Source organism: Lithobates pipiens, unplaced genomic scaffold (assembly GCF_037356315.1).
Source record: "Lithobates pipiens isolate NorthernLeopardFrog02 unplaced genomic scaffold, aLitPip1_a1.2 Scaffold_52, whole genome shotgun sequence".
Classification (NCBI taxonomy): Eukaryota; Metazoa; Chordata; class Amphibia; order Anura; family Ranidae; genus Lithobates; species Lithobates pipiens.
Window position 1 is genome coordinate 4,648,379 of NW_027507875.1, and position 72,089 is coordinate 4,720,467.

Here is a 72,089-nt window from a genome sequence, read left to right on the forward strand (position 1 = left end):
TATTAAGCCATGTAAATTGTCCTATTGGTCTGCTAACAATGCTATGTATAATAATACAAATCTTTTAAAAGCAATATCGTCTCACTGCAATACTTACACTCTGCATAATATATATGAATAATGCGAATAATGCTAATAATAAAGTCGTCTAAAACACGGCTATAAGTAGAGAATAAAACTATCTTACATCAAAATAAACCATGTACTGCCAAACCAATAACGGCCAATTACTTAACGTCTATCAGTCAATGACTTAACAAAATAAACTTAGCACTCTTTTGCTCTATTTTGAATAGTTGTAGTTCTCCACATTAACTGTCACATTGATATCACCACTGACAACACACCACTTTTTAACAGCACTAAAATATGAAAAAAGCACTTTCTATGTTTCAAAAGTAGTTGCATTAGCAAAAAATAAAGTCCTGTCTTCTTTACACGCTAGCTTTTCTGTATACATTAATCTCTCTGTGTACACCAGCCACTCAATATAGACTAGCCTCTCTGTCTTCTGTATACAGGTGCCCGTAATCTATATACACTAGCCTGCCTTCTTTTTACAATAGTCTCGGTGTCCCAGCCTCTCTGCATACACTAGCCTCACTGAATTCCCCAGACTGTCTTCTGTATACACAAGCCTATCTGTAAAAAAAAATAGCCGGTCTTCTGCATACTCTAGCCTCTCTGTGTAACACAGTCTCTGGATTCCCTAGCCTACATCTCTGCATACCCAGGACCTTCCTCTGTATAATCTAGCCTATCTGTATACACTAGCCTGTCTTTTGTACAAATTAGCTACTCTGTAGCCTGTCTTCTGCATACACTAGCCTCACTGAATTCCCCAGACTGTCTTCTGTATACACAAGCCTATCTGTAAAAAAAAATAGCCGGTCTTCTGCATACTCTAGCCTCTCTGTGTAACACAGTCTCTCTCTGGATTCCCTAGCCTACATCTCTGCATACCCAGGACCTTCCTCTGTATAATCTAGCCTATCTGTATACACTAGCCTGTCTTTTGTACAAATTAGCTTCTCTGTAGCCGGTCTTCTGTGTATACACGATCCTCACTGTCTACTCTTAGTTGTCTTTTGTATACACTAGCATCTCTTTAAACATTAGCTCTCTGTATACCCAAGCCTCTCTGTATACACTAGTCCACCGGTATACACTAGCAAGTCTGCATACACTAGCCTCTCTTTGTAACTCAACTTCTCTCTCTGTATACCTTAGCCTCCATCTCTGCATACCCAGGACGTTCTTCTCTATAATCTAGCCTATTTGTATACACTAGCCTGTCTTTTGTACACATTAGCCTCTCTGTATAAACTAGCCGGTCCTCTGTATACACTAGTCCATCTGTATACACTAGCAAGTATGCGTACTCTAGCCTCTCTCTCTGTATAACTTAGCCTCCATCTCTGCATACCCAGGACGTTCTTCTGTATAATCTAGCCTGTCTGTATAATCTAGCCTATCTGTATACACTAGCCATCCATCTCTGCATACCCTGGACGTTCTTCTGTATAATCTAGCCTATCTGTATACACTAGCCTGTCTTTTGTACACATTAGCCTCTCTGTATAAACTAGCCGGTCCTCTGTATACACTAGTCCATCTGTATACACTAGCAAGTCTGTGTAACCAAGCCTCTCTCTCTGCATACCCTAGCCTCCATCTCTTGCATAAACCAGGACCTTCTTCTGTATAATCTAGCCTATCTGTATACACTAGCCTGTCTTTTGTACACATTAGCCTCTCTGTGTAAACTAGCCGGTCTACTGTATACACTAGTCCATCTGTATACACTAGCAAGTCTGCATACTCCTGCCTCTCTTTGTAACCCAGCCTCGCTCTCTCTCTCTGTATACCATAGCCTCCATCTCTGCATACCAAGGACGTTCTTCTGTATAATCTAGCCTATCTGTATAAACTAGCCTGTCTTTTGTACACATTAACCTCTCTGTATAAACTAGCCGGTCCTCTGTATACACTAGTCCGTCGGTATACACTAGCATCTCTTTATACATTAGCTCTCTGTATACCCAAGCCTCTCTGTATACACTAGTCCACCGGTATACACTAGCAAGTCTGCATACACTAGCCTCTCTTTGTAACCCAACTGCTCTCTCTGCATACCCAGGACGTTCTTCTCTATAATCTAGCCTATTTGTATACACTAGCCTGTCTTTTGTACACATTAGCCTCTCTGTATAAACTAGCCGGTCCTCTGTATACACTAGTCCATCTGTATACACTAGCAAGTATGCGTACTCTAGCCTCTCTCTCTGTATACCTTAGCCTCCATCTCTGCATACCCAGGACGTTCTTCTGTATAATCTAGCCTATCTGTATAATCTAGCCTATCTGTATACACTAGCCATCCATCTCTGCATACCCAGGACGTTCTTCTCTATAATCTAGCCTATTTGTATACACTAGCCTGTCTTTTGTACACATTTGCCTCTCTGTATAAACTAACCGGTCTTCTGTATTACACTAGTCCCCCTGTATACACTAGCAAGTATGCATACTCTAGCCTCTCTCTCTGTATACCCTAGCAAGTCTGCATACTCCTGCCTCTCTGTGTAACCCAGCCTCACTCTCTCTCTGTATACCCTAGCCTCCATCTCTGCATACCCAGGACGTTCTTTTGTATAATCTAGCCTATCTGTATAAACTAGCCTGTCTTTTGTACACATTAGCCTCTCTATATAAACTAGCCGGTCCTCTGTATACACTAGTCTGTCTGTATACATTAGCAAGTCTGTGTAACCAAGCCTCTCTCTCTGCATACCCTAGCCTCCATCTCTTGCATAACCAGGACCTTCTTATGTATAATCTAGCCTATCTGTATACACTAGCCTGTCTTTTGTACACATTAGCCTCTCTGTATAAACTAGCCGGTCTACTGTATACACTAGTCCATCTGTATACACTAGCAAGTCTGCATACTCCTGCCTCTCTGTGTAACACAGTCTCTCTCTCTCTGTATACCCTAGCCTCCATCTCTGCATACCCATGACGTTTTTCTGTATAATCTAGCCTGTGTTTTGTACACTTTAGCCTCTCTGTATAAACTAGCCGGTCTTCTGCATACACGAGTCTCTCTTTATACCCTTGGATGTCTTTTGTATACACTAGCTGCTCTTTATACATTAGCTCTCTGTATACCCAAGCCTCTCTATACACTAGTCCGTCTGTATACACTAGCAAGTCTGCATACACCAGCCTCTCTGTGTAACCCAGCCTCTCTCTCTGCATACCCAAGATGTTCTTCTCTATAATCTAGCCTATTTGTATACACTAGCCTGTCTTTTGCACACATTAGCCTCCCTATATAAACTAGCCGGTCTTCTGTATACACTAGTCCGTCTGTATACACTAGCAAGTATGCATACTCTAGCCTCTCTCTCTGTATACCCTAGCCTCCATCTCTGCATACCCAGGACGTTCTTCTGTATAATCTAGCTTATCTGTATACACTAGTGTATACAGACAGACTAGTGTATACAGAGGACCGACTAATGTGTACAAAAGACAGGCTAATGTGTACAGATAGGCTAGATTATACAGAAGAACGTGCTGGGTATGCAGAGCGCTCAGCTTCAAGGTATGGCCAACGTGAGTAATATGAGGGACACTCCTCACCCCCGCCCCCACCTACCAGATCTGAGTTTCATCCCCTTGCCCTCTCTGCCCCGGTCATCTGGTGGCAGTTTTATGCACTCCCTGGCCCCCACCCATTCATAATCCTTACCAACCTTTCTTTCCGCTGCTCACAGGAACACACTGGATGACTTGTCTAATTAACCAACTTGTACAAGACACAGCTATCCTCCTGTCTGACACCGGTCCCCCTTGGAGGCTTTACCCCTCACTGTTTGGGTGGTCCCTGCCTCTCCCTGGATGCTCCACATACAGTGCCTACAAGTAGTATTCAACCCCCTGCAGATTTAGCAGGTTTACACATTCGGAATTAACTTGGCATTGTGACATTTGGACTGTAGATCAGCCTGGAAGTGTGAAATGCACTGCAGCAAAAAAGAATGTTATTTCTTTGTTTAATTTTTTTTTTAAATAGTGAAAAGTTTATTCAGAGGGTCAATTATTATTCAACCCCTCAATTCAACAGAATTCTGTTTGGTTCCCCTAAAGTATTAAGAAGTAGTTCAGGCACAAAGAACAATGAGCTTCACATGTTTGGATTAATTATCTGTTTTTCCAGCCTTTTCTGACTATTTAAGACCCTCCCCAAACTTGTGAACAGCACTCATACATGGTCAACATGGGAAAGACAAAGGAGCATTCCAAGGCCATCAGAGACAAGATCGTGGAGGGTCACAAGGCTGGCAAGGGGTACAAAACCCTTTCCAAGGAGTTGGGCCTACCTGTCTCCACTGTTGGGAGCATCATCCGGAAGTGGAAGGCTTATGGAACTACTGTTAGCCTTCCACGGGCTGGACAGCCTTTGAAAGTTTCCTCCCGTGCCGAGGCCAGGCTTGTCCAAAGAGTCAAGGCTAACCCAAGGACAACAAGGAAGGAGCTCCGGGAAGATCTCATGGCAGTGGGGACATTGGTTTCAGTCAATACCATAAGTAACGTACTCCACCGCAATGGTCTCCGTTCCAGACGAGCCCGTAAGGTACCTTTACTTTCAAAGCGCCATGTCAAGGCTCGTCTACAGTTTGCTCATGATCACTTGGAGGACTCTGAGACAGACTGGTTCAAGGTTCTCTGGTCTGATGAGACCAAGATCGAGATCTTTGGTGCCAACCACACACGTGACGTTTGGAGACTGGATGGCACTGCATACGACCCAAAGAATACCATCCCTACAGTCAAGCATGGTGGTGGCAGCATCATGCTGTGGGGCTGCTTCTCAGCCAAGGGGCCTGGCCATCTGGTCCGCATCCATGGGAAGATGGATAGCACGGCCTACCTGGAGATTTTGGCCAAGAACCTCCGCTCCTCCATCAAGGACCTTAAGATGGGTCGTCATTTCATCTTCCAACAAGACAACGACTCAAAGCACACAGCCAAGAAAACCAAGGCCTGGTTCAAGAGGGAAAAAATCAAGGTGTTGCAGTGGCCTAGTCAGTCTCCTGACCTTAACCCAATTGAAAACTTGTGGAAGGAGCTCAAGATTAAAGTCCACATGAGACACCCAAAGAACCTAGATAACTTGGAGAAGATCTGCATGGAGGAGTGGGCCAAGATAACTCCAGAGACCTGTGCCGGCCTGATCAGGTCTTATAAAAGACGATTATTAGCTGTAATTGCAAACAAGGGTTATTCCACAAAATATTAAACATAGGGGTTGAATAATAATTGACCCACACTTTTATGTTTAAAATTTATTAAAATTTAACTGAGCAACATAACTTTTTGGTTTGTAAGATTTATGCATCTGTTAATAAATCCTGCTCTTGTTTAAAGTTTGAAGGCTCTAACTTATTTGCATCTTATCAAACCTGCTAAATCTGCAGGGGGTTGAATACTACTTGTAGTCACTGTATACCACAACGACATTGTCAGAGGGGCACCACTTGACAGGACACGGGGCTTTCATTCCGGTGGCATCTCCCATTGGAGGAAGGGATGATGGCCCCAACCCCTTGGCAGCAGGTTCTTTCATGTACAGACCAGGGCGGCTCATCTTCCCTTCTGGAGTCTTCACCTTAGATGGGGGAGTTGCACTTTGGGGGGTCTGAGTGATACCTAATGCGCTGTACTGGAAGGGCTTGACATTCCCGCATATGTGTCCCCTCCCCCTGGATGCGCCCCTTGTCCCCCCCTCTGGCTCCCACCTACTCTTTGCCGACATTGCCTTCTGCAGCTTTCGGGGACCCTGGATGACTTATTTATTGAGCCTATTGGTATGAGACACTGCTTCCCTCCAGGATGACTCTGGACCCCCCTGGAGGATTTACCCCTTACTGTTTGGGCGGTCCCAGCCTCCCTCTGGATTCTCTACACAGCCCCCGATGGCGATGCAGGAGAGACACTAATTGGCGGGCCCCAGGACTGCTGCTCGGGTGAAGCCTCCCATTGGATGGAGGGATGGTGGCACCAGCCCCTTGCCTGCCGGATTTTCCATGCACCGACCAGGGCTGCTCCTCTTTCATCTTGATGTGGTGACCATGGAGGGGAGGAGTTGAAATTTATGGGGTCCGGGTGTTTGCTGGTGGGAGTGCGCTAAAGGACTTGACATTTCTGCATGTTTGTCCCCTCTCCCCTGTTTCCCCCCTCCCTTCCCCCCCTTCCCACCCTTCCCTTCCCTCCTTTCCCTCCCCCTTTCCCCCTTCCACTCCCCCTTTCCCCCCTTCCACTCCCCCTTTCCCCCCTTCCCTGCCCCTTTTCCCCCCGGGGCGTGGACGGGGGAGAGGGGGTAAGGAGAGGACAATCTGCCAAAGGGAGAAATGCATTTGTTCGGGGACTGCATGTACTTTAGGGGTATGGGACGGGGGGTGGTGGATCCCATTCTGTGATGCCTTTTCTGTTGTGACGGGCTCCCTCGTGCATGCCTATGTTTAGGGCGAGCCGAGGAGACCCCTCAGTGCTGACAGTTATATGCTCTACCTCTGTTTTGGTTATACTATTGTTTTTTGTTTCTTTGATGTTACTGATTGTCTTTTATTTGCATACCGGTATCAGACGTGACATTTACCACTGCCGGGACTGGGGGGACTAGGATTCGGGGGCTCCCTCTCCGACCTGTCTACCCAATAACCCAAGTAGGACAGCGCTTTAAACCCAGTGTACATCTGGTAAGCGCTATAGCATAATTGTGCTGTTTTAGTATACCCTTCCTGTACTGTTGAGTGCGGACAACCCTTAATTTCCCTCTCCCCCTGGGGTTGAGGTGCCCGGCCTCTTTTTCCCTTTACCTTTCCTTCCATTTGCCCTTCCTTTCTCCCCCTTAGTTCCCGCCATGCATTACCTACCCAAAACCTACCTTGGTTCAACTTTCTTTGCTTTTCTCTGACGTCCCCCTCCCCCTCCCCGAGGAGCGATGGGAGACTCAGTCAAGGTCACCTCTCTAAACGTTAAGGGACTGAACTCCCCTGAAAAACGGTGGATCCTCCTGGGAAAACTGAACACATCCTGTACTGATGTGGCCTTTATACAAGAAACACATTTTAAAAATACTAGCCTCCCCTTTCTATGGTCGAGATCCTTCCCTAAGGTCTACCACTCTACTAACCCCTCCTCTCCATTCTGATCTCTAGCAGGCTCCCCTGGGTTCTCCAGGATTCTCTGGTGGACCCTGGGGGCCAATATCTTTTTCTTAGGGGCCACATTGGAGAGCGCCTTTTTACATTTGCCACTGTGTACGCTCCCAATGATCACCAAGACACGTTCCTCAGAACTACCCTGCACAGATTATGTGACTTTCGGGAGGGCCAATTGATATTAGGTGGGGACTTTAATGTCCCCTTTCGCCATCGGTTGACACTTCTGCCTCTTGCTCCTCGCTCCCTACCCCTCACCTAGGTCTCTATTCTGGCACCTTAATGAGAGCCTCATCCAGATACCGGAAGTTTTAGCAGATGTGACCAGGGAATTGGACCTTTATTTCCAAGAAAACTAAAGCAGGACTGTGACCCGGGGATAATTTGGGAGGCTCACAAGTCAGTACTCCGCAGGGTACTTATCAGGAACAGCTTGCTAATCTGTTTCGTGAACTTGCCTCTGTGGAAGCGAAACATAAACATACTCCCTTACGGACCTTAGAGATTGAATTGGGGACACTCCATACCCATATTGCTGTCCTACTCCATTATAAAGCGAAAGCGGCACTCCAGTTTTGTCGTAAACTGACGTAGGAGTCAGAGGACAAATGCAGAAAAATCTTAGCCAGGTCGGTAAAGGAGTTGAAATCTGGCTCTTACATACCACAGTTGATAGATGAGAATGGCCAGAGGGCCTCTACCCCAACCCAAATAGTTGAAGTCTTTGAAAAATGTTACTCTGATCTCTACAACCTGCCCGATTCAGGGTCTGGACAGGACTATATAGACAGATATGTAACCGGTTCTGGTCTACCAACCCTCTCATCGGAATCACGGGAGTACTTGAAGGACCCGATCACACTGGAAGAAGTCCAGACGGCCGTGGGACCTCCGAAGGTGGGTAAGGCTCCGGGCCCTGACGGATATACCGCACAATACTTTAAGACCTTCCTCCCTATTCTCGGCCCGCGCTTGGTGAATTTATTTAATACTCTGAGCTCAAATGGGGATTTTCCTGAGGATACCCTTAGAGCCCACATCTCGTTGATACCTAAGGAGGGCAAAGACCCGGGCCTATGTGGGAGCTACAGACCCATTTCCCTCCAAAATTCGGACCTAAAACTATTCTCTAACTCCTCACCACGTGATTGGCACATCACTTGTAGTCCCTTATACATATTGACCAGTTAGGTTTTATTCCCACCAGGGAAGATAGAGACAACACCACTAAGGTGCTTACCCTGATCCGTAAAGCAAAGTCATCTGGGACCCCTTGTCTTTTCATGAGTACTGATGCCGAGAAGGCTTTTGATCGGGTCAAATGGACATTAATGTTCTCGGTCCTTTGCCATATAGGTCTGAGTGAACGGATGCTGGCATGGATAAGTAAGATATACTCACGTACTTACATTCCACCGGACATCGCGCGTACGTTTATGTTGAAATTCCCCCCACCCCTTGTCACTAAGATCCGCAGTTTGCTTCACGGGTGGCATTCTGGCCTCCATTCCTGGTTCAGCAGATGCAATCTCATTAAAATGAACATACTCCCTAAATTTACTTATCTTTTCCAAGCTCTCCCGATCCAGATTCCAGTCCTGTTTTTTAAGCAAGCTCAATCCTTGCTCACTCAATTTAACTGGGCCCACAAAAATCCCAGACTTAAGCGGTCACAGCTGACATTGTCTAAACAACAGGGAGGGTTGGTTCTCCCTAACTTGCGACGCTACTACCTGGCCTCCCATCTGGGGCGTGTATTGGACTGGAATCGAAACAAACTTTCTAAGCTCACTCCCGAATCCCGCTAAGAAGCGCCATGTGGTGCTATAAGTATTTACCCACAGAATTTATGTCACATCCCACTATAGGGGCTTAGTTGAAAGTCAGTCACCTGATCGCTACCCAAAACACACTCACGTCTTTGACTTCCGCCCTATTCCCTATACGTGGCCATCCAACCTTTGAACTGGGGACCCACTTAGAAATTCCAACCTAGACAATGCGTCTAAATTCGTCATTGATGGAAAATGGCCTTCTTTCTCAACCCTAACAGATCCGACAGGGCTTTTCCAACTGCCTTTTTGGAGAGCGGCGCAACGACATCATTTTCTCCTTTCCATCCCCAATCCTCAAACGTTCGCCCGCCCTCAGACGGAGTTTGAGACTCTATGCAGGAGCGAAGGCCCTTTGGCCCACATTCTCTCTCAAACAGATTACCCACACTTAACCTGTCTGGCCAACTGGGAAAAGGACCTTAATTGCTAATTTTCCCCAGCACAGAGACAACGCATTATCACTTTGGCTCTCAAAATGTCGCTGTGCACGAAGATACAGGAGACAAATTTTAAACTTCTCACCAGGTGGTATTTGACACCATCAAAGCTGCAGAAATGTTTCCCCTCTTCCTCGAACATATGCTGGAGGTGTGGATAAGAAGAGGGCACGTTGCTGCACATTTTTTGGTCCTGCCTCAGCTTGGTGGACTTCTGGACAGAGATCCGATGCATGACACAAAAATTCACAGACTTCTCCATCCAGGAAGAGGCTGCATTCTTTCTCTTGTACCATTCACAGATTCCCATTAAGAAGTACAAAAAAATCTATTTTACGGCATGTGATTAATGCGGCGAAATCCTGCATCCCTCTCTATTGGAAAAAATGTTCCCCCCCTTTCATTACTCACTGGCTTAGGAAAATAGAGGACATTAAAAAAAATGGAGGACTTGATCCTCACATCACAAGGTAAACAAGAATTTTTTAAACAAACCTGAGACATCTGGAATACCTTTATATTCTCGCTAGAAGGATGTCGCCTGCTATCGCCTTAGTGCTCTGAGCTTTCCTTGACTGGCCCCTTGGACAGTGGCTGCCATCGTGTCTCGTCCCCTCTTCTCCTTTTCTGATCTTTCAACCCTTCTCTTTTCGGCCTTCCTCCCCTATCTCTCACCCCCTCCACCCCCTCTCTCTTTTGGAAAGAGTGGAAAATTGGGAATGACGGCCCCACACCCCCCTCTGGATGGATTATGCCGGAGGGACCTGGGGTTTGTGTGACCCTGGATCTTGGTACAGTACTTTATCCGTGCCTCGAATCATTGTGATTGATGGAAGGCAGACTCACAGTTGCGAATATACCTGTATCAAGTATTGTTCAGCTGCTTTTTGCTCTGTATTTCTCTGTTGCATTATGTACTTGGGGGACCGTCTTCCCCTATTTGGAGAAAAAATTATATTTGAAAAAAAAAGAAGCCTACGACACCTGGTATTCCCAGGCGGTCTCCCATCCAGGCATTAACCAGGCCGGACCCTGCTTAGCCTCCAAGATCAGATGAGATGGAACAGATTCAGGGTGATGTGGCCGTAGCCAATATCTTCAGGCACTCTCAACTCTCTTGACAAACACCAAGATGGTCACCTTGGAAACAAGCGGAAAAAAATAGGTCAATGGCCACAACATAAAAAGAAGCCTACGGCATCTGGAAATCCCAGGCGGTCTCCCATCCAGGTACTAAACTGGTCCCAACCCTGCTTAGCCTCTGAGATCAGATGAGATTGGGCTCTTTCAGGGTGGTGTGGCCGTAGGAGATTTCTTCAGGCACTCTCAACCTTGACTAACGCCAATATGGTCACCTTGGGAAACAAACAAAAAAATCAAGTCAATGCCAACAACATGAGAAGAAGTCTACAGCACCTAGTATTCCCAGGTGGTCTCCCATCCAGGTATTAACAAGGCCTGACCCTGTTTAGTCTCTGAGATCAGACGAGATCTGGTGCTTTCAGGGTTATGTGGCCATAGGCGAGCTCTTCAAGCACTCTCAACCCTCTTGACAAACACCAAGATGGTCACCTTGGTAAACAAAAAAACAAAAAAACAAGTCAATGCCAACAACATAAAAATAAGCCTCCAGCACCTAGTATTCCCAGGTGGTCTCCAATCCAGGTACTAGCAAGGCCCGACCCTGTTTAGCCTCTGAGATCAGAGGAGATTGGGGCGCTTTCAGGCTTATGTGCCCATAGGCAATCTCTTTGGGCACTCTCAACCCTCTTGACAAATGCCAAGATAGTCACCTTGGGAAACAAGCGAAAAAAAAACAGGTCAATGTCAACAACATAAAAAGAAGACTACGGCACCTGGTATTCCAAAGCCATCTCCCATCCAGGGACTAACTAGGCCCAACCCTTCTTAGCCTCAGAGATGAGAAGAGATAGGGCTCTTTCAGGGTGATGCTGCTGTAAGCGAACTCTTTGGGCACTCTCAACCCTCTTGACAAATGCCAAGATGGTCACCTTGGGAAACAAGCGAAAAAAAAAAAAACGAATCAAGGCCAACAACATAAAAAGAAGCCTACAATAACTGGTATTCCCAGGTGGTCTCCCATCCAGGTACTAACCAGGCCTGACTCTTCTTAGCCTCCAAGATCAGACGAGATTGGGTGCTTTCAGAGTGCTCGGACTCTTTCCCCATCACTAATGGGATGAGGCAGGGGTGCCCTCTGTCTCCCCTAATTTTTATTCTGACACTGGAACCACTTATGTGTCACATTCGGAATGACCCGAATATTACTGGCATATCCAAACCCTCGGCACACCACAAAATTGCGGCGTACGCTAACGATCTAATTTCTTTCGTCTCCAATCCACACATTTCGCTTCCCAATATACTCGCGGCTCTCCGGCGATACGGCAGCCTATCAAACTATAAAATCAATTGCACCTTTGGCTGTATTGAATATATCGGTCCCGGATGGTGAGGCCAAGAGGCTACGCTCCGCTTTTCCATTCTACTGAGCTGAAAAATCTATACGTTACCTGGGCGTTGACATCGCAGCGGATTTGGCGCAATTGTACCCGCTTAATTTTGTCCCTCTCCTGAATAGACTGAAATCTGATTTGGGAAACTGGCATGCTTTAACACTGACCTGGTTCAGGCGCTGTAATGCATTCAAAATGACGGCCCTCCCGCGGATTTTATACTTGTTCCAGACATTACCGATCCGGTTACCCCCAATTTTTTTCAGACAACTGCAGGTGCTGCTCCGGGACTTTATTTGGCCGCGCAAACTGCCCAGAGCCCGTTTGCAATTGCTTGCCAGACCAAAGGACAAGGGGGGTCTGGGTCTCCCAGATCTGAGACAATACTACAGAGTGACTCTGCTAGCGAGAGTCGTTGATTGGCATTGTAATGGCCCACACAAGCAGTGGGTGGAGATGGAGATTGAGGATGGATCCATTCCCCTATTGACCTCCCCGTGGCTCCTGTCCTCCCTACCAAAAGACCTCAGAGATCACCCCGTAGTGGGAGCTACGTTGGCTGTTGTGCGGAGGTTGTTCCGCTGCACACACATTGCTCCCCTGCCGTCACCAATGACTCCGGTTATAGGTAATCCAGACTTCCCACCGGGATTTACCAACAAGAAACTGCGACAGTTGACAGTGGTGGGGAAACAGCGTCTGGGAGAGGTGTGGCCCTCGGGAGGGCTCCCGACCACGCAAACTGTCGCCAAGCTTTCTGACCCTCCGCTTGACTTGTTTAGTGCTTATCAACTTCATCACTTTCTTCTGGCCATACAAAGGGCCCCCTACACTCCTAGAGACCTGACACCCTATGAATCCATCTGTCACAAAAAGGAACCTGTGCGACACACCCTCTCCCTCCTGTACAACCTATTAAGTAGTCAGGAGGAGGAGTCGACCCCACCATTTATCCACAAATGGGAGAGGGACTTTGGCATCACATTTACCCCACAACAGATAGGCAAGATCCTGACATTAGTACATAAAGCTTCCATCGCAAACCAATATCAAGAATCAGGATACAAGATAGTCTCACGCTGGTATAGAGTCCCATACCTTCTGAATAAAATGAATAGATTGATCCCGGATGTTTGTTGGAGGTGCAATTCAGATACGGGGACCATGGGACACATTTTCTGGGCATGCCCGGCCTTGAGGAACTTTTGGGTGGAGGTGACCGAGACGATAAAAACTCTCAGAAATGTAGATATCGCAGACAACCCAGCAGCGTGCCTTCTACACTTGACCGAACAGCCTGTTCGAAAATACAAAAAAAACCTCCCGATGCAACTCCTGAACGCCGCCCGGGCCTGCATTCCCACACTGTGGAGGCAGCCTCAGCCCCCCATCCAAGGTGCTGTGGTATTCCAAAGTCACGACCGGCTCATATTTTACTCTGGTTCACATAGGTCATGATAAGCTGGCTCGCTGTGGTCCCAGTTGCTCTCCATGATTACATTTGTCCGAACAGGGCTGCATTAGTTATACTGTACTACATGTCCGAGGTGGGGTTTCTCTCATTTCTGCATGAAACTCTAGGACTCCCCTCTGAGAACCCAGAGTTATTTGGCTGCCTATTTTTTGTTACCATGTAATTGTGACCCTGGGTCATGCTGTATGGTTGACTGTTATATTTATTTTGTTCTACTTATACTTAATAAAAGAATAAAACAAAAAAAATAAAAATAAGTCAATGCCAACAACTTAAAAAAAGCCTATGGCATCGAGAAATCCCAGGCGTTCTCCCATCCAGGTACTAACCAGGTCCCAACCCGGCTTAGCCTCTGAGATCAAATGAGATTTGGCTCTTTCAGGGTGATGCAGCCATAGTAGATTTTTTCAGGCACGCTCAACCCTCTTGACAAACGCCAAGATGGTCACCTTGGGAAACAAATAAAAAAAAACAAGTCAATGCCAACAACATAAAAAGAAGCCTACCGCACCTAGTATTTCCAGACGGTCTCCCATCCAGGTATTAACAAGGCGCGACCCTTTCTAGCCTCTGAGATCAGCGGAGATTGGGCGCTTTCAGGGTGATGTGCCCATAGGCAATCTCTTTGGGCACTCTCATCCCTCTTGAAAAATGCCAAGATAGTCACCCTGGGAAACAAGCGAAAAAAAACAGGTCAACGCCAACAACATAAAAAGAAGACTACGGCACCTAGTATTCCAAGGCCGTCTCCCATTCAAGTACTAACTAGGCCCAACCCTTCTTAGCCTCTGAGATCAGAAGAGATAGGGTGCTTTCAGGGTGATGCGGCTGTAAGCGATCTCTTTAGGCACTCTCAACCCTCTTGACAAATGCCAAGATGATCACTTTGGGAAACAAGCGAAAAAAACAGGTCAACACCAACAACATAAAAATAAGCCTGCGGCATCTGGAAAACCCAGGCGGTCTCCCATCCAGGTACAAAACAGGCCCAACCCTGCTTAGCTTCTGAGACCAAACGAGATTGGGCGCTTTCAGGGTGTTGTGCTCATAGGCAATTTCTTTGTGCACTCTCAACCCTCTTGACACATGCCAAGATGGTCACCTTGGGAAACAAGGGAAAATAAAACAGGTCAACGCCGACAACATAAAAAGAAGACTACGGCACCTAGTATTCCAAGGCCGTCTCCCATTCAAGTACTAACTAGGCCCAACCCTTCTTAGCCTCTGAGATCAGAAGAGATAGGGTGCTTTCAGGGTGATGCGTCTGTAAGCGATCTCTTTAGGCACTCTCAACCCTCTTGACAAATGCCAAGATGATCACTTTGGGAAACAAGCGAAAAAAACAGGTCAACACCAACAACATAAAAATAAGCCTGCGGTATCTGGAAAACCCAGGCGGTCTCCCATCCAGGTACAAACCAGGCCCAACCCTGCTTAGCTTCTGAGACCAAACGAGATTGGGCGCTTTCAGGGTGTTGTGCTCGTAGGCAATTTCTTTGTGCACTCTCAACCCTCTTGACACATGCCAAGATGGTCACCTTGGGAAACAAGGGAAAATAAAACAGGTCAACGCCGACAACATAATGAGAAGCCTACGGCACCTGGTATTCCCAAGCTGTCTCCCATCCAGGTACTAACCAGGCCCATCGCTGCTTAGCCTCCGAGATCAGATGAGATTGGGCTCTTTCAGGGTGATTTGGCTGTAGGCACTCTCTTTGGGCACTCTGAAGCCTCTTGACAAAGGCCAAGATGGTCACCTTGGGAAACAAGCTAAAAAAAACAGGTCAAAGCCAACAACATAAAAAGAAGCCTACGGCATCCAGTATTCCCAGGCGATCTCCCAATCAAGACACTAACCAGACCAGATCCTACTATGGCACCTGGTCTTCCCAGGCAGTCTCCCATCAAGGTACAAACCAGGCCTGACGCTGCTTAGCCTCTGAAATCAGACGAGATCGGGTGCTTTCAGGTTGATGTGGCCGTAAGCATTCTCTTCAAGACACGCCCAACCCTCTTGACAAACGCCAAGATGGTCGCCTTGAGAAACAAGCAAAAAAAACAGGTCAAAGCCAACAACATAAAAAGAAGCCTATGGGCTTACAGCGGACCCTAAGAGATGGGACCCACTAGCTCTGTCATGGTTCGGACGCTGTAATATGAACGCAATGCCACGACTTCTGTATCTACTACAAGCCTTACCTATCAAAATACCCCAGACTTTCTTTCATGCGGATCGCTCAACCTTTATCAAGTTGACTGGTGCTGGTGTTCTGCCATATACTGTCCGGCCATGATATAGTGTCTGCGCCGTACTGCGCATGTGCAGTACGGAGCAGACGAAGCTTCGGAAAATCTCCGAAGCCGAACGGCGCCTGCGCGGTGAGTGGAGGTGGTAGCCCCACCATCCAAGCGGACATAGGGTTGTGAATATTAGAGGGCCCCTCGCAGGCGAGCTTAGCTCGCCACGCTTCGGGCTCAGCCTCGCTGCGCTCGGCTCTTTTATATTCTTACTCTATGTCCACTTGGATAGTGGGGATAGAAACTGGACTCAGTGCGCAGGCGCCGTTCATGCTCGGCAATTTTCGGAATCTGTGTTGCTGTGTACTGCACATGCGCAGCACACAGCGGACACTATCCGATGGGGGACCATATGTGATAGGACACCGGCATGGGGAACTGAAGCTATGGGTCAAGCTAGAGCAGGAGATGGTGCGGGTTCCACTGACTGGTCTGCCTTGGGCGGGGAGGCCATTGGAGCCCTGTGTGACTACTCACCCGTTAATTGGCCCCTCGCTCGCCGAGATGGATAGTTTTTTTCACCTTTCCCACCTGACTAACTTCCCTTCTCCTATGACCCCAATTATTGGACATCCTAGATTCCCTCCGGGCCTGTCTGACCAGGCCTTTACCAGGCAAGCCCCGAAAGGGCTTCTGAGAGCAGCCCTATTTCTTGGACCCACGGGCTTGATTCCCATGGGGACCATACTGCTAGAGCAAGTACCTGTTGCATTGGATAGCTGGAGAGCTAGACAGCTAATCCATTTCCTCGGATCACTACCTAACCATTCGTTCTTCTCTAGACAATTCCACCCCTTCGAGGAACTTTGCCTGGATGATGGCCCAGTTCGTGGTTTCCTCTCTAGGTCCTACCAAATCCTGACAGACGCACAATCCTCCACGGATCCACCCTTCCTAGCTAAATGGAAAAGGGACTTACAAACTACATTCTCCAAACCACAGAAGGACAGAATACTCTTTTTCGCCCATAAGTCGTCACTCTGCAGTAAATATCAGGAGATCTCATATAAGCTGATCACACGCTGGTATCGTACACCGGTGGTGTTGGCCAAAATATTCCCCGGTCAATCTGACCGCTGCTGTCGCTGCGGGCAACAGGCTGGCACCATTCTCCACATTTTCTGGGAATGCCCTAAATTACAAACATTCTGGCAGCCTGTCCTGAGACTCATCCACAAGTTCACAGACATTTCCTTAGCCAATGATCCCACAGCAGTTCTTCTCAATCTAACTCCTATGTCGAGAAAGCGTTATCATAAGTCCTTACTTAAACATCTCCTCAATGCAGCTAGGGCCTGTATCCCAAGTCAGTGGAAAGAGCAATCTGCTCCAATGGTGACCCAGTGGTTCGCAAGGGTAAATGATATTGAACGAATGGAAGACCTGACTGCCACAATGAGGGATAAAACGGAGGAGCATGGGAACAGATGGTTCTACTGGACCCAGTTTCGCTTTTCGGAAGAATACCTCCGCGAGACATAGTAAGCTCATGGTGATCGTTGGAGATCGCTGTTCCAAACGTTGGACAGCTGATGAGCTGGTGAGCCGAGGGCGTCTCTTGCTCCCTGGGAGGGGACCCCATCCTATCCACTCTACCCACGACACCCCCTTACCCCTTCTTTTCCTTTTCTGCCATTTCCTTCCCCAATCTTCTCTTTCCCCTTCTCCCTCCTTTCAGTTCTACTATTTCCCTTCTTAACTCAAAAAAGGGAAAAGAAAATGGTATGTTCCGACCCCATTTGACTACTACACAATACTCTTCCCCTATCTATGGATATCTAAACTCTTCGAGGATAGCAGGGCTAGTATCAATAATATTTTACGTGGTAGAGGATCCCAACGAGATGGAGCTTTAATCTCATCTTGATATGACCGCAAAGCTGTACACATGCTATTCTCCTCGGACTTCTTACCATTGGCTCTGATATCCATGCAATATGATAGTTTGTTTGTAACTATTTGTATCACACATTCTGTGAAGTTGCCTTTGCATTGTATGTTGCATACTACTAAATAAAAAAAAATAAAAAAAAGAAGCCTATGGCACCTGGTATTCCCAGGCGGTCTCCCATCCAGGTACTAACCAGGCCCGACACTGTTTAGCATCCGAGATCAGACGAGATTGGGTGCTTTCAGGGTGATGGGGCCATAGGTAATCTCTTCGGGCACTCTCAACCCTCTTGACATACGCCAAGATGGTCACCTTGGGAAACAAGTGAAAAAAAAAACAGGTCAAGGCCAACAACATAAAAAGAAGCCTACAGCACCTAGTATTCCCAGGTGGTCTCCAATCCAGGTACTAGCAAGGCCCAACCCTGTTTAGCTTCTGAGATCAGAGGAGATCGGGTGCTTTCAGGGTTATGTGCCCATAGGCAATCTCTTTGGGCATTCTCAACCCTCTTGACAAATGCCAAGATAGTCACCTTGAGATACAAGCGATAAAAAACAGGTCAATGTCAACAACATAAAAAGAAGAATACGGCACCTGGTATTCCAACGCCATCTCCCATCCAGGTACTAACTAGGCCCAACCCTTCTTAGCCTCAGAAAAGAGAATAGATAGGGCTCTTTCAGGGTGATGCTGCTGTAAGCGATCTGTTTGGGCACTCTCAACCCTCTTGACAAATGCCAAGATGGTCACCTTGGGAAACAAGCAAAAAAAAAGAAAACGAATTAACGCCAACAACATAAAAAGAAGCCTACAATAACTGGTAATCCCAGGTGGTCTCCCATCCAGGTACTAACCAGGCCCGACTCTTCTTAGCCTCCAAGATCAGACGAGATTGGGTGCTTTCAGAGTGATGTGGCCATGGGCAATCTCTTCAGGCACTCTCAACCCTCTTGACAAACACCAAGATGGTCACTTTGGGAAATAAGCGAAAAAAAACCAGGTCAACGCCAACAACATAAAAAAAAGTCTACGACACCTGGTATTCCCAGGCGGTCTCCCATCCAGGTACTAACAAGGCCCGACTCTATTAGCCTCCAACATCAAACGAGATCGGGTGCTTTCAGGGTGATGTGCCCTTAGGCAATCTCTTCAGGCACTTTCAACCCTCTTGACAAACGCCAAGATGGTCACCTTGGGAAACAAGCAAAAAAATAAAAATAAGTCGGAAGCTAGAGACAATACGGCCCGAGTCCTCAATTTAATCCATGCGGCGCATGTACAGGGAAGGCCCTTGCTTATGTTGTCAACGGATGCGGAGAAGGCCTTTGACAAGGTGGCCTGGCACTTTATGCAGGCCACCCTGGAACATATAGGTCTTGGCCCCAACATGATGAGCTGGGTAATGTCGCTTTACTCCACGCCATCGGCAGCGGTACGGGTGACCGAGTGGTGCTCGGACTCCATCTTTATGTTGTTCCCCATCACTAATGGGACGAGGCAAGGGTGCTCTCTGTCTCCCCTAATTTTAATTCTGACACTGGAACCACTTATGTGTCACGTTCGGAATGACCCGAATATTACTGGCATATCCAAACCCTCGGCACACCACAAAATTGCGGCGTACGCTGACGATCTAATTTTTTCCGTCTCCAATCCACACATTTTGCTTCCCAAAATACTTGCGTCTCTACAGCGACACGGCAGCCTATCAAACTATAAAAACAATTGCGCCAAGTCGGCTGTATTGAATATATCGGTCCCGGATGGTGAGGCCAAGAGGCTCCGCTCCTCTTTTCCATTCTACTGGGCTGAAAAATCTATACGTTAACTGGGCGTTGACATCGCAGCCGATTTATCGCAATTGTACCTGCTTAATTTTGTCCCTCTGCTGGATAGACTGAAATCTAATTTGGGAAACTGGCATGCTTTAACACTGACCTGGTTTGGGCGCTGTAATGCATTCAAAATGATGGCCCTCCCTCGGATCTTATACATGTTCCAGACATTACCGATCCGGTTACCCCCAATTTTTTTCAGACAACTGCAGGTGCTGCTCCGGGACTTTATTTGGGCGCGCAAACTGCCCAAAGCCCATTTGCAATTGCTTGCCAGACCAAAGGACAAGGGGGGTCTGGGTCTCCCAGATCTCAGACAATACCACAGAGTGACTCTGCTAGCGAGAGTCGTTGATTGGCATTGTAATGGCCCACACAAGCAGTGGGTGGAGATGGAGATTGAGGATGGATCCATTCCCCTATTGACCTCCCCGTGGCTCCTGTCCTCCCTACCAAAAGACCTCAGAGGTCACCCCGTAGTGGGAGCTACGTTGGCTGTTGTGCGGAGGTTGTTCCGCTGCACACACATTGCTCCCCTGCCATCACCAATGACTCCGGTTATAGCTAATCCAGACTTCCCACCGGGATTTACCAACAAGAAACTGCGACAGTTGACAGTGGTGGGGAAACAGCGTCTGGGAGAGGTGTGGCCCACGGGAGGGCTCCCGACCACGCAAACTGTCGCCGAGCTTTCTGACCCTCCGCTTGACTTGTTTAGTGCTTATCAACTTTGTCACTTTCTTCTGGCCATACAAAGGGCCCCCTACACTCCTAGAGACCTGACACCCTATGAATCCATCTGTCACAAAAGGGAACCTGTGCGACACACCCTCTCCCTCCTGTACAACCTATTGAGTAGTCAGGAGGAGGAGTCGACCCCCACCATTTATCCACAAATGGGAGAGGGACTTAGGCATCACATTTACCCCACAACAGATAGGGAAGATCCTGACCTTAGTACATAAAGCTTCCATCGCAAACCAATATCAAGATACAAGATAGTCTCACGCTGGTATAGAGTCCCATACCTTCTGAATAAAATGGATAGATCGATCCCGGATGTTTGTTGGAGGTGAAATTCAGATATGGGGACCATGGGACACCTTTTCTGGGCATGCCCGACCTTGAGGAACTTTTGGGTTCCCAGTAGCGTGCCTTCTACACTTGACCGAACAGCCTGTTCGAAAATATAAAAAAACCCTCACGATGCAACTCCTGAATGCCGCCCGGGCCTGCATTCCCGCACTGTGGAGGCAGCCTCAGCCCCCATCCAAGGTGCTGTGGTATTCCAAAGTCAATCATATTCTCCGGATGGAAGAATTGACCGCCACCCTTCACGCGCCCAAATAAAGTCCCGGAGCAGCACCTGCAGTTGTCTGAAAAACAATTGGGGGTAACCGGATCGGTAATGTCTGGAACATGTATAAGATCCGAGGGAGGGCCATCATTTTGAATGCATTACAGCGCCCGAACCAGGTCAGTGTTAAAGCATGCCAGTTTCCCAAATCAGATTTCAGTCTATCCAGGAGAGGGACAAAATTAAGCAGGTACAATTGCGCTAAATCCGCTGCGATGTCAACGCCCAGTTAACGTATAGATTTTTCAGCCCAGTAGAATGGAAAAGAGGAGCGGAGCCTCTTGGCCTCACCATCCGGGACCGATATATTCAATACAGCCGACTTGGCGCAATTGTTTTTATAGTTTGATAGGCTGCCGTGTCGCTGTAGAGACGCAAGTATTTTGGGAAGCAAAATGTGTGGATTGGAGACGGAAAAAATTAGATCGTCAGCGTACGCCGCAATTTTGTGGTGTGCCGAGGGTTTGGATATGCCAGTAATATTCGGGTCATTCCGAACGTGACACATAAGTGGTTCCAGTGTCAGAATTAAAATTAGGGGAGACAGAGAGCACCCCTGCCTCGTCCCATTAGTGATGGGGAAAGAGTCCGAGCACCACTCGGTCACCCGTACCGCTGCCGATGGCGTGGAGTAAAGCGACATTACCCAGCTCATCATGTTGGGGCCAAGACCTATATGTTCCAGGGTGGCCTGCATAAAGTGCCAGGCCACCTTGTCAAAGGCCTTCTCCGCATCCGTTGACAACATAAGCAAGGGCCTTCCCTGTACATGCGCCGCATGGATTAAATTGAGGACTCGGGCCGTATTGTCTCTAGCTTCCGACTTATTTTTATTTTTTTGCTTGTTTCCCAAGGTGACCATCTTGGCGTTTGTCAAGAGGGTTGAAAGTGCCTGAAGAGATTGCCTACGGGCACATCACCCTGAAAGTACCCGATCTCGTTTGATGTTGGAGGCTAATAGAGTCGGGCCTTGTTAGTACCTGGATGGGAGACCGCCTGGGAAAACCAGGTGTCGTAGACTTCTTTTTATGTTGTTGGCGTTGACCAAGAGGGTTGAGAGTGCCTGAAGAGATTGCCTATGGCCACATAACTCTGAAAGCACCCAATCTCATCTGATCTTGGAGGCTAAGAAGAGTCGGGCCTGGTTAGTACCTGGATGGGAGACCACCTGGGATTACCAGTTATTGTAGGCTTCTTTTTATGTTGTTGGCGTTGATTCGTTTTCTTTTTTTTGCTTGTTTCCCAAGGTGACCATCTTGGCATTTGTCAAGAGGGTTGAGAGTGCCCAAAGAGATCGCTTACAGCAGCATCACCCTGAAAGAGCCCTATCTCTTCTCTTTTCTGAGGCTAAGAAGGGTTGGGCCTAGTTAGTACCTGGATGGGAGATGGCGTTGGAATACCAGGTGCCGTATTCTTCTTTTTATGTTGTTGACATTGTTGACCTGTTTTTTATCGCTTGTATCTCAAGGTGACTATCTTGGCATTTGTCAAGAGGGTTGAGAATGCCCAAAGAGATTGCCTATGGACACATAACCCTGAAAGCACCCGATCTCCTCTGATCTCAGAAGCTAAACAGGGTTGGGCCTTGCTAGTACCTGGATTGGAGACCACCTGGGAATACTAGGTGCTGTAGGCTTCTTTTTATGTTGTTGGCCTTGACCTGTTTTTTTTTCACTTGTTTCCCAAGGTGACCATCTTGGCGTATGTCAAGAGGGTTGAGAGTGCCCAAAGAGATTACCTACGGCCCCATCACCCTGAAAGCACCCAATCTCGTCTGATCTCGGATGCTAAACAGTGTCGGGCCTGGTTAGTACCTGGATGGGAGACCGCCTGGGAATACCAGGTGCCATAGGCTTCTGTTTTTTTTATTTTTTATTTAGTAGTATGCAACATACAATGCAAAGGCAACTTCACAGAATGTGTGATACAAATAGTTACAAACAAACGATCATATTGTATGGATATCAGTGCCAATGGTAAGAAGTCCGAGGAGAATAGCATGTGTACAGCTTTGCGGTCATATCAAGATGAGATTAAAGCTCCATCTCGTTGGGATCCTCTACCACGTAAAATATTATTGATACTAGCCCTGCTATCCTCGAAGAGTTTAGATATCCATAGATAGGGGAAGAGTATTGTGTAGTAGTCAAATGGGGTCGGAACATACCATTTTCTTTTCCCTTTTTTGAGTTAAGAAGGGAAATAGTAGAACTGAAAGGAGGGAGAAGGGGAAAGAGAAGATTGGGGAAGGAAATGGCAGAAAAGGAAAAGAAGGGGTAAGGGGGTGTCGTGGGTAGAGTGGATAGGATGGGGTCCCCTCCCAGGGAGCAAGAGACGCCCTCGGCTCACCAGCTCATCAGCTGTCCAACGTTTGGAACAGCGATCTCCAACGATCACCATGAGCTTACTATGTCTCGCGGAGGTATTCTTCCGAAAAGCGAAACTGGGTCCAGTAGAACCATCTGTTCCCATGCTCCTCCGTTTTATCCCTCATTGTGGCAGTCAGGTCTTCCATTCGTTCAATATCATTTACCCTTGCGAACCACTGGGTCACCATTGGAGCAGATTGCTCTTTCCACTGACTTGGGATACAGGCCCTAGCTGCATTGAGGAGATGTTTAAGTAAGGACTTATGATAACGCTTTCTCGACATAGGAGTTAGATTGAGAAGAACTGCTGTGGGATCATTGGCTAAGGAAATGTCTGTGAACTTGTGGATGAGTCTCAGGACAGGCTGCCAGAATGTTTGTAATTTAGGGCATTCCCAGAAAATGTGGAGAATGGTGCCAGCCTGTTGCCCGCAGCGACAGCAGCGGTCAGATTGACCGGGGAATATTTTGGAATGGTTGTCATGGACACACCGGTGGGAGATGGCTTTGGAATACCAGGTGCCGTAGTCTTCTTTTTATGTTGTTGACATTGACCTGTTTTTTTTTCGCTTGTTTCCCAAGGTGACTATCTTGGCATTTGTCAAGAGGGTTGAGAGTGCCCAAAGAGATTACCTATGGGCACATAAGCCTGAAAGCGCCCGATCTCCTCTGATCTCAGAGGCTAAACAGGGTCGGGCCTTGCTAGTACCTGGATTGGAGACCACCTGGGAATACTAGGTGCTGGAGGCTTATTTTTATGTTGTTGGCGTTGATTTGTTTTTTTGTTTTTTTGTTTACCAAGGTGACCATCTTGGTGTTTGTCAAGAGGGTTGAGAGTGCTTGAAGAGCTCGCCTATGGCCACATAACCCTGAAAGCACCAGATCTCGTCTGATCTCAGAGACTAAACAGGGTCGGGCCTTGTTAATACCTGGATGGGAGACCACCTGGGAATACTAGGTGCTGTAGACTTCTTCTCATGTTGTTGGCGTTGACTTGATTTTTTTGTTTGTTTCCCAAGGTGACCATATTGGCGTTAGTCAAGGTTGAGAGTGCCTGAAGAAATCTCCTACGGCCACACCACCCTGAAAGAGCCCAATCTCATCTGATCTCAGAGGCTAAGCAGGGTTGGGACCAGTTTAGTACCTGGATGGGAGACCGCCTGGGATTTCCAGATGCCGTAGGCTTCTTTTTATGTTGTGGCCATTGACCTATTTTTTTCCACTTGTTTCCAAGGTGACCATCTTGGTGTTTGTCAAGAGAGTTGAGAGTGCCTGAAGATATTGGCTACGGTCACATCACCCTGAATCTGTTCCATCTCATCTGATCTTGGAGGCTAAGCAGGGTCCGGCCTGGTTAATGCCTGGATGGGAGACCGCCTGGGAATACCAGGTGTCATAGGCTTCTTTTTTTTTCAAATATAATTTTTTCTCCAAATAGGGGAAGACGGTCCCCCGAGTACATAATGCAACAGAGAAATACAGAGCAAAAAGCAGCTGAACAATACTTGATACAGGTATATTCGCAACTGTGAGTCTGCCTTCCATCAATCACAATGATTCGAGGCACGGATAAAGTACTGTACCAAGATCCAGGGTCACACAAACCCCAGGTCCCTCCGGCATAATCCATCCAGAGGGGGGTGTGGGGCCGTCATTCCCAATTTTCCACTCTTTCCAAAAGAGAGAGGGGGTGGAGGGGGTGAGAGATAGGGGAGGAAGGCCGAAAAGAGAAGGGTTGAAAGATCAGAAAAGGAGAAGAGGGGACAAGACACGATGGCAGCCACTGTCCAAGGGGCCAGTCAAGGAAAGCTCAGAGCACTAAGGCGATAGCAGGCGACATCCTTCCAGCGAGAATATAAAGGTATTCCAGATGTCTCAGGTTTGTTTAAAAAATTCTTGTTTACCTTGTGATGTGAGGATCAAGTCCTCCATTTTTTTTAATGTTCTCTATTTTCCTAAGCCAGTTCCCCCCCTTACGAAAGTTCCCCCCCTTACGAAAGAGGGGGAACATTTTTTCCAATAGAGAGGGATGCAGGATTTCGCCGCATTTATCACATGCCATAAAATAGATTTTTTTGTACTTCTTAATGGGAATCTGTGAATGGTACAAGAGAGAGAAAGCAGCCTCTTCCTGGATGGAGAAGTCTGTGAATTTTTGTGTCATGCATCGGATCTCTGTCCAGAAGTCCACCAAGCTGAGGCAGGACCAAAAAATGTGCAGCAACGTGCCCTCTTCTTTTCCACACCTCCAGCATATGTTCGAGGAAGAGGGGAAACATTTCTGCAGCTTTGATGGTGTCAAATACCACCTGGTGAGAAGTTTAAAATTCGTCTCCTGTATCTTCGTGCACAGCGACATTTTGAGAGCCAAAGTGATAATGCGTTGTCTCTGTGCTGGGGAAAATTAGCAATTAAGGTCCTTTTCCCAGTTGGCCAGACAGGTTAAGTGTGGGTAATCTGTTTGAGAGAGAATGTGGGCCAAAGGGCCTTCGCTCCTGCATAGAGTCTCGAACTCCGTCTGAGGGCGGGTGAACGTTTGAGGATTGGGGATGGAATGGAGAAAATGATGTCGTTGCGCCGCTCTCCAAAAAGGCAGTTGGAAAGCCCTGTCGGATCTGTTAGGGTTGAGAAAGAAGGCCATTTTCCATCAATGACGAATTTAGACGCATTGTCTAGGTTGGAATTTCTAAGTGGGTCCCCAGTTCAAAGGTTGGATGGCCACGTATAGGGAATAGGGGGGAAGTCAAAGACGTGAGTGTGTTTTGGGTAGCGATCAGGTGACTGACTTTCAACTAAGCCCCTATAGTGGGATGTGACATAAATTCTGTGGGTAAATACTTATAGCACCACATGGCGCTTCTTAGCGGGATTCGGGAGTGAGCTTAGAAAATTTGTTTCGATTCCAGTCCAATACACGCCCCAGATGGGAGGCCAGGTAGTAGCATCGCAAGTTAGGGAGAACCAACCCTCCCTGTTGTTTAGACAATGTCAGCTGTGACCGCTTAAGTCTGGGATTTTTGTGGGCCCAGTTAAATTGAGTGAGCAAGGATTGAGCTTGCTTAAAAAAACAGGACTGGAATCTGGATCGGGAGAGCTTGGAAAAGATAAGTAAATTTAGGGAGTATGTTCATTTTAATGAGATTGCATCTGCTGAACCAGGAATGGAGGCCAGAATGCCACCCGTGAAGCAAACTGCGGATCTTAGTGACAAGGGGTGGGGGGAAGTTCAACATAAACGTACGCGCGATGTCCGGTGGAATGTAAGTATGTGAGTATATCTTACGTATCCATGCCAACATCCGTTCACTCAGACCTATATGGCGAAGGACCGAGAACATTAATGTCCATTTGACCCGATCAAAAGCCTTCTCGGCATCAGTACTCATGAAAAGACAAGGGGTCCCAGATGACTTTGCTTTACGGATCAGGGTAAGCACCTTAGTGGTGTTGTCCCTATCTTCCCTGGTGGGAATAAAACCTAACTGGTCAATATGTATAAGGGACTACAAGTGATGTGCCAATCACGTGGCGAGGAGTTAGAGAATAGTTTTAGGACCGAATTTTGGAGGGAAATGGGTCTGTAGCTCCCACATAGGCCCGGGTCTTTGCCCTCCTTAGGTATCAACGAGATGTGGGCTCTAAGGGTATCCTCAGGAAAATCCCCATTCGAGCTCAGAGTATTAAATAAATTCACCAAGCGCGGGCCGAGAATAGGGAGGAAGGTCTTAAAGTATTGTGCGGTATATCCGTCAGGGCCCGGAGCCTTACCCACCTTCGGAGGTCCCACGGCCGTCTGGACTTCTTCCAGTGTGATCGGGTCCTCCAAGTACTCCCGTGATTCCGATGAGAGGGTTGGTAGACCAGAACCGGTTACATATCTGTCTATATTGTCCTGTCCAGACCCTGAATCGGGCAGGTTGTAGAGATCAGAGTAACATTTTTCAAAGACTTCGACTATTTGGGTTGGGGTAGAGGCCCTCTGGCCATTCTCATCTATCAACTGTGGTATGTAAGAGCCAGATTTCAACTCCTTTACCGACCTGGCTAAGATTTTTCTGCATTTGTCCTCTGACTCCTACGTCAGTTTACGACAAAACTGGAGTGCCGCTTTCGCTTTATAATGGAGTAGGACAGCAATATGGGTATGGAGTGTCCCCAATTCAATCTCTAAGGTCCGTAAGGGGGTATGTTTATGTTTCGCTTCCACAGAGGCAAGTTCACGAAACAGATTAGCAAGCTGTTCCTTCCGTGTTCGTTTGATGCGCGCCCCGTGCCTGATAAGTACCCTGCGGAGTACTGACTTGTGAGCCTCCCAAATTATCCCCGGGTCACAGTCCTGCTTTAGTTTTCTTGGAAATAAAGGTCCAATTCCCTGGTCACATCTGCTAAAACTTCCGGTATCTGGAGCAGGCTCTCATTAAGGTGCCAGAATAGAGACCTAGGTGAGGGGTAGGGAGCGAGGAGCAAGAGGCAGAAGTGTCAACCGATGGCGAAAGGGGACATTAAAGTCCCCACCTAATATCAATTGGCCCTCCCGAAAGTCACATCATCTGTGCAGGGTAGTTCTGAGGAACGTGTCTTGGTGATCATTGGGAGCGTACACAGTGGCAAATGTAAAAAGGCGCTCTCCAATGTGGCCCCTAAGAAAAAGATATTGGCCCCCAGGGTCCACCAGAGAATCCTGGAGAACCCAGGGGAGCCTGCTAGAGATCAGAATGGAGAGGAGGGGTTAGTAGAGTGGTAGACCTTAGGGAAGGATCTCGACCATAGAAAGGGGAGGCTAGTATTTTTAAAATGTGTTTCTTGTATAAAGGCCACATCAGTACAGGATGTGTTCAGTTCTCACAGGAGGATCCACCGTTTTTCAGGGGAGTTCAGTCCCTTAACGTTTAGAGAGGTGACCTTGACTGAGTCTGCCATCGCTCCTCGGGGAGGGGGGGGGGGACATCAGAGAAAAGCAAAGAAAGTTGAACCAAGGTAGGTTTTGGGTAGGTAATGCATGGTGGGAACTAAGGGGGAGAAAGGAAGGGCAAATGCAAGGAAAGGTAAAGGGAAAAAGAGGCCGGGCACCTCAACCCCAGGGGGAGAGGGAAATTAAGGGTTGTCCGCACTCAACAGTACAGGAAGGGTATACTAAAACAGCACAATTATGCTATAGCGCTTACCAGATGTACACTGGGTTTAACGCGCTGTCCTACTTGGGTAATTGGGTAGACAGGTTGGAGAGGGAGCCCCCGAATCCTAGTCCCCCCAGCCCCGGCAGTGGTAAATGTCACGTCTGATACCGGTATGCAAATAAAAGACAATCAGTAACATCAAAGAAACAAAAAACAATAGTATAACCAAAACAGAGGTAGAGCATATAACTGTTAGCACTGAGGGGTCTCCTCGGCTCGCCCTAAACGTAGGCATGCACGAGGGAGCCCGTCACAACAGAAAAGGCATCACAGAATGGGATCCACCACCCCCCTGTCCCATACCCCTAAAGTACATGCAGTCCCCAAACAAATGCCTTTCTCCCTTTGGCAGATTGTCCTCTCCTTACCCCCTCTCCCCCGTCCACGCCCCGGGGGGAAAAGGGGCAGGGAAGGGGGGAAAGGGGGAGTGGAAGGGGGGAAAGGGGGAGTGGAAGGGGGAAAGGGGGATGAGGAAGAGAGGAGAATAGAATCCCATGAATCTCTCGGAGGGAGGGACCGGTAAAACTGCCTGTTGGACTACAAGAAGGTGAAGATATTTCTGCAGAGCTTCCGCTTTCTGCTGTGAAGTTGGACTTTTTGTTAGAACTAACGAATCCTGTGGGGGCACATCTTGGAAGGTCCAAAAATGGGTAAAACGGACTGTAGAAACCACCCACGGATCTTCGCAACGACTGCCCGATACCTCCGCAAACCTCTTCAACCTGGCTGCAGTGGCCTTTTGTCAAATGGACTTTGTCCCCTCCTGATTATTGGAGAGGCTTCTCTATTTGCCTTTAGAAACGTGGCCTGAGTACTCCTCCAATTCTTTTTGGGGTCTCTGCCTTGTCTAAAGTTGGAGAAATTCCTATTCCTGGAAGCTTGGAATTTTGTTGATACCACGTGTGAATGCCTCACCCTTCTATCCTGGGGAAGTAGCCCCAACTTCCCTCCTGTCACTAATCCATAAAAGACATGGATGAGTGAGTTTGGGATGGAGGAGCTTTACTGGGCTGGACAGATTCTTGACCTCAACCCAATAGAACACCTTTGGGATGAATTAGAGCAGAGAATCCCGAGCCAAGCCTACTCGTCCACATCAGTGCCTGACTTCACAAATGCTCTCCCTGTTAGAATGGTCAAACATTCCCAAAGACACACACCTAAACCTTGTGGTCAGCCTGCCCAGAAGAATTGAAGCTGTTGTAGCTGCAAAAGGGTGGGCCAACTCAATAGTGAATCCTCATTGACCACCAAGGGGAGACGTGCTGCCCATCATTGAGCACCAAGGGGAGACGTGCTGCCCATCATTGACCACCAAGGGGAGACGTGCTGCCAATCATTGACCACCAAGGGGAGACGTGCTGCCAATCATTGACCACCAAGGGGAGACGTGCTGCCAATCATTGACCACCAAGGGGAGACGTGCTGCCTATCATTGACCACCAAGGGGAGACGTGCTGCCCATCATTGTGCACCAAGGGGAGACATGCTGCCCATCATTGACCACCAAGGGGAGACGTGCTGCCAATCATTGACCACCAAGGGGAGACGTGCTGCCAATCATTGACCACCAAGGGGAGACGTGCTGCCAATCATTGACCACCAAGGGGAGACGTGCTGCCTATCATTGACCACCAAGGGAAGACGTGCTGCCCATCATTGACCACCAAGGGGAGACATGCTGCCCATCATTGACCACCAAGGGGAGACATGCTGCCCATCATTGACCACCAAGGGGAGACATGCTGCCCATTGACCACCAAGGGGAGACATGCTGCCCATTGACCACCAATGGGATGAACGTGCCCTGGAGTTAAAGGCTAAATGCATCTTTAAAGAAAAATAAATGTATAAAATTAAGAAAAAATGTGTACCCTTCACTTACTTTAGATCGAACAGCAGCCCAGCCATACTGGATCATTCCAGTCAGAAGGAAGAAAGAAATGACTGCAGATCCAGAACTTCCGATTGCCTTTTATATTGTTTCACAAAGATAACACCAAAGACACCAAACTATGGTCATGTGGACGCATTTCACACATACATCTTGTGCTCATTCCAGTCATCTGCAACGAGTTATTGGTGACATTAAAAAACACAAGGAGGATGATATGGGGCTTTAGGCCCCAATTATTGCATTAACAACCTTTAAAACACACTGCACTCAATTGTAATATTGACAAGCTAGGCATTTTAAAACAATAAAATGCTTTCCTGGCTTCTAAAAAAAGAAAGCATTCAGCAGTAAAAATATACATCATTTTCACATTAAACAATATGGTTCTAATGCTAACTAATAACCGTACTAAAGCCTAACAAAAAAATAAAAATAAATCAATTATGTGCATTGTGTCTGAATACTGCTCTGTTGGGACCACAAAGAGCTGGAAACCAACGGGAAATCAATCGCAATGCATTCTATGCTGCGCCAGGCTGGGCATGAATCAGCAGCAAAGGGCAAATTAATGGCATTGTATACAAACAATGCTACCGTGGGCTTGGGAGGGGGTCCTGTCGAAAGCCTAGCTGCAACAAATGGGCAGCAAGAAATCTATGTGCATTGCATCTGAACACTGCTCTGTTGGAACCACAGAGAGCCTGAAACGGGAAATCAGGCGCAATACATTCTATGCTGCGCCAGACTGGGTATGAATCAGCAGCAAAGGCCGAATTAATGGCATTGTATAAAACCAATGCTACAGTGGGCTTGATTGTGCAACACATCATTTGCATTTCATATAACTGGCTCCCCTAGAGCAGCCAATCACTATCTGCATTGCTTATGAATGCTGCTTTGTTGGGACCACAAAAAGCATATGCGCAAGATGAAATCATTTGCAATGCATTCTACACTGCTCCAAGTTGGGCATATAAATGAGTAGTGGAGGGGAATTAATGGCATTGTAAACAAACAATGCTTCAGTGGGCTTGATTGCACAACACATCATTTGAATTTCATATAAACCATACTCTAGTAGAGCAGCCATTTACTATTTACATTGCCTATGAAATCTGCTCTGTTGGGACCACAGAGCATATGCGCAAGGGGAAATCACTGGCAATGCATTCTACACTGCTCCAAGGTGGGCATACTAATGAGCAGAAAACGGGTAGTTAACAGCATTATATACAAACAATGCTACAGTGGGCTTGGGAGGGGGTCCTGTCTAAATCCCGCTCTAGCAAATGGGCAGCAAGTGATATCTGTGCATTGTGCCTGAACCCTACTCTGTTTTTGCTTGCTACTGGCTACACTATACATGGACATTAATGAATAGTTTTCATTGAAAACTTTCATATGGTTTAAATTATGGACGTTTAAACCTACTTGTGTGGGAATGGCATGTGTCATACCTTTTCCCCTATGGGGAGAAGACATCTTGACCCAGTCCCTAAAGTCTGAACCAAGAATAGGGCACGTTGATTTTGGCCTGGCCAAAGTTTGTTGGCTGTAGTATGGTGCCCTCATACTCTAACCAAGAAAAGCTAAGAACCATTCCAAGATCAAAACACCGAATTCCCAGGAAGAAAGGAATAGTTAGAATAGGATCTGCCATTCACTTCATAGGCCATAACCAAACATTTGGACTGCCTGCCATGTTGCCCTAGAAGCAGTTGGAAGAGAGACTGAATCAGATCTAGCCCGGCCTTCTCAGAGGAATGAGCACTCTTCCGCAAGTCCAGCACGAACTGAGATTGACCCAGTCCCTCAGCCTTCTACTTCAGAACAACCTAGCAACCAGACTAGAGGCTTAATTATAGCTTACAATTGAAATGTAAGATGGTCTTCCAACAGCCGCCTTTACTTCCAGAGAGCGGGGGCTCTCTGTAGACTTTCCCAAGAGGGATCAGACTGAAATCCCTGCTCTCTTTCTTATTCCTAACTCCATCCAGCAATATTTTTGGGTCCACAGAATTCAGTGGGTAAACCCAAGCAATGAGTTCTGATTAAAGCTCATAACTCAGGCAGTTGATTGAGCTATATACTTTTTCATTCCTAACGCAGTCAAGCAATATTTTGGGTCCACAAAATTCAGTGATGAACCCAAGCAATGAGTTTTGATTAAAGCTCATAACTCTGACACTGCTTCTATAGCATGTTAGACAATTTATTTTATCATCCTTAACCACTTAAGGACCGCCGCATGGCAATGTACGTCGGTGCAATGGCACCGACAGGCACAAGGGCAGCACAGTGGTGTAGTGGTTAGCACTCTCACCTAGGAATAAGAAGGGTCACTGGTTCAAATCCCAACCACAACACTATCTGCTTGGAGTTTGCATGTTCTCCCTGTGTCTGCGTGGGTTTTCTCCGGGTACTCCGGTTTTCTCCCACAATCCAAAGACATGCAGGTAGGTTAATTGGCCTCTGTCTAAAATTGGCCCTAGTATATGCATGGGGACCTTGGATTGTGGGCTCCTTGAGGGTAGGGACCAATGTGAGTGTGCAATGTACAGGAATAGGGACAATTGTAGACACTCACTCAGGTTGGACTGGTGTCTTTTTTCAACCTAACTAACTATGAAACTATGAAAGCACGTACATGTACGTGCTTGCCTTCCAGTGGGTGGGGGGTCCGATCGGACCCCCCTCCCGCTGGATGAAGCGGTCCGTTTCGCTTCAGGAGCGATCCGGGAGGAGGGGATGGCCGTTGGTTTCTGGCCATCCCCTCTCGATCGCTCCTGGCGAATGAGAAGCTTCTCCCGCTGTGTATAGTAAACACAGGCAGGGAGGAAGTGATGTCATTCTCCTCGGGAAGATCTTATTGACCGGACTATGAGGAGAACAGTGAAAGTAAGTGTGCACCAACACTACACTGACATGTAGGCACACAAACCCCCCCCCCGATCGCACCCCGCCCCCTCCCCCTCCCAGTCACAGTGTCACTGATTGCAGTGATCATTTATTTATTGATCACTGCATTTAGTGTCAGTTGTGACAGTAAATACTGTCAGGGCAGTTAATGTTAGGTCCAGGGTAGCCCCCTACCCCTACAAAAAAGGTTTAACCCCCTGATTGCCCCTAGAGTTAACCCTTTCACCCCCTTTTGCCAGTGTCACTAAGCGATCGTTTTTCTGATCGCTCCATTAGTGTCACTGGTGCCGCTAAGTAGCTAGTTATTTTTTTTAGGTTCACCGCCAGGTTTTTATAGCGCTAGGTACCCCGATATACTACCCAATAATGGTTTTAACCCCCTAATTGCCCCTAGTTAACCCTTTCGCCCCCTTTTGCCAGTGTCACTAAGCAATCGTTTTTCTGATCGCTGCATTAGTGTCACTGGTGCCGCTAAGTAGCTAGTTATTTTTTTAGGTTCACCGCCAGGTTTTTATAGCGCTTGGTACCCCGATATACTACCCAATAACGGTTTTAACCCCCTAATTGCCCCTAGTTAACCCTTTCACCCCCTTTTGCCAGTGTCACTAAGCGATAATTTTTCTGATCGCTGCATTAGTGTCACTAGTGTCGCTTGGTAGCTAGTTATTTTTTTAGGTTCACCGCCAGGTTTTTATAGCGCTGGGTACCCCGATATACTACCCAATAATGGTTTTAACCCCCTAATTGCCCCTAGTTAACCCTTTCGCCCCCTTTTGCCAGTGTCACTAAGCAATCGTTTTTCTGATCGCTGCATTAGTGTCACTGGTGCCGCTAAGTAGCTAGTTATTTTTTTAGGTTCACCGCCAGGTTTTTATAGCGCTTGGTACCCCGATATACTACCCAATAACGGTTTTAACCCCCTAATTGCCCCTAGTTAACCCTTTCACCCCCTTTTGCCAGTGTCACTAAGCGATAATTTTTCTGATCGCTGCATTAGTGTCACTAGTGTCGCTTGGTAGCTAGTTATTTTTTTAGGTTCACCGCCAGGTTTTTATAGCGCTGGGTACCCCGATATACTACCCAATAATGGTTTTAACCCCCTAATTGCCCCTAGTTAACCCTTTCGCCCCCTTTTGCCAGTGTCACTAAGCAATCGTTTTTCTGATCGCTGCATTAGTGTCACTGGTGCCGCTAAGTAGCTAGTTATTTTTTTAGGTTCACCGCCAGGTTTTTATAGCGCTAGGTACCCCCATATACTACCCAATAATGGTTTTAACCCCCTGATTGCCCCTAGGTAACCCTTTCACCAGCGATCACCGTATAAGTGTCACTGGTGACGCTGGTTAGCCAGTTCGTTATTTAGGTTCCCCGCCAGGTTTTTATATAGCGCCAGGGACCCCCATATACTACCTAATAAAGATTTTAACCCCCTGATTGCCCCTAGGTAACCCTTTCACCAGTGATCACCGTATAAGTGTTATGGGTGACTCTGGTTAGTTAGTTTGCTTTTTATAGCAGCAGGGTACCCACCATTTATTACCCAATAAAGGTTTAACCCCCTGATCACCCGGCAGGTGATATCAATTAGGTTTTAGGGTCAGGGTCTGCGTCGCCCCAGGCAGCGATAGGTTAGTGCCAGTACCGCTAACACCCACGCGCAAAGCATAAACCTCCCGTAGTGGTATAGAATCTGAACAGATCAATATCTGACTGATCAGATCTATACTAGCGTCCCCAGCAGTTTAGGGTTCCAAAAAAATGCATTGTTAGCGGGATCAGCCCAGATACCTGCTAGCACTTGCGTTTTGCCCCTCCGCCCAACCCACCCAAGTGCAGTATCGATCGAAAACTGTCACTTACAAAACACTAAACACATAACTGCAGCGTTCGCAGAGTCTGGCCTGATCCCTGCGATTGCTAACAGTTTTTTTGGTAGCGTTTTATATTTAAATCCGGAAGGCAGTGCTTGGTTTTCGGGGTGCCGTACGCGGCTAGACTCCCAAAAAGTCTCAAATATGTGGTATCCCCGTACTCAGGAGAAGCAGCAGAATATATTTTGGGGTGCAATTCCACATATAACTATGACATGTGTGAGCAATATATCATTTAGTGACAACTTTTTGTAAACATTTTTTTTTTGTGTCAATATTCAATCACTTGGGACAAAAAAAAAATATTCAATGGGCTCAACATGCCCCTCAGCAATTTCCTTGGGGTGTCTACTTTCCAAAATGGGATCATTTGGGGGGGGTTTGTACTGCCCTGCCATTTTAGCACCTCAAGAAATGAGATAGGCAGTCATAAATTAAAAGCTGTGTAAATTCCAGAAAATGTACTCTAGTTTGTAGACGCTATAACTTTTGCGCAAACCAATAAATTTTAGACATGTGCAGAGTAAAATATTTTGTTTCGGAATTTCGTTTTCGTCCGAAAACTTAATTTATTTAGTTACTCCGGAAATTCGTTTTTATTTTTTCGTTTTTCGTTCAAAAATTGCATTCGTCCGAAAATCCACATGAATTACGGTCGAATCTGTCTTTGAAGGCTTATGGTGTCTGTCGAATGTATAAAGAAGATTCGACGGAGCTAGTATATAGCATACTTTAGAACCCCTGTTAAAGTCTATGGGACTCCAACATTCAAAATCTAAAGTGCTAATTTTAAAGACTAATTTGCAAGTTACTGTCTTAAAAAGTGTTTGGGGACCCGGGTCCTGCCCCAGGGAACATGTATCAATGCAAAAAAAAGTTTTAAAAACGGCCGTTTTTTCAGGAGCAGTGATTTTAATAATGATTAAAGTGAAACAATAAAAGTGTAATATTCCTTTAAATTTCGTAGGGGGGGGGGGTTGTCTATAGTATGCCTGTGAAGGGGCTCATGTTTCTGGTGCTTAGAACTGTCCCTGCACAAAGTGTCATTTATGCAGGAAAAAAAGTCCTTTAAAATCACTCGCAGCTATTATGAATTGTCAGCTCCGTAATACAGAGAACACTCATTGAAAGTCATTGATAACAAAATAAAAATAATAATAAAAAAAAAAAAACGTGGGGGTCCCCCAAATTCAATTACCAGGCCCTTCAGGTCTGGTATGGATATTAAGGGGAACCCTGCCTCAAATTTAAGAAAAAATTTGACGTGGGGTTCCCCCTAAATATCCATAACCAGACCCTTCAGGTCTGGTATGGATATTAAGGGGAACCCCGCGTCAAATTAAAAAAAAAATTGACGTGGGGGTCCCCCTAAAAATCCATACCAGACCCTTTATCCGAGCACGCAACCTGGCAGGCCGCAGGAAAAGAGGGGGGGACGAGAGAGCGGCCCCCCCTCCCTCCTGAACCGTACCAGGCCACATGCCCTCAACATTGGGAGGATGCTTTGGGGGTCTGTGACCCCTCAAAGCACCTTGTCCCCATGTTGATGAGGACAAGGGCCTCATCCCCACAACCGTGGCCGGTGGTTGTGGAGGTCTGCAGGCGGGGGGCTTATCAGAATCTGGAAGCCCCCTTTAACAAGGGGACCCCCAGATCCCGGCCCCCCCCTGTTTGAAATGGTAATGGGGTACAAAAGTACCCCTACCATTTCACAAAGAAAGTGTAAAAAATAGTTAAATAAGACAAACACACTTTTGAAAAATATCTTTATTAAAAATAAAAAAAAATAAAAAAAAAGATTCCAGCGGCGGTAATCCACTCTTGCTATCCAGCGACGGACGGTCTGATGTAACACAGGCAGGTTTCCGTTACATCAGAGGGGGGCGGGGTCACCCATACGTCACAGGGAACCCCGGGTTTCCCCTTGCATCAGAGGGGGGCGGGGTCAGGTGACGGGTGGCCCCGCCCTCCGTATATAAGAAACGTCAGGCCGCCGGAATCCTTGCAGTGTCTCCACAGCGGAGACAGAAGAAGGATGTATTCGCTGCGCTGGATGAGATGAGACATCGCTGGAGAGATGACCGTCCGTCACTGGATAGCAAGAGTGGATTACCGCCGCTGGAATCTTTTTTTTTTATTTTTTTTATTTTTAATAAAGATATTTTTCAAAAGTGGGTTTGTCTTATTTAACTATTTTTTACACTTTCTTTGTGAAATGGTAGGGGTACTTTTGTACCCCCTTACCATTTCAAACAGGGGGGGGGGGCGGGATCTGGGGGTCCCCTTGTTAAAGGGGGCTTCCAGATTCTGATAAGCCCCCCGCCCGCAGACCTCCACAACCACCGGCCACGGTTGTGGGGATGAGGCCCTTGTCCTCATCAACATGGGGACAAGGTGCTTTGAGGGGTCACAAACCCCCAAAGCATCCTCCCAATGTTGAGGGCATGTGGCCTGGTACGGTTCAGGAGGGAGGGGGGCCGCTCTCTCGTCCCCCCTCTTTTCCTGCGGCCTGCCAGGTTGCGTGCTCAGATAAAGGGTCTGGTATGGATTTTTAGGGGGACCCCCACGTCAAATTTTTTTTTAATTTGACGCGGGGTTCCCCTTAATATCCATACCAGACCTGAAGGGTCTGGTTATGGATATTTAGGGGGAACCCCACGTCAAATTTTTTCTTAAATTTGAGGCAGGGTTCCCCTTAATATCCATACCAGACCTGAAGGGCCTGGTAATTGAATTTGGGGGACCCCCACGCTTTTTTTTTTTTTTTTTTTATCAATGACTTTCAATGAGTGTTCTCTGTATTACGGAGCCGACAATTCATAATAGCTGCGAGTGATTTTAAAGGACTTTTTTTTCCTGCATAAATGACACTTTGTGCAGGGACAGTTCTAAGCACCAGAAACATGCGCCCCTTCACAGGCATACTATAGACAACCCCCCCTACGAAATGTAAAGGAATATTACACTTTTATTGTTTCACTTTAATCATTAATTAATCATTATTAAAATCACTGCTCCTGAAAAAACGGCCGTTTTTAAAACTTTTTTTTGCATTGATACATGTCCCCTGGGGCAGGACCCGGGTCCCCAAACACTTTTTAGGACAGTAACTTGCAGAATCTTTTCTCTCTGTCAAATCTTTTTTCTCTGTCGAATATTTTCTCTATATAATGTTGGACTAATAGAGGTAAGGTTAGGCACATTCGACCACAGGTTCTATAGACAGATTGTTATTGTCAGAGTCATGTCGAATCTCCTATTCTATATCGAACTGTTGTAACAATGAAAACGAAAATAAAGCATTTATTTATGTCGGATCTTTCGTTTTTCGGATCTTGTGCTTTCGTTATCGTTTGTCAAAACGAAAACGAAAATAGCTGAAATTCGGACGAAAATGCATTCGGACGAAAACGAATGCACATGTCTAATAAATATACGCTCATTGACATTTCTTTTACTAAAGACATGTGGCTGAATACATTTTGCTCTAAATGTATGACTAAAATTGAGTTTATTCGATTTTTCTTATAACAAAAAGTGGAAAATATATTTTTTTCTCGAACTTTTCGGTCTTTTTCCATTTATATCGCAAAAAATAAAAATTGCAGAGGCAATCAAATACCATCAAAAGAAAGCTCTATTTGTGGGAAGAAAAGGACGCAAATTTCGTTTGGGTACAACATTGCATGACCGCATAATTACCATTTAAAGCAGTGCAGTGCGAAATTGTAAAAAGACCTCTGGTCCTTAGGCTGACAATTGGTCCGGGGCTGAAGTGGTTAATGAGTTTTATGTAGGTACCCACCATCTGCTAATGCTGCAGGATCAGAAAAGGGATTCCATCTTGCTTGAAGAGATCATGGCTTGCCATCTTGCTTGAAGAGATCATGGCTTGCCATCTTGCTTGAAGAGATCATGGCTTGCCATCTTGTTTGAATCGATCATGGCTTGCCATCTTGCTTGATGAGATCATGGCTTGCCATCTTGCATAAAGATTTAATGGCTTCCCATCTTGCGTGAAGTTTTCATGGCTTCCCATCTTGCTTGAAGATTTCATGGCTTCCCATCTTGCTTGAAGATTTCAAGGCTACAGTGGGCTTGGGAGGGGGGTCCTGTTTAAAGCCTAGCTGCAAGAAATGGGCAGCAAAAAATCTATGTGCATTGCGCCTGAACATGACTGTTGATTGAGCTATATACTTTTTCATTCCTAACTCAGTATAGCAATATTTTTGAGTCCACAGAATTGAGTGGTTAACCCAAGCAATGAGTTATGATTAAAGCTCATAACTCAGGCAGTTGATTGGAGCTATATACTTTTTCATTCCTAACTCAGTCTAGAAATATTTTTGGGTCCACAAAATTCAGTGGCTAAACCCAAACAATGAGTTATGATTAAAGCTCATAACTCCGACACTGCTTCTATAGCATGTTAGAAAATTTATTTTATCATCATCCATGATTTTTATGTAGGTACCCACCATCTGCTAATGCTGCAGAAGCAGAAAAGGGATTCCGTCTTGCTTGGAGTGCCTAGCTTCCCATCTTGCTTTGAGAGATCATAGCTTCCCATCTTGCTTGAAGATTTCATTGCTTATCAAACAGTCATGAAAAAGAGAAAATTTACAATGGCATTATGCTTACTTATCCAGAGATAATGAAATCTGAGGTTTGGGTTAAAAATACACAATCAAAACCATGGTACGATATACATTTTTTTTACTGTTAACCTAAAATGCTTACTTCATGGTTAAACCTGGCTTAAAGCGGAGGTCCACCCTAAAATGGACCTCCGCTCATCGGAATCCCCCCCCTCCGGCGCCACAATCGGCACCTTTCAGGGGGGAGGGGGGTGCAGTTACCTGGATAATCCAGGTAACTGCACCCACTTCCGGGCTAGCTCTCTGCGGAAAGGGGCGTACGTTTTGCACTCCAATCTTCCCGCTGGACTCGCATTTCGGCGGACAATCCGGCCGCGTGTGTGCCAGTCCGCCGTACTTTTGAAATGAATGGACTTTTCCCACCCGGAGAAAAGTCCGCTCATTTCAAGCCGGTCTCCAGGTAGGCGGGGCCCGCGAAGAAGACGCCGCTGGCCCCGCCAGCTGGTATGGACTTAAAGGGGAACCCCAACGCCGAAAAAAAACTGCATGGGGGTCCCCCCCAAGTCCACAACAGACCCTTGTCCGAGCACGCTACCCGGCCAGCCAGGAAAGGAGGGGCGAGCGAGCGCCCCCCCCCCTCCTGAGCCGTACCAGGCCGCGTGCCCTCAACATGGGGGGTGCCTTGGGGAAGTGGGGGCCGCGCGGCCCCCCCATCTCGAAGCACCTTGTCCCCATGTTGATGAGGACAAGGGCCTCTTCCCGACAACCCTGGCCGTTGGTTGACGGGGTCTGCGGGCGTGGGCTTATCGGAATCCGGGAGCCCCCTTTAATAAGGGGGCCCCCGGATACCGGCCCCCCACCCTATGTGAATGAGTATGGGGTACAATGTACCCCTACCCATTCACCTGTAAAATAAAGTACAAAAAAAAACACAACACAGAAGATAAAATAATTTATTGCACAGCTCCGGGGGTCTTCCGTCTTCGGGGGTCTTCTCCGCTATCTTCTTGTAGCTCTTTTACTAGCGGAGGAGTCCGGCTTTCTTCCTCGCCGCCGCCCTCTTCTTCCGACTTCGGGGGTCTTGTCCCCCCTCTTCGGTTCTTCTGCTGGGCCACCGCGCCTTCTTATAGCTCTTTTACAGGCGGTGGCCCGGTCTTCTGTCGCCGCTGTCACCGCCGCTGCCGCCGCCTTCTGTTCTTCTCTTCTTCTTCTTCTTCTTCAAGGAGCTTCTGGCAGTTTGGAATGCTATAGAAACCTTCCAGTCCCAGTTACAGGGCAGGGATCTGCAGGTTCGGTCAGATGACATCATGCTTTCCAGCGGTGGCGTGGGCAAGGCATCATCAGCGCCCTTTGCAGAGACTTATGCTCCGCTATTGGGATGGCAGGGAGCAGAGCCTGGATCAGGTTATGCCCCTATCTTCTGCCGTAAGGAGGTCTCTGTGGTGGTAGCGGGCCCAGGTCAACCTGGACAAGGGTCTTCCCTGGTCCCCACAAGCTACGCTGGTGGTCACGAACGATGCCAGTGCGCTGGGTTGGGGTGCCCACCTAGAGGAAATCTTAGCCCAAGGAACCTGGTCGAATGTAGAGGCAGGTCATTCCTCAAACCAGAAGGAGCTTCTGGCAGTTTGGAATGCTATAGAAACCTTCCAGTCCCAGTTACAGGGCAGGGATCTGCAGGTTCGGTCAGACAATGTAGCAGCAGTAGCTTATCTGAACAAACAAGGGGGAACCAGAAGCCCCGCGCTGCAGGCTATTGCGGACAGAATCTTCTGCTGGGCCGAGAAGAACTTGTCCTCGATATCAGCCATTCACCTGAAGGGAACTCAGAATTTGCTGGCCGACTTTCTCAGTCGGCAGAAGATAGGCCAGGACGAGTGGTCCCTCAACAAGGAAGTGTTCGAGGAGATTGTGTCATGCTGGGGAAGGCCAGAAATAGACCTATTTGCAACAGAAAGCAACAGGAATGTGACACAATTTTTTTTTCGGTTCACCCACAGGATCGGGCCAGGGGGATAGACGCCCTTGCCAATCCTTGGCAGTTCGGCCTGTGTTATGCCTTCCCTCCTGTAAGGATGGTGGCGGGGGTTCTGCAGAAGTTCCGGTTGGAAGCTACGGACCTCATTTTAGTGGCTCCTTTTTGGCCAAGGAGACCCTGGTTTGCCAGCATAAAGAAGTTGGCTGTTCATCCTCTGATATTACTGCCAGTCAGGGAGGATTTGCTTTCCCAGGGGCCTATCCTGCATCCTCAGATAGAGAGACTCAAGCTTGCGGCCTGGTATCTGAGGAACAGATCCTAAGATCACAGGGTTTTTCAGAGAGAGTGGTTAAGACCTTGTTAGAATGCCGTAAACCAGTAACTAGAGCGATTTACGCCAAGATAGGGAAAAGGTTTAATTCCTGGTTGCGAGAACAGGGGAATACACATCCCGGCAGTCCTAGATTTTCTGCAAGCAGGGGTAGAGCTGGGCCTCTCTATCAGCACCCTAAAGGTACAGGTGGTGGCCTTAAGTGTTTTCCTTCAGTCCTCTCTCCAGCAGAATCCTTTTGTCAAGAACTTCTTCAAGGCTTTGGCTAGATCCAGGCCTGTGAAGATGAAGACCTGTCCTACTTGGGATTTGTCCTTGGTCCTTAGGGCTTTGACCCAAGATCCATTTGAGCCCTTAGAGAAAGCATCACTTAAGTGGATGGTACTAAAATCAGTTTTTTTGATAGCGATAACGTCAGCTAGAAGGGTCAGTGATCTGCAGGCGCTCTCGGTCAGAGAGCCATTTTTGTTAATTTTAGAGGACAGGGTAGTGCTTAAGACTGACCCTAGTTTTCTCCCTAAGGTTATGTCCACTTTTCATAGGACACAGGATATTATTTTACCAACATTTTTCTCAGCCTCAGACCGGAGATGAGGCGAGATCTTTAAGTTTGTTAGACGTCAGAAGAAGTCTATTCATTTTTTTAGACGCCACTAGGGTCTTGAGGAAGTCAGACTCACTTTTTGTTATTTTTTCGGGCGCCCGCAAGGGCTGCAAGGCGTCCAAATCATCTATCGCCAGGTGGATACGAATGGCGATAGATAAACCTATGAATTAGAGGGGAAGCAGGCGCACTCTACCAGGGCGGTTTCCGCAAACCTGGGCAGAGAGGGCTGGAGCCTCTCCAGAGGAGAACTGCAAGGCAGCAACGTGGTCCATCTACTCTACGTTTGCAAGACATTACCGTCTGGATTTATGGTCTCATAAAGAGCAGACTTTTGGACGAAAGGTCCTCCAGGCAGTGGTCCCGCCCTGACAAGGTGAGCTCATTGCTTATCATCTCAGAGGCTGTCCTGGAAGACAATATGAGAAAACCGGAGTTAGACTTACTGGTAACTCTTTTTCTAGGAGTCTTCCAGGACAGCCTGGTTTCCCACCCAAAGTTGTTTAAGTTGGACTAAGTGGTGAGGATGTGTACTAACGTGATTGTTAGTGTGTTATGTCTTTCAGAGCCTTCCGGCGGTTCTTGGAGTAAAACTGAGGAGGGCCTGGAGGACCACACCTTTTATTTGATTGGGTTGACGTGTTTCCTGTCCCGCAGGGACCAGCCCTATATCTCATAGGCTGTCCTGGAAGACTCCTAGAAAAAGAGTTACCGGTAAGTCTAACTCCGTTTTTTTTTTCCCACAAATAAAACTTTCTCATGGTGGTATTTGATCACCTCTGCGTTTTTGTTTTTTTAATTCATTTTTTTTGCAATATAAACAAAAAAAAGACAGAAAATTTTGGGGAAAAAAATCGATATTTCTGCTATAAAACATTCAATAAAAAATGGAAAAAAAAATTTTTTCTTCAGTAATTTAGGCCAATATGTATTTTGCTACATATTTTTGGTAAAAAAATAAATAAGTAAATGGTGGATAAATCGGACACTAAGTGCCACTTTTGACACTTTTTTTGGGGACCAGTGAAATTAACCGCTTCCAGACCGCTCCACGCATATATACTGTGGCAGGCCGGCCCGGCTGTGCGAAATCACGTTCCCGTACGTGATTTAGTGCACAAGGTTTGGGGGGCGCGCGTGACTCGCTCGCGCTGTGATTGGACACAGTGGGAGCCAATCATCGGGTCCAACGGGACGCGATGTCCACCGGGACCAGCTGGTTGTTTACAGGAATGGCAGAACGGCAGTCTACCTATGTAAACAAGGCAGATTGCCAATCTGTGAGGGAAAGACTTGTGTTTCTGATCTCTTTCTTTCCCCAGTCACAGCAACCCCCCCCAGTTGGAAAGCACCCCTTAGGGAACAAGTTTAACCCTTTTATCGCCCCTGATGTTAACCCCTTCCCCTCCACTGTCACTAGTACAGTGACAGTGCATATTTTTAGCACTGATCACTAGACTGGTGTCACTGGTCTCCAAAAAATGTCAAAAGTGTCTGATCTGTCTGCCACAATGTTGCAGTCCCGCTAAAAATCACAGATCGCCACCATTACTAGTTAAAAAAAATCTATAAAAATTCCATAAAAATATCCCTTAGTTTGTAGAAGCTATAACTTTTGCTCAAACCAATCAATATACGTTTATTGATATACATATATATATATATATATATACATTTATACATATATACATATATGATGAAGAAATTTGATTTCTTACATTTTTTTTGGATATGTTTTATAGCAGAAAGTAAAAAAAATGTTGTTTTTTTCTTTTTTTTTTCAAAATTGTCGGTCTTTCTTTGTTTATAGCGCAAAAAGTAAAAACCGATCAAATACCACTAAAAGAAAATGAAAGTGAACCTTGCGGGGCTGAAGTGGTCAATGGTGATCAGTGCTAAAAATATGCACTGTAACTGTACTAATGACACTGACTGGGAAGGGGTTTACATCAAGGGGCGATTAAAGGGTTAAATGTGTTCCTAGGGCAGTGATTTCGAACCTTGGCACTCCAGATGTTTTGGAAGTACATTTCCCCATGATGCTCAACTACACTGTAGAGTACATGAGCATCATGGGAAATGTAGTTCCAAAACATCTGGGGTGCCAAGGTTTGCCATCACTGGTCTAGGGAGTGCTTACTGTGTGGGGGAGGTACTTGTACTGTGGGAAGGCAGAGATCCATGTTCCTGTTTTGAGAAACACAGGATCACCATCTCCCCTCCTCACAGAATGGCGCTCTGCCTGGTTTACATAGGTAGATCACCGAAAATCTCACAAAATTGTCATATTATCAGTTTATTTCTCACACACAGCATATGCATACCACAAATTACACCCCAAAACACATTCTGCTATTACTCCCGAGTACGGCAATACCACATGTGTGAGACTTTTACACAGTGTGGCCACATACAGAGGCCTAACATGCAGGGAGCGCCATCAGGCGTTCTGGAGCACCCAGGACAATTCTGACATTTCTTTCCTACATGTAAAAATCATCATTTATTTGCTAGAAAATTACATAAAATCCCAAAACATTATATATGTTTTTTTTAGCAAACACCCTGGAGAATACAATTGCGATTCAATGTGCTGCAGCGATTCAATGCGATGTGCTTGGGTGATGCGATTTGATGCGATCTGTTGGGGGCGACGCGATTCAATGTTCTGATGCGATTTGATGTGTCGGGGGTGATGCAATGTGCTTTGGGCGATGCGATGAGAAGTGTTGGGGGAGATGCGATTCGATGTGCTGGGGGCGTTGTGATGCAATGTGCTGGGGCGATGCGATTTTACGGGGAGGGGGATCGATGTGCTGGGGGAATATTTTCTTATTTTTAACCTGATTATCTATGTAACATAGAGAAAGTTGTTTGTGCAAATAGTTGTAAATAAGCAGTTTTTTTTTAAATACTCCCACCATCCCATCTAAGGCCCCATTCACACATGCGGACATTATGTGCGTATTTCATCCATCCGTTTGCGGATGAAGTACGGACATACATGCATTCCTATGGGATAGCGGGTGTCGGTGGATGAACATCCGCAAACACCCGATATCATCCGCCTCCGCAATTGTCCGATTCTGCAGACGGAGGAAAATCCTATTTTTCTATCCGTCTGCAGAGCGGATCGGATGAACACGGACAGACAATCCCCCATAGAGGAGAGCGGAGAGCTGACAGGGCGGTCCATGCACAGTGTACTGGGACCGCCCTGTTATCCTCCGGCTCAGCAGGGACAACAGAGCGATCCCCGCTGAGCAAGCAGATCATCACGGGGCGGATCATTACTGATCCATCCCGTGTGAAAGGGGCCTAACACCAAAACACAAGCACAATTTTTCAAAATGAATATGCACAGTTTGAACTTCATAAAGTTGTCTTCAATACGTCTAGATGCATAAATGAATTGTGTTGCTGTGATTATTATTTTTTTCTTTTTAAATGAAAAGCTGTACAGAAAAAAGTATCAGCTGAGTGTAGATATGTGTGTGTATATATGTACAGAACACGATATATATATAGTGTGTGTGTGTGTGTTTCTTGAATAATATTCCTTGTACATGCAGTATATTTACTGGTTCCTGGAGGGAGGAGGGGTTTGCATAGATCCGTTGCCATGGAAACCTGACCTGAAACTTATTACACTGCTTGTGCAGCATTGAGCATGTGCGAGATCTGCAAGGCTGAAATCCAGGAAGAAATACGGTCTGGCTTCAGATGCCCACACTTAAGATGGCCACAGTCTGCTGCTAGTTTATAAACTTTCAAAATGCTGTAATAACCTAACAAAACGGACCTTAGTTTACAGACCAACTTTACTGAATACATTAAGCTTATAGGGGTATTTTTATTTAAAAAGTGTAATTTTGGCCTGAGCACCACTTTAACCACTTGCTTACTGGGCACTTAAACCCCCCTCCTGCCCAGACCAATTTTCAGCTTTCAGCGCTGATGCACTTTGAATGACAATTGCGCGGTCATACAACACCGTACCCAAATGAAATTTTTATCATTTTTTTCCCACAAATAGAGCTTTCTTTTGGTGGTATTTAATTACAGCTGGGAGTTTTATTTTTTTGCTAAACAAACCAAAAAAAGATGCAAAAAAAAAAATCATGTTTAATAGTTTGTTATAAAATTTTGCAAACAGGTCATTTTTCTCCTTCATTGAAGTGCACTGATGAGGCGGCACTGGTGGGCACTGATAGGCTGCACTGGTGGGCACTGATAGGCATAGTTAAGGCGGCACTAATAGGCACAGATAAAGTGGCACCGATAGGCACAGATAAAGTGGCACCGATAGGCACAGATAAGGCAGTACTGATGGGCACAGATAAGGCGGCACTGATGGGCAAAGATGAGCACAGATAAGATGGCACGGATGGGTGGCACTAATAGGTACCACTGATATATGGGACTGATGGGCACTGATAGGTGGCACTGATAGGTGGCACTGCTGGGCACTGATGGACGGCACTGATGGGCACTGGTAGATGACACTGATGAGCACGGATATGTGGCACTGGGGTGCAGCACCGTTGTTGAGGCAGATTGTGGGCACTGATGGGTGGCACTGTGGGCACTGCTGGGTGGCACTATGGGCACTGCTGGGTGGCACTGATGGGGGGCACTTTTTTATTACAGAGGTGGCACTGGCAGGGGGCAGGTGGGTACTGGTAAGCTGGCCGTGATCGGGACTGATGTCCCGATCACGGCCGCCGGTGAACGGCTCTTTTTTTTCTTCTCGCGCTGTCAGTGCGAGGAGGAAAAATAGCCGATTACCGGCTCCGTTGTATCACATGATCAGCTGTCATTAGCTGACAGCTGATCACATGGTAAGGGGTCGGGATCGACCCCTTGCTTGGATCTGTGATCAGGCGAGTCTCGTAGACGCGCAGGCCGCTCGTGCACGGGACGACGTCAATACACGTCGCCCCGGCAAAGGGGTCCACGCTGTAGCCGTCATTTGGCTATAGCGCGGGTCTCTACTGGTTAAACTGAGCCACAGATCTAAACCATTCTGCAGAAACTCCAAAACTACTGAAGTGGACGGAGTGGTGGGGTCCCACTGCTTACTTTCTGCAAATGTTTTAAATGTATTTCATATTATAGAATAGATAAAGTTCGTGGAAGGTTTCCTAGCTTTTAGGAGAGTAGAAATCACCCCCACTGAGAATCCTAATGAAATTCTGCCGCTCAAGATCCAAAGATGTAGATTCAGTTTGTGAGGAGCTGGGTGCACCAATTTCCCCTGTGAGAGAAGCTGCGGGAACACTGGGATCTTGAACGGCGGGGCATACGCTGAGGTTCACTGCCCAAGGGAACCACAGCCTCTTCGGCCAGTACGGCAGAATAGCTATCACTCTGACTGGCTCCATCGATAATCTGATTAAAAACTTTGCGATCAAGGGTCTGGCGGGAAACGCATATGCGGTCTCGCATCGCCACAGACTCGAGAGGGCATCTACTGCTTCTGCACGGGGATGAGGCAGACGGGATGGAAATCTCGGCAGCTTCGCATTCATTGGAGAAGCAAAAAGATCTATTTCTGGTGGCTTCTGCAGACTCATGATCCAACTGAACTCTGATGGGTGCACTGCCCACTCGTTGCTGTCTGGAAAACAACGTGATAGGCGATCCGCCTGCTGATTCAAACGGCCCGAAAGGTAAACTGCCTTTAAATCCAACTAATTTCTTTCCGCCCATAACATAATGGGCTCTACTTCCTTTAATAATGTGATGCTGTGCTTTCACCCCTGCCATTAAACTCAAAACATATAACCAGTAAAAAAAATTTAAATCATCGCCTATGGGGATTTTTAAGTAGAGACGCTTGGCGCCATTCCACGAGCGTGTGCAATTTTGAAGAGTGACATGCTAGGTATCTATTTACTCAGCGTAACTTCATCTTTCACATTATGCAAAAATTGGGCTAACTTTACTGTGTTTGTGCACAAAACTGTTTTTTTTTCCCAAAAAAAGCATTTGAAAAATTGCTGTGCAAATACCGTGCGAGATAAAAAGTTGCAACGACCACCATTGTATTCTCCAGGGTGTTTGCTAAAAAAACATATATAATGTTTTGGGATTTTATGTAATTTTCTAGCAAATAAATGATGATTTTTACATGTAGGAAAGAAATGTCAGAATTGTCCTGGGTGCTCCAGAACGCCTGATGGCGCTCCCTGCATGTTAGGCCTCTGTATGTGGCCACACTGTGTAAAAGTCTCACACATGTGGTATTGCCGTACTCGGGAGTAATAGCAGAATGTGTTTTGGGGTGTAATTTGTGGTATGCATATGCTGTGTGTGAGAAATAAACTGATAATATGACAATTTTGTGAGATTTTCGGTGATCTACCTATGTAAACCAGGCAGAGCGCCATTCTGTGAGGAGGGGAGATGGTGATCCTGTGTTTCTCAAAACAGGAACATGGATCTCTGCCTTCCCACAGTACAAGTACCTCCCCCACACAGTAAGCACTCCCTAGACCAGTGATGGCAAACCTTGGCACCCCAGATGTTTTGGAACTACATTTCCCATGATGCTCATGTACTCTACAGTGTAGTTGAGCATCATGGGGAAATGTACTTCCAAAACATCTGGAGTGCCAAGGTTCGAAATCACTGCCCTAGGAACACATTTAACCCTTTAATCGCCCCTTGATGTTAACCCCTTCCCAGTCAGTGTCATTAGTACAGTTACAGTGCATATTTTTAGCACTGATCACCATTGACCACTTCAGCCCCGCAAGGTTCACTTTCATTTTCTTTTAGTGGTATTTGATCGGTTTTTACTTTTTGCGCTATAAACAAAGAAAGACCGACAATTTTGAAAAAAAAAAGAAAAAAACAACATTTTTTTTACTTTCTGCTATAAAACATATCCAAAAAAAATGTAAGAAATCTAATTTCTTCATCATAGGCCAATATGTCTTCTACATATTTTTGGTAAAAAAAAATCCCAATAAACGTATATTGATTGGTTTGAGCAAAAGTTATAGCTTCTACAAACTAAGGGATATTTTTATGGAATTTTTATAGATTTTTTTTAACTAGTAATGGTGGCGATCTGTGATTTTTAGCGGGACTGCAACATTGTGGCAGACAGATCAGACACTTTTGACATTTTTTGGAGACCAGTGACACCAGTCTAGTGATCAGTGCTAAAAATATGCACCGTCACTGTACTAGTGACAGTGGAGGGGAAGGGGTTAACATCAGGGGCGATAAAAGGGTTAAACTTGTTCCCTAAGGGGTGCTTTCCAACTGGGGGGGGGTTGCTGTGACTGGGGAAAGAAAGAGATCAGAAACACAAGTCTTTCCCTCACAGATTGGCAATCTGCCTTGTTTACATAGGTAGACTGCCGTTCTGCCATTCCTGTGAACAACCAGCTGGTCCCGGTGGACATCGCGTCCCGTTGGACCCGATGATTGGCTCCCACTGTGTCCAATCACAGCGCGAGCGAGTCACGCGCGCCCCCCAAAGCTTGTGCACTGAATCACGTACGGGAACGTCATTTCGCACAGCCGGGCCGGCCTGCCACAGTATATATGCGTGGAGCGGTCTGGAAGCGGTTAATTTCACTGGTCCCCAAAAAAAGTGTCAAAAGTGGCACTTAGTGTCCGATTTATACACCATTTACTTATTTATTTTTTTTACCAAAAATATGTAGCAAAATACATATTGGCCTAAATTACTGAAGAAAAAATTTTTTTTTCCATTTTTTATTGAATGTTTTATAGCAGAAATATCAATTTTTTTTCCCCAAAATTTTCTGTCTTTTTTTTGTTTATATTGCAAAAAAAAATGAATTAAAAAAACAAAAACGCAGAGGTGATCAAATACCACCATGAGAAAGTTTTATTTGTGGGAAAAAAAAAAACGGAGTTAGACTTACCGGTAACTCTTTTTCTAGGAGTCTTCCAGGACAGCCTATGAGATATAGGGCTGGTCCCTGCGGGACAGGAAACACGTCAACCCAATCAAATAAAAGGTGTGGTCCTCCAGGCCCTCCTCAGTTTTACTCCAAGAACCGCCGGAAGGCTCTGAAAGACATAACACACTAACAATCACGTTAGTACACATCCTCACCACTTAGTCCAACTTAAACAACTTTGGGTGGGAAACCAGGCTGTCGTGGAAGACTCCTAGAAAAAGAGTTACCAGTAAGTCTAACTCCGGTTTTCTCATATCGTCTTCCAGCACAGCCTCTGAGATGATAAGCAATGAGCTCACCTTGTCAGGGCGGGACCACTGCCTGGAGGACCTTTCGTCCAAAAGTCTGCTCTTTATGAGACCATAAATCCAGACGGTAATGTCTTGCAAACGTAGAGTAGATGGACCACGTTGCTGCCTTGCAGTTCTCCTCTGGAGAGGCTCCAGCCCTCTCTGCCCAGGTTTGCGGAAACCGCCCTGGTAGAGTGTGCCTGCTTCCCCTCTAATTCATAGGTTTTAACTATCGCCATTCGTATCCACCTGGCGATAGATGATTTGGACGCCTTGCAGCCCTTGCGGGCGCCCGAAAAATTAACAAAAAGTGAGTGTGACTTCCTCAAGACCCTAGTGGCGTCTAAAAAAATGAATAGACTTCTTCTGACGTCTAACAAACTTAAAGATCTCGCCTCATCTCCGGTCTGAGGCTGAGAAAAATGTTGGTAAAATAATATCCTGTGTCCTATGAAAAGTGGACACAACCTTAGGGAGAAAACTAGGGTCAGTCTTAAGCACTACCCTGTCCTCTAAAATTAACAAAAATGGCTCTCTGACCGAGAGCGCCTGCAGATCACTGACCCTTCTAGCTGACGTAATCGCTATCAAAAAAACTGATTTTAGTACCATCCACTTAAGTGATGCTTTCTCTAAGGGCTCAAATGGATCTTGGGTCAAAGCCCTAAGGACCAAGGACAAATCCCAAGTAGGACAGGTCTTCATCTTCACAGGCCTGGATCTAGCCAAAGCCTTGAAGAAGTTCTTGACAAAAGGATTCTGCTGGAGAGAGGACTGAAGGAAAACACTTAAGGCCACCACCTGTACCTTTAGGGTGCTGATAGAGAGGCCCAGCTCTACCCCTGCTTGCAGAAAATCTAGGACTGCCGGGACCCCGGGACGTGCAATCCCCTGTTCTCACAACCAGGAATTAAACCTTTTCCCTATCTTGGCGTAAATCGCTCTAGTTACTGGTTTACGGCATTCTAACAAGGTCTTAACCACTCTCTCTGAAAAACCCTGTGATCTTAGGATCTGTTCCTCAGATACCAGGCCGCAAGCTTGAGTCTCTCTATCTGAGGATGCAGGATAGGCCCCTGGGAAAGCAAATCCTCCCTGACTGGCAGTAATATCAGAGGATGAACAGCCAACTTCTTTATGCTGGCAAACCAGGGTCTCCTTGGCCAAAAAGGAGCCACTAAAATGAGGTCCGTAGCTTCCAACCGGAACTTCTGCAGAACCCCTGCCACCATCCTTACAGGAGGGAAGGCATAACACAGGCCGAACTGCCAAGGATTGGCAAGGGCGTCTATCCCCCTGGCCCGATCCTGTGGGTGAACCGAAAAAAAATTGTGTCACATTCCTGTTGCTTTCTGTTGCAAATAGGTCTATTTCTGGCCTTCCCCAGCATGACACAATCTCCTCGAACACTTCCTTGTTGAGGGACCACTCGTCCTGGCCTATCTTCTGCCGACTGAGAAAGTCGGCCAGCAAATTCTGAGTTCCCTTCAGGTGAATGGCTGATATCGAGGACAAGTTCTTCTCGGCCCAGCAGAAGATTCTGTCCGCAATAGCCTGCAGCGTGGGGCTTCTGGTTCCCCCTTGTTTGTTCAGATAAGCTACTGCTGCTACATTGTCTGACCGAACCTGCAGATCCCTGCCCTGTAACTGGGACTGGAAGGTTTCTATAGCATTCCAAACTGCCAGAAGCTCCTTCTGGTTTGAGGAATGACCTGCCTCTACATTCGACCAGGTTCCTTGGGCTAAGATTTCCTCTAGGTGGGCACCCCAACCCAGCGCACTGGCATCGTTCGTGACCACCAGCGTAGCTTGTGGGGACCAGGGAAGACCCTTGTCCAGGTTGACCTGGGCCCGCCACCACCACAGAGACCTCCTTACGGCAGAAGATAGGGGCATAACCTGATCCAGGCTCTGCTCCCTGCCATCCCAATAGCGGAGCATAAGTCTCTGCAAAGGGCGCTGATGATGCCTTGCCCACGCCACCGCTGGAAAGCATGATGTCATCTGACCAAACCTGCAGATCCCTGCCCTGTAACTGGGACTGGAAGGTTTCTATAGCATTCCAAACTGCCAGAAGCTCCTTGAAGAAGAAGAAGAGAAGAACAGAAGGCGGTGGCAGCGGCGGTGACAGCGGCGACAGAAGACCGGGCCACCGCCTGTAAAAGAGCTATAAGAAGGCGCGGTGGCCCAGCAGAAGAACCGAAGAGGGGGGACAAGACCCCCGAAGTCGGAAGAAGAGGGCGGCGGCGAGGAAGAAAGCCGGACTCCTCCACTAGTAAAAGAGCTACAAGAAGATAGCGGAGAAGACCCCCGAAGACGGAAGACCCCCGGAGCTGTGCAATAAATTATTTTATCTTCTGTGTTGTGTTTTTTTTTTGTACTTTATTTTACAGGTGAATGGGTAGGGGTACATTGTACCCCATACTCATTCACATAGGGTGGGGGGCCGGTATCCGGGGGCCCCCTTATTAAAGGGGGCTCCCGGATTCCGATAAGCCCACGCCCGCAGACCCCGTCAACCAACGGCCAGGGTTGTCGGGAAGAGGCCCTTGTCCTCATCAACATGGGGACAAGGTGCTTCGAGATGGGGGGGCCGCGCGGCCCCCACTTCCCCAAGGCACCCCCCATGTTGAGGGCACGCGGCCTGGTACGGTTCAGGAGGGGGGGGCGCTCGCTCGCCCCTCCTTTCCTGGCTGGCCGGGTAGCGTGCTCGGACAAGGGTCTGTTGTGGACTTGGGGGGGACCCCCACGCAGATTTTTTTCGGCGTTGGGGTTCCCCTTTAAGTCCATACCAGGTGGCGGGGCCAGCGGCGTCTTCTTCGCGGGCCCCGCCTACCTGGAGACCCGCTTGAAATGAGCGGACTTTTCTCCGGGTGGGAAAAGTCCATTCATTTCAAAAGTACGGCGGACTGGCACACACGCGGCCGGATTGTCCGCCGAAATGCGAGTCCAGCGGGAAGATTGGAGTGCAAAACTACTTTCTAAGTCCGCCGTACTTTCGGGTCAAAAAAGTATGCCAGAAGCCTACACACGGGGGGATTGTCCGGCGGACTTGAGCTTGCCAGACTTTTCCACCCGCTTGTTTGATCGCGTGTACGCGGCATAAGAGTAACTAAAGATGAATTTGGATCCATGTGTGGCCACTGTGGTTGAACAGAAGTCAGGATATTCCCAATCAGTCAGGGCTGTAGGCTGGAGAGATGATCTGTATATTTTGACAGCAAGGTAGCCTTCCTGCTGTCAGAATTCAATAATACAGTGGAGAGGATTCCAGCACCCACATTGAGTGTGTGGATGGAGGAATCCAGTCAGGTGTTGTTTTTTAAATTTAACCCACTAGCTGAATGAAATAAACTGACATGTGCATGGCCAGCGTTAGAGATTCAGGGGTTAAGTGACCTGGAGATATTGAAGCACAGTTGTTTGGGCAGCACAGTGGTGTAGTGGTTAGCACTCTCATCTAGCAGTAAGAAGGGTTGCTGGTTTAAATCCCAACCATGACACTACCTGCCTGGAGTTTGCATGTTCTCCCTGTGCCTGTCTATATTCAACCTTATTATTAAGCCAGGTTTAACCATGAAGTAAGCATTTTAGGTTAACAGTAAAAAAAATGTATATCGTGCCATGGTTTTGATTGTGTATTTTTAACCCAAACCTCAGATTTCATTATCTCTGGATAAGTAAGCATAATGCCATTGTAAATTTTCTCTTTTTCATGACTGTTTGATAAGCGATGAAATCTTCAAGCAAGATGGGAAGCTATGATCTCTCAAAGCAAGATGGGAAGCTAGGCACTCCAAGCAAGACGGAATCCCTTTTCTGCTTCTGCAGCATTAGCAGATGGTGGGTACCTACATAAAAATCATGGATGATGATAAAATAAATTTTCTAACATGCTATAGAAGCAGTGTCGGAGTTATGAGCTTTAATCATAACTCATTGTTTGGGTTTAGCCACTGAATTTTGTGGACCCAAAAATATTTATAGACTGAGTTAGGAATGAAAAAGTATATAGCTCCAATCAACTGCCTGAGTTATGAGCTTTAATCATAACTCATTGCTTGGGTTAACCACTCAATTCTGTGGACTCAAAAATATTGCTATACTGAGTTAGGAATGAAAAAGTATATAGCTCAATCAACAGTCGTGTTCAGGCGCAATGCACATAGATTTTTTGCTGCCCATTTCTTGCAGCTAGGCTTTAAACAGGACCCCCCTCCCAAGCCCACTGTAGCCATGAAATCTTCAAGCAAGATGGGAAGCCATGAAATCTTCAAGCAAGATGGGAAGCCATGAAAACTTCAAGCAAGATGGGAAGCCATTAAATCTTTAAGCAAGATGGCAAGCCATGATCTCATCAAGCAAGATGGCAAGCCATGATCTCTTCAAGCAAGATGGCAAGCCATGATCTCTTCAAGCAAGATGGAATCCCTTTTCTGATCCTGCAGCATTAGCAGATGGTGGGTACCTACATAAAACTCATTAACCACTTCAGCCCCGGACCAATTGTCAGCCTAAGGACCAGAGGTCTTTTTACAATTTCGCACTGCACTGCTTTAAATGGTAATTATGCGGTCATGCAATGTTGTACCCAAACGAAATTTGCGTCCTTTTCTTCCCACAAATAGAGCTTTCTTTTGATGGTATTTGATTGCCTCTGCAATTTTTATTTTTTGCGATATAAATGGAAAAAGACCGAAAAGTTCGAGAAAAAAATATATTTTCCAATTTTTGTTATAAGAAAAATCGAATAAACTCAATTTTAGTCATACATTTAGAGCAAAATGTATTCAGCCACATGTCTTTAGTAAAAGAAATGTCAATGAGCGTATATTTATTAGACATGTGCATTCGTTTTCGTCCGAATGCATTTTCGTCCGAATTTCAGCTATTTTCGTTTTCGTTTTGACAAACGATAACGAAAGCACAAGATCCGAAAAACGAAAGATCCGACATAAATAAATGCTTTATTTTCGTTTTCATTGTTACAACAGTTCGATATAGAATAGGAGATTCGACATGACTCTGACAATAACAATCTGTCTATAGAACCTGTGGTCGAATGTGCCTAACCTTACCTCTATTAGTCCAAGATTATATAGAGAAAATATTCGACAGAGAAAAAAGATTTGACAGAGAGAAAAGATTCTGCAAGTTACTGTCCTAAAAAGTGTTTGGGGACCCGGGTCCTGCCCCAGGGGACATGTATCAATGCAAAAAAAAGTTTTAAAAACGGCCGTTTTTTCGGGAGCAGTGATTTTAATAATGATTAAAGTGAAACAATAAAAGTGTAATATTCCTTTACATTTCGTAGGGGGGGTTGTCTATAGTATGCCTGTGAAGGGGCGCATGTTTCTGGTGCTTAGAACTGTCCCTGCACAAAGTGTCATTTATGCAGGAAAAAAAGTCCTTTAAAATCACTCGCAGCTATTATGAATTGTCGGCTCCGTAATACAGAGAACACTCATTGAAAGTCATTGATAAAAAAAAAAAAAAAAAACGTGGGGGTCCCCCAAATTCAATTACCAGGCCCTTCAGGTCTGGTATGGATATTAAGGGGAACCCTGCCTCAAATTTAAGAAAAAATTTGACGTGGGGTTCCCCCTAAATATCCATAACCAGACCCTTCAGGTCTGGTATGGATATTAAGGGGAACCCCGCGTCAAATTAAAAAAAAAATTGACGTGGGGGTCCCCCTAAAAATCCATACCAGACCCTTTATCCGAGCACGCAACCTGGCAGGCCGCAGGAAAAGAGGGGGGACGAGAGAGCGGCCCCCCTCCCTCCTGAACCGTACCAGGCCACATGCCCTCAACATTGGGAGGATGCTTTGGGGGTCTGTGACCCCTCAAAGCACCTTGTCCCCATGTTGATGAGGACAAGGGCCTCATCCCCACAACCGTGGCCGGTGGTTGTGGAGGTCTGCGGGCGGGGGGCTTATCAGAATCTGGAAGCCCCCTTTAACAAGGGGACCCCCAGATCCCGCCCCCCCCCCCTGTTTGAAATGGTAAGGGGGTACAAAAGTACCCCTACCATTTCACAAAGAAAGTGTAAAAAATAGTTAAATAAGACAAACACACTTTTGAAAAATATCTTTATTAAAAATAAAAAAAATAAAAAAAAAAGATTCCAGCGGCGGTAATCCACTCTTGCTATCCAGCGACGGACGGTCATCTCTCCAGCGATGTCTCATCTCATCCAGCGCAGCGAATACATCCTTCTTCTGTCTCCGCTGTGGAGACACTGCAAGGATTCCGGCGGCCTGACGTTTCTTATATACGGAGGGCGGGGCCACCCGTCACCTGACCCGCCCCCCTCTGATGCAAGGGGAAACCCGGGGTTCCCTGTGACGTATGGGTGACCCCGCCCCCCTCTGATGCAACGGAAACCTGCCTGTGTTACATCAGAGGGGTGCGGGGTCACCCATACGTCACAGGGAACCCCGGGTTTCCCCTTGCGTCAGAGGGGGGCGGGGTCAGGTGATGGGTGGCCCCCCCCCTCCGTATATAAGAAACGTCAGGCCGCCGGAATCCTTGCAGTGTCTCCACAGCGGAGACAGAAGAAGGATGTATTCGCTGCGCTGGATGAGATGAGACATCGCTGGAGAGATGACCGTCCGTCGCTGGATAGCAAGAGTGGATTACCGCCGCTGGAATCTGTTTTTTTATTTTTTTTTATTTTTAATAAAGATATTTTTCAAAAGTGTGTTTGTCTTATTTAACTATTTTTTACACTTTCTTTGTGAAATGGTAGGGGTACTTTTGTACCCCATTACCATTTCAAACAGGGGGGGGCCGGGATCTGGGGGTCCCCTTGTTAAAGGGGGCTTCCAGATTCTGATAAGCCCCCCGCCTGCAGACCTCCACAACCACCGGCCACGGTTGTGGGGATGAGGCCCTTGTCCTCATCAACATGGGGACAAGGTGCTTTGAGGGGTCACAGACCCCCAAAGCATCCTCCCAATGTTGAGGGCATGTGGCCTGGTACGGTTCAGGAGGGAGGGGGGGCCACTCTCTCGTCCCCCCCTCTTTTCCTGCGGCCTGCCAGGTTGCGTGCTCGGATAAAGGGTCTGGTATGGATTTTTAGGGGGACCCCCACATCGATTTTTTTTTTTATTTGACGCGGGGTTCCCCTTAATATCCATACCAGACCTGAAGGGTCTGGTTATGGATATTTAGGGGGAACCCCACGTCAAATTTTTTCTTAAATTTGAGGCAGGGTTCCCCTTAATATCCATACCAGACCTGAAGGGCCTGGTAATTGAATTTGGGGGACCCCCACGTTTTTTTTTTTTTTATTATTTTTTTTATTTTGTTATCAATGACTTTCAATGAGTGTTCTCTGTATTACGGAGCTGACAATTCATAATAGCTGCGAGTGATTTTAAAGGACTTTTTTTCCTGCATAAATGACACTTTGTGCAGGGACAGTTCTAAGCACCAGAAACATGAGCCCCTTCACAGGCATACTATAGACAACCCCCCCCCCCCCTACGAAATTTAAAGGAATATTACACTTTTATTGTTTCACTTTAATCATTATTAAAATCACTGCTCCTGAAAAAACGGCCGTTTTTAAAACTTTTTTTTGCATTGATACATGTTCCCTGGGGCAGGACCCGGGTCCCCAAACACTTTTTAAGACAGTAACTTGCAAATTAGTCTTTAAAATTAGCACTTTAGATTTTGAATGTTGGAGTCCCATAGACTTTAACAGGGGTTCTAAAGTATGCTATATACTAGCTCCGTCGAATCTTCTTTATACATTCGACAGACACCATAAGCCTTCAAAGACAGATTCGACCGTAATTCATGTGGATTTTCGGACGAATGCAATTTTTGAACGAAAAACGAAATAAATAAAAACGAATTTCCGGAGTAACTAAATAAATTAAGTTTTCGGACGAAAACGAAATTCCGAAACAAAATATTTTACTCTGCACATGTCTAAAATTTATTGGTTTGCGCAAAAGTTATAGCGTCTACAAACTAGAGTACATTTTCTGGAATTTACACAGCTTTTAATTTATGACTGCCTATCTCATTTCTTGAGGTGCTAAAATGGCAGGGCAGTACAAACCCCCCCCAAATGATCCCATTTTGGAAAGTAGACACCCCAAGGAAATTGCTGAGGGGCATGTTGAGCCCATTGAATATTTTTTTTGTCCCAAGTGATTGAATATTGACACAAAAAAAAATGTTTACAAAAAGTTGTCACTAAATGATATATTGCTCACACATGTCATAGTTATATGTGGAATTGCACCCCAAATATATTCTGCTGCTTCTCCTGAGTACGGGGATACCACGTATGTGAGACTTTTTGGGAGTCTAGCCGCGTACGGCACCCCGAAAACCAAGCACTGCCTTCCGGATTTAAATATAAAACGCTACCAAAAAAACTGTTAGCAATCGCAGGGATCAGGCCAGACTCTGCGAACGCTGCAGTTATGTGTTTAGTGTTTTGTAAGTGACAGTTTTCGATCGATACTGCACTTGGGTGGGTTGGGCGGAGGGGCAAAACGCAAGTGCTAGCAGGTATCTGGGCTGATCCCGCTAACAATGCATTTTTTTTGGAACCCTAAACTGCTGGGGACGCTAGTATAGATCTGATCAGTCAGATATTGATCTGTTCAGATTCTATACCACTACGGGAGGTTTATGCTTTGCGCGTGGGTGTTAGCGGTACTGGCACTAACCTAGTGCTGCCTGGGGCGACGCAGACCCTGACCCTAAAACCTAATTGATATCACCTGCCGGGTGATCAGGGGGTTAAACCTTTATTGGGTAATAAATGGTGGGTACCCTGCTGCTATAAAAAGCAAACTAACTAACCAGAGTCACCCATAACACTTATACGGTGATCACTGGTGAAAGGGTTACCTAGGGGCAATCAGGGGGTTAAAATCTTTATTAGGTAGTATATCGGGGTCCCTGGCGCTATATAAAAACCTGGCGGGGAACCTAAATAACGAACTGGCTAACCAGCGTCACCAGTGACACTTATACGGTGATCGCTGGTGAAAGGGTTAACTAGGGGCAATCAGGGGGTTAAAACCATTATTGGGTAGTATATGGGGGTACCTAGCGCTATAAAAACCTGGCGGTGAACCTAAAAAAATAACTAGCTACCTAGCGACACTAGTGACACTAATGCAGCGATCAGAAAAATGATCGCTTAGTGACACTGGCAAAAGGGGGTGAAAGGGTTAATTAGGGGCAATTAGGGGGTTAAAACCATTATTGGGTAGTATATCGGGGTACCAAGCGCTATAAAAACCTGGCGGTGAACCTAAAAAAATAACTAGCTACTTAGCGGCACCAGTGACACTAATGCAGCGATCAGAAAAACGATTGCTTAGTGACACTGGCAAAAGGGGGCGAAAGGGTTAACTAGGGGCAATTAGGGGGTTAAAACCATTATTGGGTAGTATATCGGGGTACCCAGCGCTATAAAAACCTGGCGGTGAACCTAAAAAAATAACTAGCTACCAAGCGACACTAGTGACACTAATGCAGCGATCAGAAAAATGATCGCTTAGTGACACTGGCAAAAGGGGGTGAAAGGGTTAACTAGGGGCAATTAGGGGGTTAAAACCATTATTGGGTAGTATATCGGGGTACCAAGCGCTATAAAAACCTGGCGGTGAACCTAAAAAAATAACTAGCTACTTAGCGGCACCAGTGACACTAATGCAGCGATCAGAAAAACGATTGCTTAGTGACACTGGCAAAAGGGGGCGAAAGGGTTAACTAGGGGCAATTAGGGGGTTAAAACCATTATTGGGTAGTATATCGGGGTACCTAGCGCTATAAAAACCTGGCGGTGAACCTAAAAAAATAACTAGCTACCTAGCGACACTAGTGACACTAATGCAGCGATCAGAAAAATGATCGCTTAGTGACACTGGCAAAAGGGGGTGAAAGGGTTAACTAGGGGCAATCGGGGGGTTAAAACCATTATTGGGTAGTATATCGGGGTACCTATCGCTATAAAAACCTGGCGGTGAACCTAAAAAAATAACTAGCTACCTAACGGCACCAGTGACACTAATGCAGCGATCAGAAAAACTATTGCTTAGTGATACTGGTAAAAGGGGGTGAAAGGGTTAACTAGGGGCAATCAGGGGGTTAAAACCATTATTGGGTAGTATATCGGGGTACCTAGCGCTATAAAAACCTGGCAGTGAACCTAAAAAAAATAACTAGCTACTTAGCGGCACCAATGACACTAATGGAGCGATCAGAAAAACGATCGCTTAGTGACACTGGCAAAAGGGGGTGAAAGGGTTAACTCTAGGGGCAATCAGGGGGTTAAACCTTTTTTGTAGGGGTAGGGGGCTACCCTGGACCTAACATTAACTGCCCTGACAGTATTTACTGTCACAACTGACACTAAATGCAGTGATCAATAAATAAATGATCACTGCAATCAGTGACACTGTGACTGGGAGGGGGAGGGGGCGGGGTGCGATCGGGGGGGGGGGTTTGTGTGCCTACATGTCAGTGTAGTGTTGGTGCACACTTGCTTTCACTGTTCTCCTCATAGTCCGGTCAATAAGATCTTCCCGAGGAGAATGACATCACTTCCTCCCTGCCTGTGTTTACTATACACAGCGGGAGAAGCTTCTCATTCGCCAGGAGCGATCGAGTGGGGATGGCCAGAAACCAACGGCCATCCCCTCCTCCCGGATCGCTCCTGAAGCGAAACGGACCGCTTTATCCAGCGGGAGGGGGGTCCGATCGGACCCCCCACCCACTGGAAGGCAAGCACGTACATGTACGTGCTTTCATAGTTTCATAGTTAGTTAGGTTGAAAAAAGACACCAGTCCATCCAGTTCAACCTGAGTGAGTGTCTACAATTGTCCCTATTCCTGTACATTGCACACTCACATTGGTCCCTACCCTCAAGGAGCCCACAATCCAAGGTCCCCATGCATATACTAGGGCCAATTTTAGACAGAGGCCAATTAACCTACCTGCATGTCTTTGGATTGTGGGAGGAAACCGGAGTACCCGGAGAAAACCCACGCAGACACAGGGAGAACATGCAAACTCCAAGCAGATAGTGTTGTGGTTGGGATTTGAACCAGTGACCCTTCTTATTCCTAGGTGAGAGTGCTAACCACTACACCACTGTGCTGCCCTTGTGCCTGTCGGTGCCATTGCACCGACGTACATTGCCATGCGGCGGTCCTTAAGTGGTTAAGGATGATAAAATAAATTGTCTAACATGCTATAGAAGCAGTGTCAGAGTTATGAGCTTTAATCAAAACTCATTGCTTGGGTTTACCCACTGAATTCTGTGGACCCAAAAATATTGCTGGATGGAGTTAGGAATAAGAAAGAGAGCAGGGATTTCAGTCTGATCCCTCTTGGGAAAGTCTACAGAGAGCCCCCGCTCTCTGGAAGTAAAGGCGGCTGTTGGAAGACCATCTTACATTTCAATTGTAAGCTATAATTAAGCCTCTAGTCTGGTTGCTAGGTTGTTCTGAAGTAGAAGGCTGAGGGACTGGGTCAATCTCAGTTCATGCTGGACTTGCGGAAGAGTGCTCATTCCTCTGAGAAGGCCGGGCTAGATCTGATTCAGTCTCTCTTCCAACTGCTTCTAGGGCAACATGGCAGGCAGTCCAAATGTTTGGTTATGGCCTATGAAGTGAATGGCAGATCCTATTCTAACTATTCATCCTTTCTTCCTGGGAATTCGGTGTTTTGATCTTGGAATGGTTCTTAGCTTTTCTTGGTTAGAGTATGAGGGCACCATACTACAGCCAACAAACTTTGGCCAGGCCAAAATCAACGTGCCCTATTCTTGGTTCAGACTTTAGGGACTGGGTCAAGATGTCTTCTCCCCATAGGGGAAAAGGTATGACACATGCCATTCCCACACAAGTAGGTTTAAACGTCCATAATTTAAACCATATGAAAGTTTTCAATGAAAACTATTCATTAATGTCCATGTATAGTGTAGCCAGTAGCAAGCAAAAACAGAGTAGGGTTCAGGCACAATGCACAGATATCACTTGCTGCCCATTTGCTAGAGCGGGATTTAGACAGGACCCCCTCCCAAGCCCACTGTAGCATTGTTTGTATATAACGCTGTTAACTACCCGTTTGCTGCTCATTAGTATGCCCACCTTGGAGCAGTGTAGAATGCATTGCCAGTGATTTCCCCTTGCGCATATGCTCTGTGGTCCCAACAGAGCAGATTTCATAGGCAATGTAAATAGTAAATGGCTGCTCTACTAGAGTATGGTTTATATGAAATTCAAATGATGTGTTGTGCAATCAAGCCCACTGAAGCATTGTTTGTTTACAATGCCATTAATTCCCCTCCACTACTCATTTATATGCCCAACTTGGAGCAGTGTAGAATGCATTGCAAATGATTTTTACCTTGCGCATATGCTTTTTGTGGTCCCAACAAAGCAGCATTCATAAGCAATGCAGATAGTGATTGGCTGCTCTAGGGGAGCCAGTTATATGAAATGCAAATCACGTGTTGCACAATCAAGCCCACTGTAGCATTGGTTTTATACAATGCCATTAATTCGGCCTTTGCTGCTGATTCATACCCAGTCTGGAGCAGCATAGAATGTATTGCGACTGATTTCCCGTTTCAGGCTCTCTGTGGTCCCAACAGAGCAGTGTTCAGATGCAATGCACATAGATTTCTTGCTGCCCATTTGTTGCAGCCAGGCTTTCGACAGGACCCCCTCCCAAGCCCACGGTAGCATTGTTTGTATACAATGCCATTAATTTGCCCTTTGCTGCTGATTCATGCCCAGCCTGGCACAGCATAGAATGCATTGTGATTGATTTCCCATTGGTTTCCAGCTCTTTGTGGTCCCAACAGAGCAGTATTCAGACACAATGCACATAATTGATTTATTTTTATTTTTTTGTTAGGCTTTAGTACGGTTATTAGTTAGCACATAGTTATTAGTTAGTCACATAAAACCATATTGTTTAATGTGAAAATAATGTATATTTTTTACTGCTGAATGCTTTATTTTTTTAGAAGCCAGGAAAGCATTTTATTGTTTTAAAATGCCTAGCTTGTCAATATTACAATTGAGTGCAGTGTGTTTTAAAGGCTGTTAATGCAATAATTTGGGCGTAAAGCCTCATATCATCCTCCTTGTGTTTTTTAATGTTACCAATATCTCGTTGCAGATGACTGAAATGAGCACAAGATGTATGTGTGAAATGCGTCCACATGACCATAGTTTGGTGTCTTTGGTGTTATCTTTGTGAAACAATATAAAAGGCAATCGGAAGTTCTGGATCTGCAGTCATGACTAGGGGATGTGAGGCTCTTCTATAACCACTTATACTCTAAATTACTTATCTAACAAATGACCAGACGACACATTATCCTCTTTGGAGTCGAATGGCCATAGCAGCCCATTTTTCTTTATTACAAACATGAAAAAATACAAAAATACTCTGAAACATAACTTAAATGCATATAAATACATTTTCAACAAATAACATTATAAACCAAATATATATACATCCAGCATTAACCCATTTTTTGATCTAGAGGTCTTTGAAGGTAAATTAGAATTTTAACCCACCAGTTGTATCGGTAAACCATAAACAGGCCCCCCGCCGTGTAATTACGCAAGCTCAGGGACAAACCAGCAACTTCCTTCCAGATACAACCTCCTCCATTCCATTATTAACCTTTTAAGGGAGAAAAAAGGACACCCATACCTCCATCTGTGAACAACCCCCTTAAACCTCCATTATTTTTTCCAGCACCACCTTCAAAGACCCCATAGACCTAACGCTGCTACGACAACTAATTCCCCCTAACCTACCCAAATAACAAAAACTGAAGCAAACCGCCACCCTGAAACATGGAAAAAACACACCCCGCATACCACTACACCGTCACCCACTAAAAATCACAAGTAGGGAGGGAGGGTGGGAAAAAACTCTCCTCCTGCTTCCTATTCCCCAGCGCGCACTGAACTCTGCGTGCCGACTCCGCCCCCTTTCCTCGTCACCCCCCCCCCCGCTCAAGGGCCCGCCTCCTCTACACTTCCTTTCCGCCCAGCCGAGCCTCACCGCCCCCACCCTCGTCATGTCGGCCCTCCCCTTATGCTAATGTCCGGGCCATTTCTTTTCTTTCTTCCTTCTGACTGGAATGATCCAGTATGGCTGGGCTGCTGTTCGATCTAAAGTAAGTGAAGGGTACACATTTTTTCTTAATTTTATACATTTATTTTTCTTTAAAGATGCATTTAGCCTTTAACTCCAGGGCACGTTCATCCCATTGGTGGTCAATGGGCAACATGTCTCCCCTTGGTGGTCAATGATGGGCAGCATGTCTCCCGTTGGTGGTCAATGATGGGCAGCATGTCTCCCTTTGGTGTGTCAATGATGGGCAGAACGTCTCCCCTTGGTGGTCAATGATGGGCAGCACGTCTCCCCTTGGTGGTCAATGATGGGCAGCACGTCTCCCCTTGGTGGTCAATGAGGATTCACTATTGAGTTGGCCCACCCTTTTGCAGCTACAACAGCTTCAATTCTTCTGGGCAGGCTGACCACAAGGTTTAGGTGTGTGTCTTTGGGAATGTTTGACCATTCTTCCAGGAAGAGCATTTGTGAAGTCAGGCACTGATGTGGACGAGTAGGCTTGGCTCGGGATTCTCTGCTCTAATTCAGAGGTCAAGAATCTGTCCAGCCCAGTAAAGCTCCTCCACCCCAAACTCGCTCATCCATGTCTTTTATGGATTATGCTTTGTACACTGGTGCACAGTCACGTTGGAACAGAAAGGGGCCTTCCTCAAACTTCCCACAAAGTTGAGAGCATGAAATTGTCCAACATTTCTTGGTATGCTGACACCTTAAGTGTTGCCTTCACTGGAATTTAGGGGCCAAGCCCAACCCCTGAAAAACAACACCACACCATAATCCCCCCTCCACCAAGTGATTTGGACCAGTGCACAAAGCAAGATCCATAAAGACATGGATGAGCGTGTTTGGGGTGGAGGAACGTGACTGGAATGCAGAGTCCTGACCTCAACCCAATAGAATACCTTTGGGGTGAAATAGAGTGAAGGCTGCGAGATGGGCCTTTCTCGTCCAACATCAGTGCCTGACCTCACAAATGTACTATTGGAAGAATGGTCAAATATTCCCATAGACACACTCCTAAACCTTGTAGACAGCCTTCCCAGAATAGTTGAAACTGTTAGAACTGCAAAGAGTGTGCCAACTAAATATTGAACCCTATGGACGAAGACTGATATTCCATTAAAGTTTGTGTGTGTTAGTGTGTAAAGGCAGGTGTCCCAATACTTTTGACAATATAGTGTATGTGTAAGGGGGCACTCTGCCACACTCTGATGCAAGGGGGCGATACTCTGCTATAAAGTGGGACTCTGATGTAAGGTGTTGTGGGTGATGCAATGGACTATGGGGAGATTCGATGTTCTGGGGAGATGCGATTGGGCGATGGGATTCGATGTGATGCGATGTGCTGCAATGTGCTGGGGGCGATGCGATGTGATGTGCTGGGGGCGATTTGAAGTTCTGGGGATATGTGATGCGATTGGGCGATGGGATTCTAGGTGTTGGGGTGAAGCGATTCGATGTGCTGATGCAATTCGATGTGTTGGGGGTGATGCAATGTGCTTTGGGCGATGCGATCTGCTGGGGGTGATTCGATGTTCGTGGGAGATGCGATTCGATGTGCTGGGGGCGATGCGATGTGCTGGGGCGATGCGATTCGATGTGATGTGCTGGGGGCGATGCGATTCGATGTGTTGCGGGTGATGCAATGTACTTTGGGAGATGCGATGCGCTGGGGGTGATTTGATGTGCTGGGGAGATGTGATTCGATGTGCTGGGGGAGATGCGATTCGATGTGCTGGGGGAGATGCAATTCGATGTGATGCCAAGTGCTGGGGGGCGATGCGATGTGCTGGGGTGATGCGATTCGATGTGATGTGCTGGGGGCGATTCGATGTTCTGGGGAGATGTGATGCGATTGGGAAATGGTATTCGAGGTGTTGGGGTGAAGCGATTCGATGTGCTGATGCGATTCGATGTGTTGGGGGTGATGCAATGTGCTTTGGGCGATGCAATGTGCTTTGGGCGATGCGTTGTGCTGGGGGTGATTCAATGTGCTGGGGGAGTTGCGATTCGATGTGCTGGGGGAGATGTGATTCTATGTGCTGGGGGAGATGCGATTCTATGTGCTGGGGGCAATGTGATGTGATATGCTGGGGGCGATGCGATGTGCTGGGGCAATGTGATTTGATGTGATGTGCTGTGGGTGATGCGATTCGATGTGTTGCGGGTGATGCAATGTGCTTTGGGGAGAGTCGATGTTCTGGGGAGATGCGATGCGATTGGGCGATGGGATTCGATGTGTTGGGGCGAAGCGATTCGATGTGCTGATGCGAATCGATGTTTTGGGGTGATGCAATGTGCTGGGGGTTATGCGATTCGATGTTCTGGGGAGATGCGATTCGATGTGCTGGGGCCAATGTAATGTGCTGGGGGCGAATCGATGTGCTGGGGGCGAATCGATGTGCTGGGGAGATGCAATGTGCTGGGGGTTATGCGATTCGATGTTCTGGGGAGATGCGATTCGATGTGCTGGGGCGATTCAATGCGATGTGCTTGGGTTATGCGATTCGATGCGATTGGTGATGCGATTTGATGTGCTGGGGCGATGCGATGTGCTTGGGCAATGCGTTTTGATGCTATGTGGTGGGGAAAAGCAATTTGATGTGCTGATGTGATTCGATGTTTTGGGGGTGATGCAATGTGCTTTGGGCGATTCGATGTGCTGGGGCGATTCGATGTGCTGGGAGATGCAATGTGCTGGGGGAGATGCGATTCGATTTGCTGGGGCGATGCGTTGTGCTGGGGCGATGCGATGTGCTGGGGCGATGCGATTCGATGTGATAATGCAATTCGAAGTGTTGGGGGTGATGCAATGTGCTGGGGTGATGTGATTCGATGTTCTGGGGGAGATGCAATTCGATGTGCTGGGGCGATTCAATGCGATGTGCTTGGGTGATGTGATTCGATGCGATGTGTTGGGGTGGCGCGATTCGATGTTCTGATGCGATTTGATGTGTTGGGGTGATGCAATGTGCTTAGGGCGATGCAATTTGCTGGGGGCGATTCAATGTGCTGGGGGAGATGCGATTTGATGTTCTGGGAGATGCGATTCGATGTGCTTTGGGCATTTCAATGCGCTGGGGGTGATGCAATGTGCTGGGGGTGATGCAATGTGCTGGGGGAGATGCGATTCGATTTGCTGGGGCAATGAGATGTGCTGGGGTGATGCGATTCGATGTACTGATACAATTCGAAGTGTTGGGGGTGATGCAATGTGCTGGGGGTGATGCGATTCGATGTTCTGGGGGAGATGTGATGCGATGTGCTTGGGTGTTGTGATTTGATGTTCTGGGAGAGATGCGATTAAATGTGCTGGGGCGATTCAATGCGATGTGCTTGGGTGATGCGATCTGTTGGGGGCGACGCGATTCGATTTTCTGATGCGATTTGATGTGTCAGGGTGATGCAATGTGCTTTGGGCAATGCGATGAGAAGTGTTGGGGGAGATGCGATTCGATGTGCTGGGGGCGTTGTGATGCAATGTGCTGGGGCAATGCGATTTTACGGGGAGGGGGTCGATGCGATGTGCTGGGGGAATATTTTCTTATTTTTAACCCAATTATCTATGTAACATAGAGAAAGTTGTTTGTGCAAATAGTTGTAAATAAGCAGTTTTTTTAAATACTCCCACCATCCCATCTAAGGCCCCATTCACAGATGCGGACATTATGTGCGTATTTCATCCATCCGTTTGCGGATGAAGTACGGACATACATGCATTCCTATGGGATAGCGGGTGTCGGCGGATGAACATCCGGAAACACCCGATATCGTCCGCCTCCGTAATTGTCCGATTCTGCAGATGGAGGAAAATCCTATTTTTCTATCCGTCTGCAGAGAGGATCAGATGAACACGGACAGACGATCCCCCATAGAGGAGAGCGGAGAGCTGACAGGGCGGTCCATGCACAGTGTACTGGGACCGCCCTGTTATCCTCCGGCTCAGCGGGGACAACAGAGCGATCCCCGCTGAGCAAGCGGATCATCACGGGGCGGATCATTACTGATCCATCGCGTGTGAAAGGGGCCTAACACCAAAACACAAGCACAATTTTTCAAAATTAATATGCACAGTTTGAACTTCATAAAGTCGTCTTCAATACGTCTAGATGCATAAATGAATTGTGTTGCTGACATTATTATTTTTAAAAAAAAAAAATTTTTCTTTTTAAATGAAAAGCTGTACAGAAAAAAGTATCAGCTGAGTGTAGATATGTGTGTGTGTGTATATGTACAGAACACGATATATATATAGTGTGTGTGTGTTTCTTGAATAATATTCCTTGTACATGCAGTATATTTACTGGTTCCTGGAGGGAGGAGGGGTTTGCATAGATATGGGTGGCAACTTCCTCTAACACTGCCGTTGCCGTGGAAACCTGACCTGAAACTTATTACACTGCTTGTGCAGCATTGAGCATGTGCGAGATCTGCAAGGCTGAAATCCAGGAAGAAATACAGTCTGGCTTCAGATGCCCACACTTAAGATGGCCACAGTCTGCTGCTGGTTTATAAACTTTCAAAATGCTGTAATAACCTAACAAAACGGACCTTAGTTTACAGACCAACTTTACTGAATACATTAAGCTTGTGTATTATAGGGGTATTTTTATTTAAAAAGTGTAATTTTGGCCTGAGCACCACTTTAACCACTTGCTTACTGGGCACTGTAAACCCTTACAAACCACTTTGACCTCCAGGTAAGCCTAGACTAAGGCTTACCTGTAGGTCCAAGAAATATCTCCTAAACCATAGGTTTAGGAGATATTTGCCCGAAGACAGGCACCACTGTCTACGGCGCATGCGCCGTACACAGCGGCGCGCAGGCGCACTGAGCGCGGCATTTCCAACAACGGAGCTGCCGCGCGTGTCGGCTCCCGTGCGCATGGGCGCCCAATGATAGCAGCAGAGCTGCGAGACCCCACCGAAAAGATGGATGCGCCGGACTACAGGGGACAGCGGTGACTTCGCTGGCTCCTGTGTCAGGTAAGTGACACATAATGGACTACTATCCGATGCATAGTAGTCCATTATGCTTTGCCTTTGCAGGGAATGAAAGAGGAAGTAAACCCATCAGGGTTTACTTCCTCTTTAAACCCCCCTCCTGCCCAGACCAATTTTCAGCTTTCAGCGCTGATGCACTTTGAATGACAATTGCGCGGTCATACAACACCGTACCCAAATGGAACTTTTATCATTTTTTTCCCACAAATAGAGCTTTCTTTTGGTGGTATTTAATTACAGCTGGGGGTTTTATTTTTTGCTAAACAAACAAAAAAAGATGCAAAAAAATTAAAAAATCATGTTTAATAGTTTGTTATAAAATTTTGCAAACAGGTCATTTTTCTCCTTCATTGAAGTGCACTGGTGGGCACTGATAGGCTGCACTGGTGGGCACTGATAGGCATAGTTAGGGCGACACTAATAGGCACAGATAAAGTGGCACCGATAGGCACAGATAAAGTGGCACCGATAAGTACAGATAAGGCAGTACTGATGGGCACAGATAAGGCGGCACTGATGGGCAAAGATGGGCACAGATAAGATGGCACGGATGGGTGGCAATAATAGGTACCACTGATAGATGGGACTGATGGGCACTGATAGGTGGCACTGATAGGTGGCTCTGATAGGTGGCACTGCTGGGCACTGATGGGCACTGGTAGATGACACTGATGGGCACGGATATGTGGCACTGGGGTGCAGCACCGTTGTTGAGGCAGATTGTGGGCACTGATGGGTGGCACGGTGGGCACTGATGTGTGGCACTGTGGGCACTGCTGGGTGGCACTGTGGGCACTGCTGGGTGGCACTATGGGCACTGCTGGGTGGCACTGATGGAGGGCCCCTTTTTTTATTACAGAGGTGGCACTGGCAGGGGGCAGGTGGGTACTGGTAAGCTGGCCGTGATCGGGACTGATGTCCTGATCACGGCCACCGGTGATCGGCTCTTTTTGTTTCTCCTCGCGCTGTCAATAGCCGATTACCGGCTCCGTTGTATCACATGATCAGCTGTCATTGGCTGACAGCTGATCACGTGGTAAGGGGTCGGGATCGACCCCTTGCTCGGATCCGTGATCAGGCGAGTCTTGTAGACTCGCCGATCACAGAGCGTGCCGCGTGCGCCCCTCAGGGGGCGCGCAGGCTGCTCGTGCACGGGATGACGTCAATAGACATCGTCCCACCAAAGGAGGTCCACGCTGTAGCCCTCATTTGGCTATAGCGTGGGTCTCTACTGGTTAAACTGAGCCGCAGATCTAAACCATTCTGCAGAAACTCCAAAACTACTGAGGTGGACGGAGTGGTGGGGTCCCACTGCTTACTTTCTGCAAATGTTTCAAATGTATTCCATATTTTAGAATAGATAAAGTTCGTTGAAGGTTTCCTAGCCTTTAGGAGAGTAGAAATCACCCCCACTGAGAATCCTAATGACTGGAAATTCTGCCGCTCAAGATCCAAAGATGTAGATTCAGTTTGTGAGGAGCTGGGTGCACCAATTTCCCCTGTGAGAGAAGCTGCGGGTACACTGGGATCTTGAACGGCGGGGCATACGCTGAGGTTCACTGCCTAAGGGAACCACGGCCTCTTCGGCCAGTACGGCAGAATAGCTATCACTCTGACTGGCTCCATTGATAAGGGGGGACATGCTGCCCATCATTGACCACCAAGGGGAGACATGCTGCGCATCATTGACCACCAAGGGGAGACATGCTACCCATTGACCACCAAGGGGAGACATGCTGCCCATTGACCACCAATGGGATGAATGTGCCCTGGAGTTAAAGGCTAAATGCATCTTTAAAGAAAAATAAATGTATAAAATTAAGAAAAAATGTGTACCCTTCACTTACTATAGATCGAACAGCAGCCCAGCCATACTGGATCATTCCAGTCAGAAGGAAGAAAGAAATGACTGCAGATCCAGAACTTCCGATTGCCTTTTATATTGTTTCACAAAGATAACACCAAAGACACCAAACTATGGTCAAGAGAAGCACGGATTAAGAATGCAATGATATAAGGAGTGCTGGACATGACAGTGTGGATGAGGGACACAGAGGGTTAAGCTTTATGGGTGGAGCTGAGGAAAAAGGTTTGCAGGAAGCAAACTTAGTGTAGGGGAGGGGT

The 72,089-nt window shown here is 46.7% G+C and overlaps 11 pseudogenes; 5 read left to right on the forward strand and 6 right to left on the reverse strand.

Moving 5' to 3' along the window:
* Positions 1-10,693: 10,693 nt before the first annotated feature.
* LOC143957462 (5S ribosomal RNA) lies at positions 10,694-10,813 on the reverse strand (annotated as a pseudogene).
* A 95-nt stretch (positions 10,814-10,908) lies between these two features.
* LOC143957406 (5S ribosomal RNA) lies at positions 10,909-11,027 on the reverse strand (annotated as a pseudogene).
* A 4,017-nt stretch (positions 11,028-15,044) lies between these two features.
* Positions 15,045-15,163, reverse strand: LOC143957318 (5S ribosomal RNA; annotated as a pseudogene).
* A 2,625-nt stretch (positions 15,164-17,788) lies between these two features.
* LOC143957327 (5S ribosomal RNA) lies at positions 17,789-17,907 on the reverse strand (annotated as a pseudogene).
* A 101-nt stretch (positions 17,908-18,008) lies between these two features.
* On the reverse strand, positions 18,009-18,127 carry LOC143957329 (5S ribosomal RNA; annotated as a pseudogene).
* A 322-nt stretch (positions 18,128-18,449) lies between these two features.
* Positions 18,450-18,568, reverse strand: LOC143957363 (5S ribosomal RNA; annotated as a pseudogene).
* A 3,342-nt stretch (positions 18,569-21,910) lies between these two features.
* LOC143957393 (5S ribosomal RNA) lies at positions 21,911-22,029 on the forward strand (annotated as a pseudogene).
* A 324-nt stretch (positions 22,030-22,353) lies between these two features.
* Positions 22,354-22,472, forward strand: LOC143957334 (5S ribosomal RNA; annotated as a pseudogene).
* A 100-nt stretch (positions 22,473-22,572) lies between these two features.
* LOC143957645 (5S ribosomal RNA) lies at positions 22,573-22,691 on the forward strand (annotated as a pseudogene).
* A 1,365-nt stretch (positions 22,692-24,056) lies between these two features.
* Positions 24,057-24,175, forward strand: LOC143957424 (5S ribosomal RNA; annotated as a pseudogene).
* Positions 24,176-24,270: 95 nt separating this feature from the next.
* Positions 24,271-24,390, forward strand: LOC143957463 (5S ribosomal RNA; annotated as a pseudogene).
* Positions 24,391-72,089: the final 47,699 nt, after the last annotated feature.